Genomic DNA, 72,089 nt, shown 5'->3' with positions numbered 1-72,089 from the left:
CTAAAACAAACATACGTAATTAACAATAGAAAATAATTTCATAAAAAACTATTATCAAATAAATTACTAACTCATAAACATAATAATTATAAAAAATATTAATATAAACACAACAACAAATTAAATAAAAAAGAATTTCAAATAATTTCTTAAAATATTAAATATATACTATATAACTAGAAAATAAATCACATCTTATATAAATAAATAAAAAATACTATTTTTTAATATTAAAAATCCTTACAGATGAATGAGGGTAAATTCAAAAATAACACATGCTGGTGTGGCTTTCCCTCTACATCTTTTCATTTTAAGGGAAGATGATATTTACTGTTCACAAGTATATCCTATCCTCCTTTTCTCTGCAAAACCCTGAAATTAAATCACCGATATCCTCTCACTTCTTTATTTCTTATATCCATATAAACAAATAGAGCTAAATGACTTTATAAATTATATTTTTTACTTTTACAGTTATGAAATTAAATTTTTTTATTGTATTAGTGGCAAAATGTAGAATAAAAAGAAATGAAATTGTAAGTGATGATTTGGAGTGGTGTTGCAATTGGACAGAGTGTAGTCCCATCATGTGAAGTGTGAACAGATAACTAAATTGGTGAGTGCTTCAATGTCAGAAAGGGATAACCAATCTCTTTCTTTCTTCCTTCCTTGTGTTGTGGGGGCAATTTCAAGCTTAGGGACAAAGCAAAAATCATTATACTATAAATAAATTATACAATCATTTTATATAGAACAAATCATTTTCTACATGTCCCTAATAAATGAATGAGAGAAAGAAAATAGGTAATAATTTTTCTTTTTCAAGTGAAGATGTAGTTTATTTTTTTTATTAATAAAAAATAATAAATAAATATAAATTATTTAAAAGAATGATTTAATTTTTATAGAAAAAAATAAAAAATAAAATCTTACTCGATAATCTAATTCAAATTTTCAACTAAAAACTACTAACAAATATTTTTTTTTAAATAAAACTTTCATCACAATCATTTACCATAAAAAAATATTATTAAAAAAAAACCAACAAAATATTGTGAGTGATGAAGTTGATGTAATTTGTTAAAACAACTTCAACCAACAAATTAACCAAACTTTTCCTTCTAATTTCTTAATCATGTTTTATATTTTCTTACAAATAAATGTTTATTCAAACTAAAAACCTCATTAAATTTCTCAAATTAAATTCCAAAATATCACCCAAAAAAACTAGTTTTATCAATTCTTCAAAGGTTTTGTTATTTTGAAATAATTAAAATATTTTAATATTATGTATGTTCTTTGTGGGCCATTTGTTGAAGAGAAACACTTGTCACCCAAAAGAATTCAAATTAAACTTCCGTCGTCAAATTCTTCTCTTATGACAAAATTTTTCAAATCAGTTTCTGTTCAGTGTAAGCGAGACTCTCTGATTGCTGTTCCTCGTTGACAATACCACGTTCTATGTAATTATATAAAATAGAAAGTGAATTTTAATTTTAATTCAATTTTATAAATCTGATTTAATAATTTGTAAATAATGTAGAAATAATACGATTTACAATTGATGACACCATGAATTCAATTTATCTCATTAAAATATATTCTTAATAAATTTTAAGATAATGTGAACTTTAATAATAATTAATTTTATAAAAATATTAAAAAATAAATTTTAAATTTAACTGAATTTTGTAAAATTGATTTATAAAATAAACTTTATAATCATTTATATATTATAAAATATTTTTATCTATTACAAGACAAAATTTATTTAATAAGATAAAATTTAGCTTCACTGGTATATATATTATATATCCTTAGTATACTTAATAATTAGTCAAAAATGCACTAAGTTTCGTAAGTCACGGGTGAGGATTGGGCATATATTCAAGTGTATTTGACTTCTCTAACGTGATTATATTCACGGGACATATATATATATATATATATATATATATATATATATATATATAATAATAATTTTGTAACAGCCCATTTGACTAATACACTAGCAGAAGAAAATTGTACTTCAAATTGATTTTTATTTTTTAATTCCTTTTTTCATGGATAAAGATTGTTGTGTAGCTAAAAGCTTTAGCTAAAGTGAAACGAAACTCCTTTTTCAAACATGGACAATTTAAAATAGGAAAAGAAGTTCAGCTTTCAATGAGTGTTTAGATGATATTTATTTAGCTTTATATTCACAATTTGGTATGAAAAACAGAAAATCGTAAAAGTACTTTTAAAGTTTGAATGTAAATTAAAATTACGATACTTGAAAATAAAATAAATTTTATCAATTTTTATTTTATTTTATTATTTTGTTTCAGTATTTCTACATTCTTGCCCACTGATAATAAGTTAATAGTGAAGATGACATATTTTTCCATATAATTATATATATAAGTATATATATTAAAAGAATATTTTTTTCACTTTATTGTAAAATATATATTTATTATGATTACATAAATATTTTATTTCATTTTAATAAATAAATTACTATGATTCTGATCGACATTTTTTCAATAAAATATTGACACACAAGACGACATTAAATTTAATATTGATTTTTTACTCCAAAATTTATAGTGTAACACACATTTTAATAAGGATAATTATATAGTAATAAAAGAATTATTTTATTATAGATTATTTATCAATTGGTTTGCTTTCGTCACTAGCCGCAAGAGAGTATGCTTCCATATTGAGTATAATAGTAACATATATATAAAAGAGTAAGCTAACTAAATTAAACATAAGATAATGTATATCATCATCATCAATCATAATTATTCTTATCATGATTATCTATATGAATGGAAAAAAACTACACATATCATGATTACACATGAAGTGTCTTGTAAAGAATTCTAAAATTTATGTTAAAGAAGTCTTATTAAAGACTAAGACCTTATATATTCTAAAGTCACTAAATTTTAGTTGGTCTGTTTTTCCAAAGTTAGGATGACATAAAGCATTTGATATCATCAAGGATCCTCCACTTATGTAAAGTCTCACCTAAAAAGAGAATATGATATGTCCATATATAATATAGTGCATCTAACATTACTTATATATCTATCCAAAGAATACACAATTAAATCTCAATTTGTACTATATCAAATTATTAATAAATTTTGAGTGATTTTATCATGACAAATAAAACAAGACTCTATTCACTTAAGAAACACCTATGTTGTTTGAGTGAAAAACAGTTCTATAACAATATCATTTTAGGGATTTTCTTGCTCCAACGACCATCTTATTATTTTGAGCGTTCATCACTTGAGTATCAATGTCACGTTTGAGTATCCACCACGTTGTTGGAAGAAATCCAACAAGTTCTAGAAGGCTAATGCATCACCTTAGGATGCTTGAGTGTCCAACTAACTCCATGACATGCATCACCAATCGTCACATGTAGTGACACATAAACACCACTTGTACAACACTCAAACGTCCAACATACAATGCTTGAGCCACTAGTAATATCACTTGGACGTTTGTCCAACCTCAAGTGATATGTTTCCAAGGAAGAGAGATGGTGAGATTGGAAAGAGGTGAAGGCCTCAATGATAAGGTCAATATCTTTTTTGTGGTGTGTAAGGTCATGAATCTTACTCACTAAGATTGTTGTGTGGCACATCTTGTAACATAGATTGTGAAAGATTTAGATGTTTGCAATTTTGAGGACCTTGGTGTTGAACTATCATGTTTATTATGAGTAGAGATATTTAATAGACCTTACATGTTAACGATGAAAAATAAGTAAAATACAAGAAGTGATGATTGAATTGTGGTTCAAAAACTATATGCAGTTTTTTGCAAGTATCGTCAGATGATGTGTAGTCAGGTGATAAGTTTATACTAGTCAAACAATTCACAATTGTCTCACGATGAGTGCTAATTTATTCTAGGTAAAGACTTTCATGTGAAAATTGTCTCCTCCTAACTCAAAGTGAGTGTTGTTAATTTTTTTTTCTTTTTCCTTTCAATGATGCTCTTTTTATAGGTGATTGATACTTTAGATACCTTTTAGAACATAAAAAAAAAATCGTATAACGATAAAAACGAATAGATAAAATTTAGAGGTAAATTGTGTAAATCTTATTAGAATCTTAGTAATAGTGAGGTCTTCCCGAATTCGATTCACTTTAATCATCCGTAATCTATTAAAATGGAGGTATAATATTTATGACCGTAACTTGATATTTCAATAAAGGTAGTGTGGTTTTAGCCAATACCTACCTCCACCGTCACATTGGGATCAAGTCAAATGATTGCCCTAAAGTCCCAGATGATACAAATATGTTAATTATTTAATGAATAGATAATAATTTTGTAATTATTTAATTAATAACTAGTGATGTATTAATTATTTAATCAATAAATATATTTATGTAAATTACTTGATTCATAATATATCAATGTATGAATTATTTAATGAAAAATATTAACGTATTGATTCTGTAAATAATAATCTATTAACTACTTAATAAATACATATTAATCTATTTATTATTTAATTAATAAATAAAAATACATTTATTTTTCAATTAACAAATATTAATGTAATAACTATTTTTTTTTACATTGTACTTTATTTTTATATCTTTACTATATTTTGTTATTTATATTTTTACACTTTCACCTATTGCTAGACGATTCATCATAGGATGGATCATCTAGTATTCACTATATTTTGTTTGAGAGTTCATTTAATTCCAATTCCTTCATTTTAATTCGTAAGTGAAAGGTTTCATACAATGAATTTTGTATATGGGATGTTGTCTTTGGATTCGACTTAGGTTAATCACACATTACATTATAAAAATTTATAAAAACTAATTTCTAAATTGGTATATGAACCTACCTGTTATAAGATCGGAATACTAAAGAGCTTAGTGACTGTATCCCCTAACTGAGTCTTTATTATCATTAATGACCATTATAAATAAAACAACTTACTCAATGAGTCATTAATGATGATGACAACTATTTATGGATCAATAAATGACAATCATATGGTCAACCCAAAAGTCGCCACCTAATATATATATATATATATAAATACCTACTCTTGAAGAAGTAGAATTTATCTTGTCTCATACTCTTAACTCTCATACTGTTAATAACTTATTATCTTTGTGCTCCTATCAATTTAAGTATCGGAGAGTCATTTCCAGGTGGATCTCCCCCTCTCATCAATGACCAACTGAAAACTCGTTATTTGATGAATACCCAACCCTCATCGAGATCAACAACTAAAAGTTCTCGCCAATTCATTTATGGTAGGAAGAATATCCAACATTATATTAGACATCGAGTGATTTCTTGATAATCATCTGAAATCAATAAAGTTGAAAAAGATTGTGTGAATTCCTATTGCGGAGGCATGGACCGAGCAGCTGCACAAGAAATTTGAGATTTTGAAAAGCAAGATGCCATGGTACGTGGTACACTATTATGGAATCATAGCAGGATACAAGTACATTAAGGAGGTGTGGCACTTCAAAAGGAAGCCTATGGTTGTGGTGTTAAGCCCTCAAGGGAAGGTGCAACACTTAGACGCATTCCATTTAAGAGGAAGAGGAAGACAAAAAAAAAACCTAAGAGAAGGGGAAAAGAGGCACGAGGAAGATTATACCTAAAAATATTTATTATGATGATTATTTATTGAATAAATATAATAAGTATTTGTCATATAATGACATAATAAATAGAAGTAATTTTGTATTTACAATTTTATTATTATTTTATTTATTATGATAGGTAAAAAACAATTGATTTTACCATCATCTCATTTATTACTTTATAGAGTTAGACCAAATATTACTTTAGTCTCATACACTACAAGAAAATCATTATAAGATTTTTAGTGGCAAAAAATAATTAGTTGCTATAGTGATTAAATTAGAGACCATTTTAGAGACTAAACAATTTCTGGTTTCTAAATTAGTTTCTAAATTAGTATCTAATTAACAACCTTTAACTATCAATTATTTAGTTTTTAAATTTGGTAGCAAAAATTAGATACCGATTTAGAAACCATTTAACAATAATAGAAATTAATTTAGAAACCAATTTTTTTTAATTACTATAACAACTAATTAGTTTTTGTTTTTAAAATTGATTTCTAATTCATGTATTTCTTGTAGTGAGAAAAAATAAAATTACATGTATATATTCATATTATTTTATTAAAAAATATTTAATTTTATCACATTTCCTAAGACAAAAATATAACTTAACAACAAAATTCTACTTTTAACTAACAGCTAGAGCAGGGAAAAGGAGAGTGATACTCACTTATTCGTAAATACTTCTTTAACTTAACTCATTCAACATGTTTGTTTACAGTACATTGAAGGCAATAAGCACTTCTATAACCTATATTATATATCTAGTAAATTAAGCAACACCAAAGATGAGAAAAAAAAGACACCCAATATATGTTCCATTACGATCGAGGATGAACTTTAAGAGTTCATTAGTTATTCTTAGGTGGATGGTGCACTGGTCGATGATAATCAGCAGTAAAAGCGAAGGTGGACGGTGCACTTCCTTTTCCTTCAGCAATGGAAGAAAACTTCACCTTCCCATATTTACTCATAACTACCTTTCCACTTCTTTTCTTCAACTTCTCTTCATCAATTGTTGCAATGCTTTTCACTGCACCACTTTCCGTAACCCTAGTTGCAACACTTGCCTGTTAAATTCCAAATATGGTACAACATAAACCCTTTATTTATTCTGTGAAAAGATTCATTCACTTACTGCACTTCCACTGCATGAGCCACATTTGATGTTAAGGATCGCAGCAAAACTATACAATTGTGACTCATTGTAAAGTAGGGGTGTGATTTTGGAAACAAGAAGAAAAAGTGGAAAATGAATTCAGAAAAATTGAAATTATAGTTTATCTGTAAGGAACTTTATGAAAATTCTATTACCATTAACTTCCTTCAAAACAAGTTTTTTATTTTACATATTAACTAATTTTAGTTTATACTTTATTTTTCTTATGATTCTCTAGAAGTATTTCTAAAAACGTTTATCAACAAAACTACTTAACATAATTTTTTTTTTAAAAGAAAGACAATCTACTTTCATGGCCTTAAATTGTTTGGTTCAAACACTATCAAACATTCCCTTGATATATAAATATATATATATATATATAATGACATATTTAAAATGTACATGCAATTACCTTTACTTCTGGAATTTCATTAGCTGCCACACCTGCATTTTTCACCTTTTTGTGATTAATACATAATTGCCCATAATGTTAATTTGATCAGGTCTAGAAAGTAATTAAGGGCTTGGTGGGAGGAGCTTTTCAATAAGAATTTTTGTAAAAAAAATTGACTTTCCCATAAGTTAAAATTAATTTATATATAAATTAAAAATAAAAATTTGAAGAAGTTAAATGAGAATTACAGGTATTTTTTTTATGAACTCACAGAAAAGTATATAAAATGAAATAAAAGGAAATTGATTCATATATAAATAAATTAATTTTAATTATGAAGAAATCAAATTCATTCGTTATGAAGAAATTTGTCCCATACATAATACAGAGAAATACACACCAAACATGATAGAAATACCTTTAGGGTTGAAGCGTGCAGTGGATAACCAGGCAGCAGAAAGAAATAGAAGCAGAACACAAGCAGCAGTGTTCTTGATTAGCACCATCACAGTCTCTGATATAACTTGTAGATGTTCTTGATTACCTTAAAATGAAAAAGAGAAATCAGTTCCAAAGGGTAAGTTTTCATTTATAGCAAGTGATCTGAAGTGAGAAAAACCCAAGTCAAAAAAATTAACCAACAATTCCTTAATCCATGTGATCAAATTTAAATTATTCAAATACCTATAAAATCCAAGGGTAACTTTTAAAAAACTATCGTTGCAACAACTAATCCTTCTTGAACGTTCAAACACTAGCTGTAATATATAGTATTTCAAATGCTTGGGAACTAAAACTATTTCTCAATCCCAATAAGTACAACTTCAATGAATCTCCTTTCCTAATATCAATAGATGTATATTTTGTATATAGATTTTAAGTTGATAAAAAAAAATCTTTTATTCTTTTTATATGAGTTTTTTTCCGGTCTAACAAAAAAGAAACCATTAATTTTGGTTCTACTAATTATAAAATTTATGAAAAGAGATTTTCTCATCATCTAATGTTGATTTATGTGCATCTAATTCTTTAAAATTAATGGAATATTTTATTTTGTTTTGCCTAATTGAAAAACAAATACCATATTTATATAAGTGGAAACATAACAGATAGCCGTAGATATAAAAAAACAACAGTTTTTTTTTTATCAGCAAAACGAATAAATAAATCAGAATTACTTCAGGGGTGATCCAACCCTTATACAATTACACTTTAACTTCCGTCACTTTTCCAAAAAAACACCTACCAAATAGACAAAATCACAAATTCTAAGAAAAACAAAACCTCCAAAAGAACATTAATAAATCAACTTCATGCAAGACAAAGGGTTCAAACACCAATTAGGATAAGAGAAAGACCTACAACGAGACTTAAAGTAAATTCAAGACTAAATCTTAACTTGGACCATTGCAAACACTGACACGTCAGCTTATCCCCTAATAAAAATGGTATTGATTAGGAACAACATTAATGTAAAAATTAGGTTTGAGAATTCCTATGTGAATCTGTGGTCCAAAGAATGTGTGGAACAGTGTGATTAGGGTTGCAGAGAGGTTAAAACACCACGTAGGGGCAGCATTCTTGGGATAGGAGAGAGTTCAGAAGGGTTGACAACAGAGATGGTGTTACTGGTGATAACGTGGAATTGAAGCTTTGTGTGTTTTGCGTTTGTCTACCACCATGCAATCAACGAGGAAAAACTATGTGCTTTAATTTGCCGAGGCAGGCACCCTATACGTTAAACAATGTGCTTCACAAATATTAAAATTAAGGTACTAGATTTCCCATGTAAAAGAACATGACCATTTTGCACTTCAAGGTGTACACCTATATATTGTGCCACAAAACAAGTTACTTAGTACTAACTACTAACTAACCATGTTTGATAAAAAAAAATATAAATGCAAAAGAAGTAATAAATATATAAGAGTGTATTATATTTCACAAAAATAAAATAGTTTAGAGTCATTACAATTTTCTTTTTTCAAATTTTAGATAATTTTTTCTTTTAATAATAGAAAATAATTCATAGAACTATTAATAAGAAAAAGTTATAAAAGTATCACTAAAAAAATTATTAAATAAAACTAATTTTAGAGATAAAAAATAATTAATTACTATATTAACTAAATTATATATTAATTTAGAAATTAAAAAAAATATTGATATTTAAAATAATTTTTATTATTAATAACGTAGAATTACTAGTTCATGTATGGAAATAATAAAGAGGTTGAGAGGGGTTCTCTTGGACACCAATTGCTAAAATTACGATTTCATTGTTTCTTGCAATGAATCAAAATATACATTCACTACGAGAAAAGTGGGAATTAGCTGCTAGAGTTAAGTGTCATTTACGAGTGAGACACAAATAAAGTGAGACAAATAGATATTAGACCGACACAAAAATAATTAGCAATGAGTCAAATCCACACCAAGCGGACACTACAAGAAAATCATGAAATAGAAACTAATTTTAAAGATAAAAAAGAATTAGTTGCTATAGTGACTAAATTAGAGATCATTTTAGGGACTAAATAAATTTTTGGTTTCTAAATTAGTTTCTATTATTGTGAAATAGTTTATAAATTGATATCTAATTAGCTACCAAGGTTTTAACTATCAATTATTTAGTTTTTAAATTTGGTAGCATAAACCTTGGTTGCTAATTAGATATCAATTTAGAAACTATTAACAATAATATAAACTAATTTAGAAATCAACTTTTTTTAGGATATATTAAAAGTGTGCATGCCTCAAATAACACCTTGGATTAGATGATAATGTTCTGAGTAATTACTGTACTCTTGAAATAATAAGCTTAACCAAAGTGTAGAAAATGAAAGAACAAAGCATTGCCAAAAGAAATAAATATTTTGCATTGGCCACACAATTTATTGTGACTTTTTACAAAAAGTTTTGTTGTTTCAACATATACGAGCTATTCTATCTATATGTTTATGATTTTTCACATCAGTTAATACTATGATGAACCAAAATATGCAGAATGCCAAATGGATTTTGCTTCATAACTGCCAGAATTCAGTAAAATCGTTGCACATAGCGTGGCCTCTTGCATCATGGTTCACTGCATTGCTCCCTTTGCTTCTTTGTATAGTAGATCAATGTGATCCTGCAAAATAATGTTCACAATGAGTAATATTTATTGAGTAAATCACTCAAAGATCGGAGTGGAATTTATAGATAAACATTTGGTACTGATGCATAAAAGTCAAAAACTGATGCATCTTTGGTACGAATGTGAATCAAACTGCTAATTAATTCAGAAGGTTAATAGTTACAAAATTTTGACAACAGCACCTTATAGTACTTGAGCAATTGTGGTGTCTTCAATTTGAAAGTTGGAGTTACTAAATCTCTCTCCATGTCAAAGGGATTTGGTTCCAGATGAATGGCTTTTAACAGCTCAAATCCTCTAAGCTGAGAGTGATTGTTTCATGTCAGATACAGCTAAAACAACCAGAAACTAGCAGAGCATAGCATAGTGAATTACTATATATACATACTTGGTGTTTCTGACCAGTGCTGTTGAGCTCATCCAAAATGTACTTTCTTGCTTTTAGATTATCACATACTCACTTGTTCTTCAACTTTTTCTTTCAATGCTTAGTGATATGTGTGTTCCCAATTTCTAGTGTACTTTTGTGAAGTTCCAATGGGACTTCACTTGATTCAGATTTTCTGTTTTGCAGGCTTGCAATAGCTGTGCAGTGTCATATGTTCCCCTATATGACACCCTTGGTATGTGTTTTCTGACTTAGCAAATGTCTCAGTGTCTTTGCTTTTACAATTTGAAACATTTCCTCTGAAGAACTTGTGGACACAAATTGGAGCATATATCAGCAAGTTTCTCTTGCTCAACACTCATTCACTCTGTCATTCTTCCAGCTAGTAATTGATTTTGCCTTTCACTTGGATGCATGCTTAACAGGTCCTAATGCGGTGGAGTTCATCATAAACCATGCAGAAGTTTCAATTGCATTTGTTCAGGAAAAAAAAATTCCATCAGTTTGTTCGAGTTCTTTGATCACAGTTTTCTTTTATTATTTCTAGACTTTCTAAGACACTGAATTGTTCTATTTTTAGTATTACCATATTTGCTTAGTCATCCTGGATTTGGTGAGTGTGACAAATAGTTTTGCTGTTTCATTATTTGGTGATATGGCTTTGCTTGAACCTTCAAACTCACTAGGATTATCTTATCTGGTGCTTCCACATATCTGACTCTCTCCAGTAAATATGTGCCTGCTATATAAGGATCAACATTAGCTATTTCTCATTCAGTTTTGGTGCTTCATCTGGCAGGGACTCTGTTAAAAGGAACCCCAACAGTAAAATGCTTGGTAGGCGTCAAAAAACAGATTCTAAGGTATCAGCTTCATGTATTTTGGTTCCATGCACCATATTTTAGGAACTTTTGAATTAAAATCTCCTATTTGTGTTCAGTGTCCCTTGATTAAAAAGTAACATAACACACTAAATAGTTCTCTCTTCATTGATTGTTAGACTTTTTTATGCTTACATGCCACTTTTTACCTAACTTGGGGGAACATAAAAAGGTATGGAAATGGGAACAAGTTCTCTTGTTATGGATAGCTTTAAGAGTCTAAACTATTGGGGAAAACATAATTTTCCTCAAATTTTTGAAAACATCATGTGAACATTGGAGGCGAATTTACAGGTGGGTTCCTATGCATGGCTTACATATCAAGAGGTTTATGCTGCTGCCTTGAAAATGGGTTCTGCCATGAGGAGCCGTGGTGTCAATCCAGTGAGTTTTCAACATTCCTTGCTCTCTCTCAAGATTATTGCATTGGAATCAGTGAATAATATGAAATTGATAATCTAACTAGTGGTTTTTTAAATCACAAGGGAGATCGTTGTGGCATATATGGCTCCAACTGTCTGGAATGGATCATTGCAATGGAGGTATACCACTTTCTCAGTATCACCATATATTATTCTTCATTTAACAAAGCCTGCTATCTTAGAGTTTAATTCCTGTGCCATAATTTTTTTTCCGTCATTAAGCAATTGAAAATCATCATTAGTGTGACTTTAAATTAGTAATCATAAAAGTCAGCAAACGATTCTGCATAAACATTTGTGATTGAATCACAATGCAAAATTTATTTACACTGTGAGTGCAATACTCACATGGAAAGCTGCACATAAAAGAAGAGAATACTATTAGTCGATATCCTTAGGAAATTAATTGTCTTTGTTAATTATTCCAATGGCGCTTCACTTGATTCAGCTTTGCTGTTTTGCAGGCTTGCAATAGCTGTGCAGTGTCATATGTTCCCTTATATGACACCCTTGGTATGTGTTTCCGACTTAGCAAATGTCTCGGTGTCTTTGCTTTTACTATGTGAAACATTTCCTCTGAAGAACTTGTGGACACAAATTGGAGTATATATCAGCAAGTTTCTCTTGCTCAACACTCATTCACTCTGTCATTCTGCCAGCTAGTAATTGGCAAGACTTGGGTGTATGCTTACCAGATCCTAATGCGGTGGAGTTTATCATAAATCATGCTGAAGTTTCAATTGCATTTGTTCAGGAAAAAAAAGTTCCATCAGTATGTTCGAGTTCTTTGATCACAGTTTTCTTTTATTATTTCTAGATTTTCTAAAACACTGAATTGTTCTATTTTTAATATTACTATATTTGCTTAGTCATCCTGGATTTGGTGTGAGTGTGACAAATAGTTTTGCTGTTTCATTATTTGGTGATATGATATGGCTTTGCTTGAACCTTCAAACTCACTAGGATTATCTTATCTGGTTTTTCCACATATTTGACTCCCTCCAGTAAAAATGCTTGCTATATAAGGATCATCTTTACATTGGTTAACAATTAATTTGCCATATTTTGCATGCAACTTTCAACACATTTCTATCTCGATCAGCTATCAAGTATCGACCAGGTCTTGTCTCCTAAAAAACTATGTGATGAGAACGTCATTAGCATCCTATTTAGAAGAATTGTATATATACATATATATATATATATATAAGCTATTATATGATGTTAATATTAGACACTTGCTTAGAACAGTAATGTAAAGTCAGGTCCATATTTTGAACTTGAAAATATGTCATGCCTACTGCAAGTCCTTTTCAATGCTGTCTTTTACAGAACAAAGTTGTAATTAGCAAGTTATCCATCGAATTCCTTGAAGTTTCCTAATGAACTAACATCTGTTTTCACAGGTTTTGTCTGTCTTGTGCAGTGTTCTTCAAATCTTAAAAGTAGGTGAAGCATTGACGTTTTACTTACTCATAGATTAAGGGTCTTACTGCATTCCATGCTGACCGAGCTCTAATTATTGATGTAGCTATTGTGAGCTTTGGAAGTGTTTCGACCACACAAAAGAAGGAATCTGAGGAGCATGGTGCGTCCTGCTTCTCATGGGGAGAGTTTCTCTTGTTGGTAAGATGTTAAAACTGGTTTTCAATTGCCTATTTGGTGTTCAAAGTCAGAATCATGAGTCATCTTTTCTAAGTATTCAGAGATGTTATTAAGAGTTTAATATCTTCTCTTTTCTTCCTTGTTTTAGGGATGTCTGGATTGGGATTTACCATCCAAAAAGAAGACAGACATTTGTACAATAATGTACACAAGTGGAACAACTGGCGATCCCAAAGGTGTTGTTATTAAGAATCAGGCTTTCATGGCTGAAGTGTTGTCTGTTGACCACATACTTATGTTAACAGACAGAGTGGTAAGAAACGAATTTTCTTGAAGCTTAGTTAGTTTCATGAAATTTAAATATTGACTCTGCGAACTATGCCACCCCAATCTTTCTTTGGCTTCCAAGTTGATAAATGTCTCTATGATTTTCAAACGGCAACTTAATTTCTTAAACCCAATGATGAGAAAATCAAATCACAATCATATTTCAATTAGTAGATGGTGAAATTCTGATATAAGATAAGGTCAGGAAAAAGTAAGTACATTGGCTGTAAAAATTGCCTGGTGGTTCTAAAATCAATTACTTTCCTCACATTATGCTAATGAAAATAATTCTACTCTCATCATTCCTGAGGGAAATTTGGTACTTGTTTTAATCATATTCAAAATTAATACAATGAGAAGATGAGGTTGAGTGTCTAATCTTTGTTGAATTAAAAACTATATTGCTGATAACTGACACTAACAAGACAAATTTTGTAATATTTTCAGGCAGCAGAAGACTATGTGTACTTCTCCTTTCTTCCTCTTGCTCACGTATATGATCAAATAATGGAGATCTATTACATCTCCAATGGCTCATCAATAGGATTTTGACAAGGAATAAGATTTTGATTCACGTCATGGAATTAGTTTTTGGTTCGTTCTTTAAGTGTCCTGTTTTAATTTCCCTTACTGAACTTTCTTGCTGATTCATGCAGGATGTCAGGTTCTTGCTGGAAGATGTTCAGGCACTACAACCAACTATATTTTGTGGTGTTCCTAGAGTTTTTGATCTTATTTGTGCTGGTAAAACAAGAATGCTTCTTATGATCATCTTTGGTTCTGTGACTACCATATTTAAACCAAGAATCATGATCTTAAACAATGTTTTTAAATCCTTATCTTTCTGTGACACTTTATCCAACAAATAAGCTTTTCATTTGAAGGTATCAAAAGCAGACTTTCTTCAGCAGGAGCACTGCAGAGTACACTGTTTCAGTGTGCTTACAACTAGTATGTTTCATCATTAAACTCAAGTGTGAAGTTTTCTGTGCGTGTGTAAACTAATTTGGAGTCTAATGACAGCAAGTTAAAGTATCTGGAGAAGGGTCTTCCGCAACACAAAGCAGCACCTCTGTAAGATAGGCTTGTGTTTGACAAGGTATAATAAACACTTTAACTTCATGTGTTCTTTTCATAAACTCTGGTTCAAAACTAAAATATAAGTTTCAATGATAGACAAAACAAGCACTGGGTGGACGTGTTCGCATCCTGTTATCTGGAGCTGCTCCTTTGCCTAGGCACGTGGAAGAGTTCATGAGGGTCACTAGTGGATCTACATTATCACAAGGACATGGTATGGTATATGAATCTTCTACTATAGAGAAAAATTATATCAAAGTTTTCTGAATCAAAAGGACTAAATTTTCAGAAAATAATCTGACTAGAAAATAGAAAAAAGGATGGTTCAATCCTATGAAGAATTCTAGCATGATTTTAATATAAGTGTCACATGTTCAGTGTAGATGTGCATGATCATATTAATTTATTATCATTTTGATGTGGCAGGTCTTACTGAAAGTTGTGCTGGGTGTTTCACAGCCATAGGTGATGGGTATTCCATGACAGGAACAGTTGGTGTTCCCATGACAACCATTGAAGCCAGGCTTGAATCTGTGCCAGAGATGGAATATGATGCTCTCTCCAATGTAGCCCGCGGAGAAATTTGTCTCAGAGGAAATACCTTGTTCTCTGGTTATCACTAGCGTGAAGATCTGACCAAAGAGGTTATGGTTGATGGTTGGTTTCACACAGGTAAGCAATGTTGTTCTAGATTCAAAATTCAGTGATTTGTTAATAAGCAAAAGAATTCACATACAAGTACATCATTGCAGGAGACATTGGAGAGTGGCAACCAAATGGAGCCATGAAAATTATTGATAGGAAGAAGAATATCTTTATATTATCTCAAGGAGAATATGTTGCTGTGGAGAATATTGAAAACAAGTATTTGCAATGTCCCCTTATAACATCGGTATGCTTCTGCTTCATTCACTAGGCAGTCATAAAAACTAGAGAAACAATAGTGAGAAATTCATTTTTGTTCAGATACAAGTTTACAAGAAAAGTTCATCTATAGAGTAATACACCTGTTCTCATTTATAAGCAAAAGAAATAATTAAATTCATACTTAATAAAGGGATAAATTAACTGTAATAAATTTTACTAATTCTCCTAATAAGATGCCTTGTTGTTAATATGGTAAAACAGAAAGCACAAATGATATGATAATGGTTAACCAAAAGTTAGACATTAATTAAAGTTAAGGTATTTTATGAAATATATCATCAAATGAAGTAAAAGTAGTTAAAATTTGTTTATATTTAAGAAAAAAGTGTTTTTTTTTCTTTTTCTTATAAATGGGAGTAAAGAGAGTAGCATTAGTACCACAAAGTCTAAATTTATGTGATGCAATATAATGAATAAAAGAAAAGTCTTTCTTATGCAGATTTGGGTGTATGGAAACAGCTTTGAGTCATTCTTGGTGGCTGTTAGGCATACAACATCAAATCACTGTTTCTGCAATCAAACTCCACACATATCTTGACACTCAATTCAGAGTTTATTCATGTATGAATATTTAGTTCAATTTCTACACTTAAGAAGGCAGGTTTCATTGCTCTTGTTGAGGAGAACTAGAGAAGACATTTAATAGAAATAGATAAATTCTGTAGTTTTACATAAGGCAAATAACCCCTTTGCTTACAAAAGGAAAATTTAAATTTACAAACTGAAAAAACAGCAGCAGACAAGTTGCAACTTCAAGATGTACAATCGGAAGCTTCAAGAATGAAATCAAACTTTAAAAGAAACATACACAAAGAAATTGTAGCATCACGTTGACAAGAGAAGCTCAAAATATTCTCCATTTTATTGGTCATAGATAGTAAATAGAAGATGATACAAACAACACATTCAGTTATATCAATTTCTTTCTATGATCTTCTCCAACCGTAAGTCAGGAAAATGAAAACTATCCCTGCTAAATTTACTCACCAAAGAATGAATTGTGCTTTCTTTTAGTCTATATCCTATTCTAAACATGAACTCCAAAACATCCAAAATTTCATCCAACCTATCTTCCTGTGATAGACTGTTAATCAGGTGCTCAAAAGTATGCTCCTGGGGTTTCAGCTTCCAACTCGTCATGTTAAGCAACCACTCCATTCCCTGCAGAGAATATCCTTCTTTGCATAACCCAGTTATAATATAATCATGTGTACTTGCTGTTGGTTCCAAATGTTTATCTTGCATATCCTTCCACAACCTAATTGCACCCTGTGTGTCTCCTTCTTCACATAGTCCCTTAATAAGAGGAGTATAAGAGAAAACTGATGGCTCTAAACCCTGTGCCAGCAGTTCATTTAATAGTTTTGTTGCCCTAACCAGCTCCCCATTCTTGCACAGGCCTTTAATAATAGAATTGTATGTAACCAAATCACGAACAATGCCCTTCTGAAACATTTCTTCAAACAAGCTATGTGCTTCATCTGTTCTTCCATGCAAACATAAACCTGAAATCATTGTGGTATAGGTAACTGTGGTTTCTGCATAACCTCTGCCACGCATATCCTCAAAGATCTTCCTTGCCTCAACAAGATCACCAATCTTAAAATACTGATGCATCATTACATTATAGGTGTATTCATTTGGCCGAAATCCCTTTTTAATCATCTCAAACCACAGCTTCCTGGCCTCCCCGGGCCTTCCCATCTCACATAGACCCTTGATCACTGTTGTGTACATAACCCTGTCTGGGAAATATCCTCTGTCCTTGAGATCATTAAAAACCCGGAAGCCCTCAGAATTCTTCCTCTTCAGGAGTCCATTTATGATTTCTTGATATGTAAAGATATCAGGATTGCATTGCTTGGCAATCATAATATGAAGGATCTCAGATACTCGAGCATATTGTCTCTCCTTACAAAACCCCCTAATAAGTGCAGTGAAAACAACATTATCAGGATGTAAGCCATTTTCCAGAAGTTCCCTAAGAAGTTCATACCCTTTCAAAACTTTGTTTTCTGCACAGAATGTCATTATCAGATATCCAACAGTTTCCACATTAATGCTAGCAACAACACCGGATTCCATCATCTGTTCATATAATGTCCAAACCAGATTAGTCCTCCCAGCCCTCAAACAACTCAACAGAGATGCATTCCAAGTTGTTACAGAGGGGCAAAACCCGACCTGTTTCAACATATCAACTGCATCTTCAACCATTCCAGTCCTGCTGAGACACTGAATGTAACCCTCCAAGGAAGCAGGCTCGGGAGTCAAACCCGGGCAGTCAAGCAATGCTTTTGCTGCTTTGCAGGCTCCAGCATCCACAAGCGCACAGAAAAGGGCATTGTAAGATGCCTGGTCAGGCGAGAAACCACAAGAAGAGCACAGCCAGTGAAAGAAACGGAGGGAGAGCAAGGCATTGTTCTGGTGGTTAAGATAAAGGAGGAAGAAAGAGGGGTCAGAAAAATTGAAAGATGGATACAGGGAAAGAAGGTTGTCCTCCCAACGGGGCTTTGATCGTGTAATCCTACAAATTTCATGGATAAAGTTGCAATCTTTAGCATCGAGGATTTTGGTGGGATGATCATGATAGCCTTGTTTGGTCTCTGAGGTGAGGTTTCGGAATTGGGCAAAGCTTCGGCACAAGAGCGTTACAGAAGAATACAAAGGAGTTCCCCTCACCATTGCCATTGTCATGAGATTGGTACACGCAGCTCAAACAATTAGTATAAGAGGAAGAAACAAGAATCAAAAGAAAAAGCTTGGTGGAGGTTTTCAATGGACCTGAGCTTCAATAGACTAGCCTCTGCCCCCAAACCAATGAACAGGAGGGTGTTATGAGTGTGGAAGGTTACTCGAACTCCTTGCTACCTTCTTATATGAACTTCAGTGTTCAAACACACAAACATTGTAGATTTGTTGTAGCAGAGAGCTGAGAAATCTGCTTCGTAAATTAAAAAACAAATTACAGTTATCAATTATCCATATGCCTGGCAAATCAAAGTCAAAATGAAGCACGCATTTAGTCAGAAAAAAGATCATTTTTCTCAAACTGAATCAAAATAAACATATTCCAAATCAATTAGCATACCCTAATATTATGATTAAGCCCAACAACTTTTTGGACTCTGGACTAGAATGATTAACAAATTGAAATATTAGGGACTCTCAATACCTGAATAATGTTTTACCCAAAAAACATTTGCATCGTAGCAAATTTTGTTCACATAAAAGCGGTGGCTGGAATATGATGCAAGGTTGTCACTCGCTGACTCGTCCGAGTTTACGTTTTCACATGCCCTGCCGAGTTAACTCGGTAGCAAACTCGTTTTTTTAACAAATTCGGCAAAATCGGAGTAAACTCGCGATTCCGGTCCGATTTGGCGAGTTTAACTGGATTCTTTTTAAACCCAAAACGGTGTCGCTCTGAAGGGGGAAAATTAAATGAAACAAACTGAACTTAGGGTTTCATTTTCGTGCCGTTGCCTTTTGCGTCTTCTGTACGTCTTCTTCTGGGAGTGCGGCGGTTGTGGCGATCAAGCGGAGCGGTCGCGCGGTTTGTGCGGTGGTCGCGGGTTGCAGGTGGTTCGTGCGGTGGCTGGGCTTTTTATTGGCTAAGATTGGTATTTAAATATAAAATAAAGATAATTTTTTTCTTAATTTCAATAAGGTTAAATTTGTGATACTTTAATTTAAATAAAAATCAATCAAAACTTTTTATTTTATTTTGAGTGAAGTATCATTTCGCTATACTTTAATTTAAATCAAAATCAATTAATTTTTATTTTATTTTATTTTAGGTGAAGTATTGAGGTAAATTCCCTATCTAGCACTATTTACACTTTTATTTCCTTAACTAGCACTCTTTTGTTTTTATTTCCTTATCTAACACTTTTTTGTTTTTATTTTCCTATCTAGCATCTTTTTATTTTTTATTTCCCTATCTAGCACCATTTCAAAAATAAATTAAAAAATAATAAATTAATTTTTTTTATAATTTTAATTTTGAATGCATTAAAAAATAAATATTTTTAATGTTTAAAATAGTTAGAAATATAATTAATGAATAAAGAAATGTGTTTTTACAAAATAAAAATAAAAAAGTAATAAATTTAAAATGTTTAGTTTAAAAATTATTTTTTTAAGAATGAATAAAATAAAAAATTAAACTCTACAACAACATAAAAGTTGAATATATAAACATAAATTAGTATTTTTTTTTATTATTGATGATGTAATTATGTTAATTTCAAGTAAAAAATACAGGACATAGTTATAAAAAAACAAAGTTAAATAAATATATGAACATAAAAGAACAACATGATCGAAAAAAAATGTTCATATTGTCAAATACGAAGACACACATAAAGAATATGTCCCAACATTACTGGATTGTGCACTTCTCGTCATTAATTATGTTTCATTTCGCACAAACTATTTAATGTACCATTGAAAAAAATATTAAATGAATTATCATCTTTAATTTATTTTCATTTTTATGATCAACATATACTTATTTAGTATCGCCTTATATCTCTTATATTTATCTTATTTGGATTTATTTTTATATCTTTTATCTTAATTTGTTTTGCCTTTATTTTATATCTTTTATGTTTTTAGTTATTATTTTTTTCTACCATACTTTTTTTTTATTGTTGCTATTTTTATTTTCTAAACTTATTTTTTTTTTCATTTTTTACTTCTCATTTTTAAGCATTAAGTGTAACATTTGCATTAGTTTTTTTTAGGATTTTGCATTTAGGATAGACACTTCAATATTACCTATGTATCCACTATTAATTAATACTATTTGACTTTGGTTTTTTTGTAATTATGTCATGTATTTTTTACTTGAAATTAACATGATTACATCATCAATAATAATAAAAATAAATAGTAATTTATGTTTATAGATTCAACTTTTATGTTGTTGTAGGGTTTAATTTTTTATTTTCTTCATTCTTAAAAAAAATAATTTAAACTAAACATTTTAATTTTTTTATTTTATTTTATAAAAACTCATTTCTTTATTCATTAATTATATTTCTAACTATTTTAAACATTAAAAATATTTATTTTTTAATGCATTCAATATTAAAATTATCAAAACATAAATAAATTATTATTTATTTATTTATTTTTGAAATGGTGCTAGATAGAGAAATAAAGAATAAAAGGGTGTTAGATAGGGAAATAAAAACAAAAGGGTGCTAGATAGGGAAATAAAAACAAAAGGGTGCTAGTTAGGGAAATAAAAGTCTAAATAGTGCTAGATAGGGAATTTACCCGAAGTATTAGGTCCTTAATATTTGTTTAATTAATTTTGACAAAAAATTGGTAATATTTAATTTTGTAAAAAAAAATATCCGCTGTCAAGTTGTTCATTACAATATTAATTATGTTAAAGTGACAACTTTTTATCAATTTTGTTTGACATATTTTGTCATTCAGCAAGTTAAAAAGATAAAAAAAAAGTGAAAATAATATTTTTTTTTTTGTCCATTAAAAATTATAAATATTAGTTTGTTTCTCATTTTATTATTTTCCATTCAGAATATTGTTAATGAAGGATGAAGCAAATACAAATAATATGTAAGAAATAAAATAGAAAATATATTATTGTCCAATGTTAGAAATGTAGTTTTATAAGACTCAATCAAGTAACTTTCAAGTATCATAGACGTGCATCGAATCCAATTTTAAAATGGGAAAAAAAATAGAAAATTGCACTTGCTCTCTTCTTTGTGTTAATATGCATAAAATTTATTATCGTATCTTGATTTTTTTTAAGTCAAAATATATAAGTCATTTTTTTTAAATATCAAATTACTTTTATACATAAAAAAACAAATAAGTAACTCCTAGAAAAGAAGAAAAATACATAAAAATATATTACCCAACTTTCCCATATCTTATAAAAAAAAAAATACATTACCCAACTTTCGTGTATCTTATAAAAAAAAATTATGAAAAATATTGGAGCATTCAGGGCTTCTTTTAATTCTTTAGTTATCCTATTGTATATAAATTGGAAATTAACTGTGTTTTCTCCATAATCATAGACACTATATTGTTATTATTAATATAATAATAGGTATTTCTTTAATTAATACATTTCAAAATTTATTTTCATAAGATTGAATTCTAACTGTTAAACTTTGAAAATAAATTTTAGATATATTTTGAATCATCCTAACTCTCAATATGGTATTTTATCTTTTTTTATAAACATAAAAAATACATATTATCATCATCATCATCATCTTATTTTCTATTATTAAGACTCAGATCAAACAAGCCTATTGTTTTAATTGCTACTTAATAAAAACTCCCAAACTTCTTCTTCATCTCCTCTATTGCAACCTTCACAGCATCATGTTTTAATTATGTTATAAATTAATCCTGTATCAATTCACTTTTTAACAATTTAACAAATTAAATAATTAAATTATTTTAACTATGTTTAATTAACTTACTTTATCAACAATAAAAATAAAAGTTCATCTCTTGAAATGATTCACTTAGATTTTTTTAACCGATAAGAATTACATTTGTTATTACATACAACTATTGAACATGGGTTAGGTTCTTAAATCATAAGAATAAGTCTTTCAAAATATTCTTTTTATAAAAATATTCAAAAATAAAATTGCTACTTTCAAAAGTTACTTGACAAAGTTACCATGACCACCGAAAATTTATAAATTAACAAATTCAAAAGTTTGTGTGATAATAGTTATATAAAGATTGAACACAGTTTATAAATGAACAAATTCAAAAGTTTTTGAGATGATAGTTATATAAGAACTGAACACAGTTTGATACAAAAATGTCAACATAAGTTCTCATAAAAATAAGATAATCTGCATGCAACATTACTATATTATAAGTTATAACAATTTTTATCTAATGAAGTAGTCTTTTTTACAAGATGTTACTGGTGTTTGAAAGAGTTGCACTATGTTGTGTCATATTCTCAAATTTCTTGTTGAGGTTGAGGTTACATGGTGTTGCACTCAATACCCTGCATAGACAGAAAGACCTCACACTCCAATAATTTGTCATCTATGTACTCATTTTTTTTTAATGATAAAAAGCATTATAAAGACTAACATTTGCACTTCTCCAAAAATCGAGTCAATGATGTCTTGCGAGCCTGTGGCAAGCTGCATAAAATGGTAAAAGATGTCAACTTCATTCATCAAACCTTCTGATTGTAGAGTCACTAAATACAAACACTTGTAATGATCAAACACAAATAACTTTGGACAACAGAGAAGCAGAGAGATGCATCCCTTGTTTACTACAAATTTAATTTATCTTACCACAAACCAATTGATGAGTCCTTGGATATGCAATAGGTCTCCATTATTTGGTCATATACATATATACTCCATAACCTCCCTTCCATTTCTGCCTTCCATTTCTGAGGTTGAGCTTCATCAACAACACCTAACAACTTAAAACAAGTGCACATGCATAGCTAAATGTGTATAAAAAGTTTATAGTCAGGAAAACTGAACAGAAAATTGTTCATATTATGATAACAGAGTCCATAACAACAAAGTCTAGAGTTCATAACATAAATACATAAAAGAGATAACGGATTCAGCTCATAGATTAAAACATAAAAAATAAAAAAGAGTTTGAAACACAAAACATAAGAGTAACTAGGGACGGTGGACATCTCTAAATACTTTTTCGATCATATCCAACTCAATTTGAAGAGCTCTTGTCTTTGCATGAAGCATCTCCCTCTGCTCTTCAATAACCCTCTCTCATTGTCAGTTCTTCTTTATCAACACTTACTAATTTCATATGCAAAGTCACTATTGTAACTTTAATGTATTATGAATAAAATCATTATCCATGTTTATATACTTAGTGAGTGTTACAATATAAATTTTTAATTGAAATTGTTCTTATGGGTTCGACACTTGTACTTCAAAGCATTAAACTACAATTGAAACCAACACCTACCCACTCTTGTATGAACATATTTTGGAAGATTTACGACATCCTTAATTTATTAGAGTTAAATGAAAAAATAAAAATTAAATTAATGTATTTATTAGGAGTTTTATGAAATAGAATAGAATAAATAAATAATAGAAAAAAAGTATGAAGCACTTTTTTTTAAATATGGGATATTGGAAATGGTGAATACATGAGAAATTTTTTTATTTATTGAAGTCAACATCATTTTCATGCATCATTGCATTTCAAGACCACCTTCAAATTTGTTTCCTTGAGAACTTATGCATTTTGCAACTCCATAATTACTAACTACACTCCATTTAAAGAAAAAAAAAAAAAAAACACTACATCACCATTGTTTATCGTGCTACATTCTTTGAGAAGAAGAATAATACATAGAGAGTGAGTTGTCCTGAAAAATTATTTTGAAAGGTATTACTTACATTGTGAAAAGTTTATTCTAGAAATTATGTTGTAAAAAGTATCATACTTCTTTACTTCTTTTAAAGGGGTTGTTCCAAAAATTCTAGTATGAAAACTTTGTTTTAAAATGTATTTCACTTGTTCTTGAAATCTTGTTCTAGAAATCTTATTGTAGAAATCTTATTGTAGAAATCTTGTTCCAGACCTTCTATTCTAGAAATCATGTTTTGGAAATTATATAAAGCTTGTTTTAGAATATTTCTAGAACATGTAATGGAAGTCATTTTTAGAAAGGGTAAAATGATAATTTTAAATTGTTTAGAACTAGAGTTAATAATTATAGGGGTGTAGGAAGAAAATTTCTTCCTTGAGTTATTGGTATTATTTGGCCCACTCTATTATTTGTAACTTGGTTATGTCTTCATTTTCAAACTTTTATTTCCTAGATCTAATATTTCTTTCTGCACCCTTTATATTTATAAATAAGTAACTTATCTTTTATTAGTGAGAACTTTAATCAAACAAAAACATGTTTAAAACTAGAAGACGTTCTCCGTTTTAATTTTTGGATTAAAATTTTCTAGTATATTTAAGGTTTCAAAATAATTTTAATATATTAAAAACCAAAACATTATATTTAATTTTTTAATTATATATAATAAAAATTATTTTCTAAAAATTTAGTCATTCTCTAATTATATATAGAAAAATATATTTTATAAAAACTTATTCAGTTAAAATAATATTTTATAAAAAATTGATTTTTTGTAATTATATATATAAAAAAGTTTTAAATTGTAATGCGTGTACTAATAAGTTGGCTAATTTATGATTTATTCACATATAATCATTTCATTGGTATAATAGACTTCCATTCAGTATGTTCTTAGAATTCTTTATGAATAGATATAGTTTACCAATGTATCATTTTTGTTAACATATGAGTTTTGGCCTAGTCTCTCATATTTTTATATTTTATATTTTTATTTTTTAATAATTTTTTTTCATGTGATGACAGATGATTGATGTTACTTGAGGTGTCAGTCGAGATGTCAAGTTGCATAATGATATCTAACGTGAAAGCATTTATATAAAAAAAAAATTAAACTTGTCTAATTTTTTAACATTTTTAATTTTAAATATTAAAAAATATATATTAAAATTATTATACATTAAAAAATAAATAATTATATTTCTTACGATTTTAACTAAAAATTGTATATAAATATACAAATTCTAAATTTTGATTTTTTTTAATTTTATATATTATAAATTAAAAAGCATATATACGATTTCTAAATATTTTTAAATCGTATCTGTGATTGACGATTTTAATATTCAAAAATCGTATTTCACATCATTTATTCATTTTTGAAAGAAATAATATTTATTTGAAAAAATTGAAAAGAATTAAACTACCATAGTAAAAAGAACCTAGCTTATGTTCTAATGTACCTGTTCCATTATTAACCTCTTCCCACTCAGACTAAAAATAGTTCAGAACCCTTTCCCCAGTTGATTGTCTCAGAAGAAGTGATCATAGAAGGGAGTGAGAGATGGAGAGACTCGTTGAGGTGAAAAAGTGGGACTAACCGGATCGGGTAGCGGTTCGCTGAAAAAGGTGGAATAGATTGTTTATTTTAACTTGTTGGTTTGCTTAAGTCTGTTCCGTATAATGTACAGTCTGCGTTGATCAATTCTTATGTAAGACGGGCTAGAAAAATTAGTTCACAAATTCTATGCGGAACAGGCCAACCTGATTTGCTTTTTACGGATCAAGTACGGGACGAACCAATCCGCATTGTCACTCCTACTCGTTGAGTTAACTAGATAAAGTATAGAAAAAGTTTTCTACATATACATGTTTTCTTCAAAATAATATATATATATATATATATATATATGTGTGTGGGGCAAATTATATAACTGATATTGAATCATTCAAAAAAAAAAATTATCAACAATAAAAAAGAAATAAATGGAACAACTTCAAGAGTGATTCAACCCTTATACATAAAGAACAAAACACCTTACCATACTCCTACCAAGAAACACCTACCTAATTATCTAAGAAACAACCAAACTAACCACAGAAAAACAGAAAACATTAAACAATCATCCTCATACAATCAACTGGGTTCAAAATTCAAGTAGTTGAATCCAATACAAGAAAATCATGAAATAGAAACCAATTTTTAGAGACCAAAATAATTAGTTGCAATAGTAACTAAGTTAGAGACCATTTTATAAACTAAATAAAAGATTGATTTCTAAATTAGTTTCTATTATTGTTAAATAGTTTTTAAATTAGTATCTAATTAGCAACAAGGTTTTAACTACCAATTATTTAGTTTTTAAATTTGGTCTCTAAAACCTTGGTTGGTAATTAGATACCAGTTTAAAAACTATTTAACAATAATAGAAACTAATTTAGAAACCAAAATTTTATTTAACTTCTAAAATGGTTTCTAATTTAGTTACTATTGTAACTAATTATTTTGATCTCTAAAAATTAGTTTTTATTTCATGATTTTTTTGGAATGATCATTAAACGTTGAGCTTCGTATCAATTATATATATGTGACAAATTTATAACTATTCAGTGAAAAATATTTCATGGCAATTAAGTTTTTTATCCATAATTTTTTTTGTGGGAAATAATTTATGGGTAGTTAAGTTTCTTTTCGTAAATGGTCAATTATTAAATACTAAAACAAAATGAATGTTTTTTTGAAAAGGTTCTTAAATACTTGTTTTAAACTTAAATAAATGTTAGACCAGGGTTAACCATAAATCACTAAAAATAAAATGAAAACAATGAAGGCAGTGGAAAGTTACGTGAAAGTTATGGCAATAAACAACCAAAGGTGTCGGATTAGGTTCTTTGACATCTCTTTCAAATAATTTATTATTAAAAAAAATATAGTTTGACCATTTTTGAAGTCGCATACAATCCTTCATGAATATAAAAATAAATATATATAATAAAGAATAAATTGATAATTAAATAATATAAAAAAATATTAAAATAATAATTTTGAGATTTGTAATGTGGTTGTATAAAAAATTGGAGTTGTGCATGTATCATTAACCTTTATTGTTTAGCTGTATGTGCGGTTCCTTTAGCAAATGACATGCATACCCCCATTTGACTTTCAACGTGGTATTTTAGTAAATTTCAATAAGTAACAATAACAATTATAATTGCTTTTTGACAGCCAAATTAGTTTTAGACTGGAGTGTGTATAGCATAAATATTTTTCTTAGTATTTGACGTGCTATTCAATGTATTCGTACCTATACTTATTTCCATTAATATTGCTACTATGATATCATTTTTCTAAATATTTTTGGTAAATATGTTTTCTATTCTTGTATTTTTATGCCAAATTGCTTTTTTTTTTCTGTAAATACGAATTTTTTTTTTCTTAATTCAAACTTTAGACTTTCTGAATATTTATAATAAAAAATTATTGAAATAAACCATTGTCAATATTAAAAAAATCCAAAGTTTAAATTAAAAACAAAAAATTAATTTTAATTATAATAAATATATTTAACCGTGTGACCACTATAATAAATATAAATGACTTGTGCAAAGAGATCATTTGTATGTATAATTTCTAATGAATGAAGGATTTTCTGATTTATAAAAAGAGATACTTTAGGAGAGTATTCCAACCCTTATAAAAATCCTACACCAAACAAAAAAAGAAAAAAAAAGAAAAAAAAAATATGAAGAACAACTATAGTCCACATTAGTATTTTTATGTTTTTTATTTTTAAATACATATATATTAATGGTGGAGGAGTCCAATTTTTGATAATTAGAGTAGAATCTCCAAAGGGCATTGGTGATCAGTTTGTAGTCAGCAGAAATACACGAGGCAACGACTTTGATTAGTATGATTTGGTGTGAGTAGCAAGAAAAGTTATGTGTCCCTTGTCAGAAAAGGAATAGTATAATCCACCTGCTCGGTAGAAACATATCCGATACCTTTCATTTCTATTGGTTGAAGCCACGTTGCTGTTCCACATATTACCTTCACTAACTATTTCTTAATTAACCACATTCAGAATAAGTCAATTGGCTTAACCTGCTAATTTTGTTTTCTTTATCGATATTATAAATTATTTACCTAGACAATTATACAGCACCTTTTAGATAAAAAAAAAACGGAATGATATTATATTTTCAGTTCAAATAGTTTTCAAATTTTAGTCACCCATACAATCTTAAAATAAAATATTATATAATCTTAAAATAAAATATTATATACGTACTCTATGAATCGAGATATATCTGGTTCAACCTATGATTCAGATGTTACAATCACATTATCGGACACTCTTCGGTCCACTGAAAAGACATTTATCTAATTACTAAGCTTAACATACTTAATTAATCAACATGTCCAATTAATACAGGAACTTAACACGGTAATCATGTTAATTTGACCCAATATCTTGCAACATCAAACTCCACTATTTAAATAGGTTGACCATATCTAGGCCGAGATACACATTTTAATACCATGTTAATGAGGCACTTTACATTTATTTTCAGATAAAACCTTTCATCAACCGAGACATTCTCGACCAGTGTAATCCAACACGATCAATTAAATTAACATCAACCGAGATGATCTTGGCTTAAGTGAAGCACCATGCTATCATCAAAAGTTAAGCATCAATCGAGATGCTTTCGACTTGTGTGAACCGCCACGTTATCATCAAAAGTTAAACATCAACTGAGATTCTCTCGGCTTGCGTGAACCATCACGCTATTATCAAAAGCTAAGCATCAACTGACATGTTTTTGGCACGGGCGAACCGCCACACTATCATCAAAAGCCAAGCATCAATCGAGATTCTCTCGACTTGTGTGAACCACCATGCTATCAACAAAAGTCATGCATCAACCGAGATACTTTCGACTTGCGTGAACCACCATGCATGTACCACAACATAAAAACCAATCGTTGGTTGGCACATTTGCCTCGGTATCAACCGAGAAACCCTCGGTTCATGAGGAACAATTTGATATACCAACTAAATTGTTCATGACCAAGTAAAATCATTATCAAAACACCAAATACAAGAGTCCTACAATAGCTTGTACAAACTACTTGGTGCCTCTCATCCCCCAAACATACCCCAACTGAGGAGCCAACTCACTCTCGACTTGTTCCATAGCCAGCTGAGTGGCCTTGCCATGGGTATCAACACGAGCCAAGCTAATATCGACCTTATTATTACCCTTCCCGACCGAAGACTCCTTGGAACAAACCAAGGACTGACCACTAGAAGAATCCGACGAGCTTGAGGAGTAATACATGACTAACCTTGGGGGAAGCCAAACTCTCGGCACCTGGCCACTATTCGGTATATAGATAAAGCAATGAGTGGTCCCAACAAATAAGACACCCCTATTTATAGATGGTGGCAAACTAGTGAGCTCAAATATAACAGACATCCCCAACTACTAGAATGATCACGATCCAATGGTCACAACCTCCCTAACACAAATCCCAATAAGGCGTTACATAGTCGTTTGTCCAAGAAATAAGGGAACGTTCTAGATACTCCGAAGGGTAGGTGCCCCAAGTGTGGGAATTACACACTCGGTCGTGCCTCTACCATTAATCACCAAACTCTAAAGAGTTTAAACTTTTTAGGGTTCAAGCCGAGGAGTTATCAGAAGATCACATATCAAATAACTGAAAACCAATACAAACGACAAAGTTTAAACTTTTCAAGCATGGGGTTAGTGTACTGTATGAACCGAGATACACTATAAGAAAATCATGAAATAAAAACCAATTTTTAGAGTCCAAAATAATTAGTTGCAATAGTAACTAAATTAGAGACTCACTACAAAAAAAACGTGTATAATGCGGCGGTTATTTTCGTAAAAACTGACGTTTTTAACCGCCGCATTATACGTCTGTGGCGGTACCGCATACCGCCATAATTCTTGCCATCACAAAGTTTAATGTGGCGGTCAATTAAGAACCGTTGTAGCATACGCCATATTATGCATTGTATAAAGTGGCGGTTTTAAGCATGTAATTTACGTTAGTTATAAATGTCGTAATTTTCAAACTGATAAACCAATTCCAACGTAAATTGTGGCAGTTATAAACGTCACTTAATACAATATAGTATGGCATTTATGATAACCTTTATGACTGTCATAATTCAAATATTAAATATTTAATTTTATTTTTAATATTTATAATAATTTATTTAATTATGTTTTATAATTTAATTTCATATTATAATTAAATTTCATATTACAATTAAATTTCATATTATTATTTAATTTCATATTATAATTAAATTTCAATACACAATTAAGTTTCATAATATAATTAAATTATAATATAAATTAATTTCATAATATAATTACTTCATAATATAATTAAAATTGAGAAATATAATAATCAAAATATGACTTCATTTATTCAAAGAACAAAGTTGAAAATGTCAAACTAATCCAAACAACAAGTAAATTAAATTGTCAAAATATAAATTGTTTCACTTTCTAAACATATTACAACTAAATTCTCAATCCTAATTAATCTTCCTGCCTCCACTTGATCTTATATTCTGGTTGCTGATGGGAGCACCACTGCCAAGATCCTGTGCGTGGAATAAGTTAGAATATATTTAAAGTTAATTAACAATTTTTAAAAATAAATGAAAACAGTATTATAATAAAAACACATAATAATTGAAATCAGTGTCTGAAACAAACACAGCAAAATCAAATATAAACAACTCCAATACAATAATGTATACTAACAATTGATGAAAAGCACTTCAAAGACACTATCTGGATGAGGTAATGTGGCAGACCCCTGCATGATAATCAAATATACTAAAATTATAAGAATCAATGAAAAATATAGGTAACAATTTTCCTGGAGAGTGTACTAACCGATCCATCGAGCTTGCTAGAAAGTACTGTTCATCAAACTGAAGTGACACCAAACTAGTGTCAAACCCACAATAAATTACATAAAATAATAAAAAATCAACCATATTCAATTGAAGATACATGTCAAGTAGATAATTTAACAGGGAAAAAGGATGACTAACGAAGATATAGACGAAGGCATCCTAATTGTATGAGAAGCATATATGTCACCTTTGAGGTGCAATTAGGGTGAAACATAAGCACGTCAACTATAAACAAAGCTAATAGTGCAAAGAGATTTTGAACAATAACAAAAGAAATAATTAGTCCTTCAAATAAAAAGTTTGTGCAGGAACTTGAACGGTTTCACATAAAACAGAGGAAGTTACTAATGGCAATAATAATTAAATTATGAAAAGAAGTTCAATTATTAAATAAGTAAATGGGAAAACTACTAAAACATGTAAAAGTCATCCAAGAACTTGTTTATAAAGATAAAGTTCACCCAATCTTTTACCCATATTGAGCCTTAAAATGGTAACACGAGCCAATATTGTTCCTGATATAATGAAACAAAACGTAATGTACCATGACAATTATCAACTAATTAGTTTGCTTTTTCTTAATGATGCAATTGACATGTGACATGTCCTTGCTGGTGAACACATTAAGTTTTAAATAAATTCCTCAACTAATAATATCAAAGAGCCAAATACAATTACCTGTAAACCTAAGAGATTAAAATAAAAAAAATTTAAGTTATAGTGAGATAATGTTAAAATTGGGTGATGTGAAACTACTACTCTATAAAGATGAATTCAAAAATCCAAGACAAGATCTTGTTTGAATATGAAAAGATGACCATATTTTAAATTTATACAACTAGTACGCATTACTAAATAGAGACCTCTAAATTACATATTAAATACAATTTATGGGATTATTTTTTCAATCACTAATATAGTGAGAAGAGTAGTTTAAGGACACACATAAAACCTTGATTGTGGGTTATGTCAGTAATCTGTAAATGAGCTTTTAAAGTATCAACAAGCATACATCATTTGACACACTGGCAAATCTTAATTTTCAACTTTAGCAACCAACATCCAACTTAAATATTCTTAGTATGCACGGTTATTAATTACCAATGTAATTTGAGAGAAGGTAAGAGTATCTCATTACCCAAAACTTCTTTCCATTGAACAGTGAATTGTTTTTCAAACTCCTCTGCTCCCTTCAGCAATGCCCATACTAGAAGTTTTGTATCCAAAATCAACATTAGTGATCGGGTGAAACTTTAATTTTGATTGGAGAGTATCACTGAAGTCTAAAGTACCTTAGGAAACTACATAAAAAATTATCTCGAGTAAAAATTCTACCAATCAGATTTAAGTACACAGGGAATTGCACCAATCATCTAACATGAGATAAGTTAGACAACCCTTCAACATAAACATGAAGATGCATTGGAAATCATATATTATTAATAACACTTTTCAATATACTGTTTTTCTTTTTAATTCTTTAACCAATATCCCAATTATCATTTGCCTTAAAAAAGAAAGAAAAGAAGAGGCGACACAGACAAAACCTGTTCAAAAGCCATTTGGGGAGAGATCCTCTGTCGACAATAGAAAGTTCCTAGCCGCAGCATTCACAAATATATCAATCCTTCCAAAATGCTTAAAGGTTGATTCCACTGCCCTCTCTGCATCCTCTTGCTTCTGCACATCCCCCTCAAACCCAACCGCCTAAACCACAAAAAAATTCACATCAATAACCCATTCACACTTGCCGAAACATAAAACAAAATTCAAACATTCAGAGTCAGGATCAGTTCAAATGACCAAAAAGTCCATCAGTTTAATTTTTCCTCCCAATTCATAAAAAAGACATTATAAACATTTTTCTATACCAATTCATAAAAAAGACACCATTAAAGACAAATTGAAAGAAGAAAGCAAATTGAAAGAAGAAACTATGAAAACAAATAGATGGTACCATCATAAGCTATAATAAAGAATATAAAAAAAGTATGGTTACCTAATCAATGAAACAAGACCAAACACCTGGTGTGCGTGACAACGTGCAGAACCATCTCCCATCTTTTATTCTTTCTCTCAAGAAACTCACCTAGAATTCATTCCAATTGCGATGACCAGGTCGCAATTGTAGTGAGGTTGGAGACCGACACTGAAGCAACAACAACGTAACACGCAGTCCACATGCCGCTACTCAGCAACGAAATCGAAGGTGAAGCTGTGGCCATTGATGGACAACGAATTGGAAACCTTCTGAACAGTGGGATCTCCTTCGTCCTTGTCGGGACAGAGCGGCGTCATCCTCACGATAACCTGCGACAAAGGCAAGAAGAGAGAAATCGGAGTTAGATAGAAGGCATTGGAAAGTAGAAAACCCTAATAAGAGAAACCAACCTTGACACCGGAATCGGAGGGCGCCGAGAGTAAATTGTTGGTTGGGGCATCGGCGGCGATGGCGAGCTTGCGCTTCAGAGGCTTGGAAGAGGGTGGTCTCGGGGACAAAGGGCTCTTGAAATTAGGAGGGGAAGGGACAGCGAGATTGGGATCAGAGGGAGGGTCATTCTCTTAGGAGGGTTTGTGCTTGTGAGAGGGGCGAGGTTTAGCGGAAGGAGAGGGGGTTGGCAAATTTTGGAGAATGAAATGAGGAAATAAGATTTTGGAAAGGAAAATTTTTGAGTAAGTGTGGGAAATGAAATTTTATGGGAGGGAAATAAAATAAATATGATGGAGGGAATGAAAGGAAATTTGTGGCGTTTCTAAATGATGCATTTTGAAGGAGAATTGTGACAGTTATTAAGATGTCATAATATACGGATAATTGTGGCGGTTTTTAGTAACCGCCATATTAAAACCGCCCCAACTTACAAGTTTTTTTGTAGTGACTATTTTAGAAACTAAAAAAAAAACTGGTTTCTAAATTAGTTTCTATTATTGTTAAATAGTTTCTAAATTCATATCTAATTAGCAACTAAGGTTTTTGCTACCAAATTTAGAAACTAAATAATTGGTAGTTAAACTTTGGTTGCTAATTAGATACCAATTTATAAACTATTTAACAATAATATAAACTAATTTAGAAACCAATTTTTTTTTTAGTTTCTAAAATAGTCTCTAATTTAATTACTATTGCAACTAATTGTTTTTGTCTCTAAAAATTAGTTTCTATTTTATGATTTTCTTGTAGTGATATATCCAATCAAACCTAGACTCAGGATGTCTCCATCACATGACCGGACAGCCCTGGCCCATTGAGAAAACATCTTCCCTACCACAAAGATTAGCATACTTAATTAACCAACAGTTTGATCATATCTAGGCTAGGTACGTATTTTAATAATATTTGTTATTCTCAATCACCGAATACAGAGTACCAACTTGAACATCAGATGACCTTTTGCAAGTATTTCATACTCTAACCAAAAGACTAGGAGTCGAGACCTATCAGGTACGTACCGACACTAAGGTGTTCGAAAAAATGCATGCAATGAAAGAGACGCGACATTTCCGACCCATATATACAAGAATATTACATATATTTAAATAAAATTAAAGAGGGTAGAGTGTTAAAATGATAAACTCAAAAACCTTTTTTACAACTTGTAGTTAAACCATCCAAGCAAGACGTTGGTGTAGTTGAGAATTCTATCTACTGGCTTCCTCTCTATTGGAAATCTTGCGTCACTTTGAACATTGATCTGTTCGATACCAAAAGATGAAAAAAAATTGATTGCTGAAATAATTTTTCTTACTGTTATCCAATTACAACTTAAAATAAATTATTGATGTTAACATTTAAAAACTTAGCAGGTGAGAATGTAGATTCGAATAGATTGGTTTAGACTGCACATAATAATTTTATTTTTCATTTATTTTCTGCTTCTGAATAGAATGATCACTTCGTTCCTTCTCTCTTAAACTTACTTATATTGAAACGAGACCATACTTTGAGACAAAGCAACCAGAGACATTGTATGCATTCATGAAAAAAAATTAAAAAATTACAATAATGAGTACCATGCATTTACTCATAACAATGAATTTTGTAAACAACCAAACACATAGAAAATTAATAAACATTGTAAGACAATAGCACTATATTCATGTCTGTGTATAGTAATCTCAAACTAGGAAATCATTTTGAACAAAGGGTCCTCTAGCAGGATGTCTGGCCAATTAATGCAATTATCTTCCACATTAGTCAATGAAACCTCCAACGTCACTGGTGGAACCACATGGGAAGAAGGAGAAGAAGGGGTAGTGCTTGAACACGAGAAAAGCCAGGGAGATTTAGGGTAACTTTCTCCTTGTTGTAATTGAACCATGTTCTCATTACTTAATGGTGCTTCAACGGAACAAGAAGGTGGTGTTTTCAACTCAGGCATGTAAGAGAAAGGGGTAGAAGACATAGCACTAGTATCATTTGAAACATTGACAGTGTCGTTGTTCATCATGATGGTACTGTTTCTTATACTATTAACTGTATTAAGATCAGCTTCGGTGAATGAAGCTTGTGGCTGCAAGAGGTGTTGCTGTAGGCTTTGGAGCCTGGCTAATTGGATGGTCTCTTCTTGAAGCCTTGCAAGGCTTTGTTCCCATGGCTGATGGTGATGGTCCAAAAGTTCTTTCAGGTTTGCCAGTGCTATGAGATGAGACAAGCCTGAGAGGATATCATCAGTTCGAGGCTGGTGTGTCATTGGATCATAACCCATTTGAATCAGCTTCTTCTTCAGATGAGTGTTCCAAAAATTCTTGATTTCATTATCTGTCCTACCAGGTATGTGACTTGCTATTGCAGACCATCTACTCAAATGGAGAAAAAAATTTGAATCACATAAGCTTCAAAATTATTCATATATATAATTCATTTTCTCATCCATTCTACCAGACTATTACATATAATTCAAAATTCCTGTGCATAATGCAGAAAAAATGGTTTTCTAAGACGAATTTATGGAGTCAATAAAGTAAGGATATACTATATAAATTAATGGAAAATACATAAAATAATCCATAAGAGAAGAAAGAAGTATTATTGATATTATTAACAAATGCCATAAAAAAAGTACTAGCTAGTGTGAATATCTACTTGTTTCCAAGGATGGCATGGAGATCCAGAATTGTTTGTTCTTCTTCTTTGGAAAACTTTCCTCTTTTAATGTCAGGTCTCAAGTAGTTCGTCCACCTTAACCTGCAACTTTTGCCACACCTGTTGAGTCCTGTTACCAGAGAGAAATGATCACCTCTCATGAATTATGTTAGAGACCTTACTAATCATGATTAAAGCATTAAATATCTATATCTATATATATAGTATTACTATACCTGCAAGTTTTGGAAGAGCCCTCCAGCTTGCATGACCATAGTTTTGAATGTGGTTAACAAGCTTCTGATCTTCCTCAGGTGTCCAAGGACCCTTCTTCAAACCACTTTCTTCACAGCATGGAGATCTTCCCATCTCTATTATTTTAAGGTATGTCTTTCTTCTTTGTGCTGTCTTTCCAAGAAGGGAAATTTGAACACTTCCTTCAAATTCAAATGTTGTGTAACCTAAAGTGGCAGCTACTATTTATAGGGCGAATATATGGTGTGTTAGTGACCCACAAGGTTTCAATTAATAGAGTTTCAAACTCATCATTTACCCAAAGCAACTGTACATTTTCTTATATAAAACTACATATATAAAACCTTTGTCAACCCATCAGTCGTTGGTTACTGCAGAAGTAAACCACTTTAAACCAACTTGTACTAGTGTTATTAGTTTGAATTAATCCTTAAGTTTGAAACCCTAATGATTTTTCTTACTATCAGTACCTCAAAATTTTAACACAACCATTGTATACTGTGACTTCATCGATCGTAATTGTAATGCGTTAGTCACATATTATACGTCATATTTTCTACAATATTAAAGATCCTAATTAAATGTATTCACAACTCAAACTCAACTCCTAGTGAGTCTTAAAATTATAGCTTGGTTATACTTCAGGAACATGGCAGTGTTGAAAAGACAATTAAGGTTGAGAAAAATGATGTTTGAAGCTCATAAACGAATTTTAAAATGAAAATGAAATTATTTGTTCATGTAACACGCATATGATATCCAATTTAAAAAATATTTTTTTGAATTTCTAACAATTCTATATTACGATTTGAATACACTTTTATAAAAAAAACAAAATACAATAATTTTTTAAAAATTCAAATTTATGTACAAACATTTAATCCTTTTGAACCAGCTATAGAAAAAAATCTTTCTATCACAAAGAAAAAACTTTGTCATACTTATTCATATAAATCTGTCAATTTATATAATTCGTAATAATATAATATATAGAATCGTGTTCATTATTCTATATTTTGAAAATTATACGTTTTCAACTGTTTATTTCTGTGTCGTCGTGTTGAATTTTCACTGTGATAAAGTGAAATCTGAATTTAAAAGATAAAATCTGAATTGATGATCTATATTTAGGTTGAAATTATATTTAAAACATGGATTTGAGATTAAAAAAATGTGAAATCAGACATACTTATTATTAACCCGGATTGATCCATTTTCAACTTAAGTAGACGTTGGTTGTCAAAATGGTAGCAGTAACAAAACGAATTGAGTGATGTCACGTACGAAAATGTTGATGATTTTGCTATAAGAAAAGAAAAAGAGGGAGCATAACCTTTAGTAGAGCTAGTTAGACGAGAAGTTGGTGCAGCAATATCTCTAATTTTCTTACCCTCTTCATAACTCACTTTGCTTTCATATACTTTATAAGCCATTAATGGGTTCTTTAATGCATTCTTTGGTTCTTTCTTCTTTGTCTTTGTCTTGTATTTTTAAGAGTAAGCTATAACTTTATCGTCTTTTTTCCTATGGAAAGGAATGATGCCGTGTTTTCTTTGTTAACCGCGAAAATAATTTACGCGCAAATCCACTGTGTAGCTTTTCTTCAATAGATGCTATGGTGCAAAAATTGGAATGATATTGTTTTTTCGTGAAAATAAACACTTATATTATTAATTTTGAAAAAAATAATATTTTAAGTTTTTACGTTTAGACTATTACTCTAAAATTTTTAATTTGGATGGACTAACAAATTAGAAGAAACATTTGCAAAACCTAATAAACTTCAACACAATAATCTAATTAAGATAAACACATTGGATTTTGTGGAGCATAATAGCAACGGTAGAAATCAGTGTGTGCACAGAATAAAGACAAACCCTATACACGGAGGACAAAGAATAAGATAGAGTGAAAGAGGAAAGGAAATATAAAATTGAATCTATTCAATAATACTTCACACGTGTGCCTTAGTCACGGTGGTAGGAGTACATATATAAAAAAGTAGAAACAAAATAGAAAAGGATTACATAATGGGTCAAGCCCAATAGAAAAAAAAATAAAGCAATAAAGCCCTTTAACACCCCCTCTCAAGCTGGGAGTAGATGTTGCACATCCCCAGCTTGGATTTTAGTGTCTGGAACTGATGTGGTGGAAGAGGCTGAAGATGTTAGCTATCTATGTGGTGGAGGTTACGGGAAGTAATTTAATAAGGTCAACTTTTAGCTTTTCACGAACTAGGTGACAATCAATTTCTATATACTTAGTGCGTTTGTGAAAAACCTGGTTAGAAGTAATTTATATGGTCGATTGATTGTCATAGTAGAGAGTAGCTGGTTGTGCAAAAAATGAGATAGAGATTTGTGAGAAGATAGGTTAACCACTGGAGTTCACAGGTAGTGGTGACAAGCGCCTTGTATTCAGCTTCAAATGAGCTATGAGATATGGTTTGTTGCTTCTTAGACTTCCAAGAGAGGAGTCAATTGCCATGATAAATGGAGTATCCAGTGATGGACTTGCGAGTATCAGGGCAGTGGCCCAATTAGAGTCGTTGAATCCACGAAGCTGAAGAGAATTATTTAGTTATACTATTAATAATAACATATAATTATAAATAATAAAAATAATAAAATAAAATTATAATATCAATAAAACATATATAGTTATATAAAATAATAAATATATATAATAAATATATATTAATTTAAAACAAAATTATTTTCTATTATAATTTTAATTTTTATTAAAAAGTAGAAGTAATTATTGATATTATATTAGAAAAATTTAAATAACTCGACCAACACAACAAAAATAAAAAGTACGGATGACATGCGAGAGGCGTTATGTGGGTCGACCCGCAACCCACTATTAAAGAGTGCAAGATGAGCTCACTAATCCTTAGGTCTGTCCCGCATAACTCGTACTCCATGTGGTCCAACAGTGGGGCGAAATGAGTTGACTCGCTAACCGACATAAATAAAAATGTAATTATTTCATTTTTTTTGCAAAAAAATCGTATCGCACTAATCATTATTGCAGTGTGATCTTTATTTTATTTTATTTTTAAAAAAGTTGAATTCAATGTAATAAAAAAATAAATGTTTCATTTTAATCGTCTCGAGTTAATATCAAGAGTGATAGTGAAAAAAATTAGTCATTTTCATTAAAATATTTTGTAGCAAAAGTTTGATGAGATACTCTTATATAGAAAAATAAATGCAAAACAAAACTTTAAGTTTTTTTAATCAAGCCTTCTAACAATCTTCATACTTAAATTCATATTTTTATCTTAACCGAAGATAGATAAGATTTTAATTTTTCAACACTAAGAATAAGATTTTTTATAATTATAAAATTAAAAAAAAAATTCTTATAGAGACTGGTCCGCAGGTCTGAAATTACCTCTTATATGAGATGAATTAATAAAATGAACTCACACTCCTTATGCAAAACACATATATGTAAGATAGGATAACACATACCCTAAAACCAACTTATAAAATAATATTTATATTTACTTATCTAATATAAGATTTACAACCAAATCAAATCCTTAAACTCTTAAATCTTGTAAATTTTAAATTCTGAAAAAATATTTAATTATCAAATTTACCTTTAATAAATAATTTAAAAAGATATCAACAAATAACAACAGACATATTTAGGATCAAAAATCCCAATCTCTGAACTTCAAAACCGCCTCCAAATTACACTTCTCTTCCCTCTTACCATTTACTGTTATATAAACTCCCGAATCCTCTTTTTTCTCACTTTTCCTCACTTTTCAAATACTACAAACACTCAAACCTTTCCCACTCTAAAATAATTTCAGCTTCCTCAATCGCTGCTTCTTCTTCTTGCTTTCCTTTTCTTCTTGGCACGTCTCGCTTCCGCCACATGGCGTTGCGCGGCTCGAAAGATAAGACAGAAGCCAAGTCCATGGCGCCGGCGACTACGAGGCGATCCACCCCCCTGCACAATTTTACGTTGCCGTTCTTGAAGTGGGGAACTCAGCGCAGAATGAGGTGCGCCACCGGAACTAACGCCGGAGCCAGTGGTCGCGGGTTTTCGGTGTCGAACTCCGACGAATCAACGGCCACGTGGAGCGAGGCGCCGGGTGCAGCGAGGGGTCAAAAACGGAGACACGTCGGCGATGGCGAAGATATCGCGGTGGTGCGGCAGAGGCTAATCCTTGATCTCAAGACCGAAGCGGATAGAATGAAAGACGCGATTCTACAGAGCGGGGAAGAATCCATGAGGCCGTGGAATCTGCGGAAGAGAAGAGCGAAGGTTGAGGCTCTGGCTGTCGCTCCCGATGATTGTGGTCGCAAAGTGTTGATCGACGATAAGAAACGAAACCAGTCGCCCGCGACGAAGGACGACGGCGCGGCGAAGTTGCCGCAATTGAGAAGCCGATCCGACAAGACGGAAAGAGTGAAGTTCGATGTGCAGCTATCAAAGAAAGAGATCGATGAAGATTTCATGGCCATTCTGGGCCAGCGCGCTCCTCGGAGGCCCACTAAGCGGCCCAAACTCCAGCAGAGGATGTTGGATGTGAGTCGCATTTGAAATCTTTAAATTTTCTGTGCAGTGCTGTATATTAGGTTATCGGAGGATTTGATTTGATTTAACTTAACGCCGTTATTTTTACTTTTGTGCAGACGCTTTCACCTGGGTTGTGGTTGACGGAGATTACGGCCGATATGTACAAGGTTGTAGAAGTCGCTGATAATACGAAGGTGCGCCACCCTGGGAAGCGGAAAGTTGACGGAGGATTTTGATTTAGCCCGTGTATGTGTTGATGTTTTTGTAGTAACCAAAATGTGCAATTCATTCATCTTAGTTCATTCTTTGTTTATAAGACTAATAAAGTTTCTTTCGCTTTGAATTCTTGTCACCAAAGAGAACACTGTAATTAGCTCACTTAACTCAAATGTCACAATTTTATTGTTTCACTTCATTTGCTAGATGTTCATTCTTACTTCAACTTTTAATCATGTTCATGTTTATGTTCACTTTTATGAATTGAGAATTTTCTACGTGCATTTTCTGGCTCTGAGACTGTCTCCATCACACCACCTGCTTCTGTTTTAGGGTATTGGAAGTGTCATTTAGTTCCCTTTCTTGTTTTGCCAATGAAGATGCTACTTCCAAACTGGGGATTAGGTCAAACAAGCAGCAAAATTTTTGTTTCCAAATCCCCATTACTGAAAATTGTAAACTATGCGCAGAAAAGTGAGAAGGGAGGGAAAATCTCTGATAATTATATAATATAGAAAATCAAAAAACATATTTTGTAATAATTAGATGATATAGAAAATAAGAAATATAACTTCAAGAAAATATATTAATCTTTCTTGATAAGATATTACTCTTTATTGCTAAGGATATTTAGTTAGATGAATATTTTTTCCATGAGAATTTGGTCTTAATGCTGCGAAGATTGAATTGATTGAATAAGAACAAGATTCTCTCTCTCTCTCTCTCTCTCTCTCTATATATATATATATATAATTATATTATATATATAAGCCAATTAAATTGCTTCTTATAGTGAAATTACCAGTTTATGCTTTATTATTAATTCAATTTATTGATTGGTTTCTTAATTAACAAGTCATCTCAAATAGGACAAAATCTTATACTCTCTCATTCTTGTTCTTGTGATATTGTAAACGTTTGTAATCCAATTAAACTAACTAACTAATCAATCATATTTATATTAGATATATCACAATTTATAATCAATAGTAACTAATTCGAGTAATTCGAGACATAATAATTGCATATCACCATATCAACATACTTCACAATTTAAACTTCTTTCTAATATGAATATTATTAAAAGTTTATAACTAATCCAACATAATATTTTATTTAAGACAATACTGGTTTAATTACTCAAATATAATTATGTTTTTAATTATAAAGAACATAAAATCAGAAACTTTATTATAATTAACTCAAATGGTCAATCAATTGCCTGTCATAAAAGAAATATAATACTCAATATTTATTCTTAACAATAACATTCATATTGATAACATGTTCAATAAATGTTGAGTGGTAAATCCTTTGTTAAATGGTCAACTAGCATAAGTTTTTCTGTTAAGGAGGTTTATGAGTTTATGGGATTCGATCCATTGGTGTTTGTGACTACGATAAAAAGAAAGAGGCTTTTGAGGAACACAATACTTAATGGTTGACTTATATTTGTAGCAACAATCACTATTTATTAGCAAACCATGTTAAAAGATAACAGATGCATTTTTTCCACCACTGTTTAGTAATGATAATTATTTATATACAGCAGATGTGTCTCCTAGAGTGGATCATGGTCATTAAAAGGGTAAGAAGCTCTCAAATAGCAGTGGCGAGCTCAATTTGGTTCCCATCTGAACTGCTATCCCCTTTGTCATGGACCTGAATTGGCTTGTAAGTGTACAATTTGGCACAAACCAAGTAGTAAATAAGATTGAAAAACTGCAGCAATGTGATGACCCAGTAAAAGTACTCCAACTTCCCCTTGTTGAGGTTATCAGGGAGCCAATTTGAGCCATTAGGTCCAGCACTGAACTTGTGGATCAAAGTAACCAAAAGGGTACTCACATAGTTTCCAACAGAAATTGCAGTCCAAAATAGTGCCATTGCAGTGCTCCTCATGCTCTCTGGGGCCTGGTCATAGAAAAACTCCAAGTGCCCAATTGACATAAAGGCCTCAGCCATTCCATGAAGACTGTACTGTGGCACAAGCCAGAACACTGAGATTGGGATTGTGGTATGTGGGTGGTCATAAAGCCCATGGGCCAAAGCCACCTTCTTTCTCTTTATTTCAACAAAACCAGCCACCAATGTAGCCAAGGTTGAGATCACAAACCCAATACCCATTCTGTGAAGGAAGCTTATTCCACGGTCCAGCCCAGTGAATCTACGGGCCACTTTGATGAAGACTCTGTCATAGAAAGCAGTGGTGATGAGCATGGTGAGGATTGTGAACACTGACATGGAGCCTGCTGGGATTTGAAAGCTTTTGGTTAGGTGTCTGTTCATGGTTTTTGCTTGTTGGAGAGAGAATGTGTTTTGTTGTGCATAGGCTGTGATGAGAAGAATGCCTGAGGCCCATATTGGTCCCATTCTGATTATGGATTTCAACTCCTCCACTCTATGCACTGTGTTTAGCCTCCATAAATTGGGTGTTTTGCTGTCATCTTCTTCTGTCACAATTGCTGCCTTGTCCAAAAATCTGTATCAGTTTTTAAGATCAAAAACTTTATTTAGTTAGGTTGAAGATCGCATCAACTAGAAATTAGAGTCTTTCATTGTATATAAGTGATTTCATGAGTCAGTTTTATGGGGTTGAATTAGACTTAAAATCCACTTTGTAATATGATATCAGAACCATTTAAAACTTATCCGAGTGTTTGTTGGACTATCAAATGCCAAAACCCTCTTTAACTCTCTACTCCATTCCTAATTCACTACTAGTAGAAATTAAGATCTTTGTGAGAATTCTGTTTAAACTGATAAATTGAAATCATAAAATTTAGACTAAAATCTAGTTCTGATATCTCATCTTTTTTACTTTTAATTTTAGTTCTCTAAGTTAAAAGGTTTTACTTTGTTCCCTTAAAATTGTTTCTATCAAGTCAAAGATGTCATTTATACAATTTCTACACTAACTGTTGTTGTAGCTTTTGATTGATACAGCAAATATTCATTATTTAATGTATTAAAAAGGGGATTTTATGGGACTAAAGTAAGTCTTTTTAGCAAAAAGAAACTAGAATTCAAAGTTAAATGAGATTAAAAATTATTTTAACTTATTCTAATATAATCATACAAAATAATGAAAGCAATTAAGTTAATTGGATTTTTTTAAATATAATCAATATTACTAACTTTTAAATTTTTCTTCCCACTGTTCTTTAATTCAAAATACATATACTCATAATGTGTAATAAAAATAAATAAATATAAAGTTGTGAGAATATATAATAAAAAAAAACACCAACAATTGTTTTCTAAAGTGTGCCACGTGATAAGGACTATAAGAAAAAGTGTTGTCACTTAAATTTCTGTTCTTGACTTTAACGACACAAAGGCAGGGAAATTATGACACTAATTTCTTCAATAGAACTGTTGTAACCTAAATTTATGTTGTTGACTTTAGTGTCACTGAGACAGAGAAATTGGTGACACTAATAATTTCTTTTTAAAGATGAGACCTCACGAACTTATGCTTTATTTAATTTAAAAAAATATAACAATAATTACAATTTTATTGGGAAATAATATTGGTCATTAATTATTGAAGTGCATTTGGCAAACCAATTAAATGGGAGAGTAATTCTTAAATTTTTTACTTAAATTACTAAAAATAGTTCAGTAAAAAAAATTATCCCCTAACTTATTTATTTATGAAATGGAGGGAGTAGATATGAATATGATAATATCTATCATTACTCTTTTATATGTCAATTGCAAAATACCTTAGATGAATAAAAAATATCTTATAATAAACTTTCAGAATAACCTAGAAATTTAGAGTCTTGAGAACATAACCATTAACCTAAACTCAGTGGCCAATAGTGAAAATAAAAGGATAGATATTCTATGGACCTTAAAACTAAGGTTGCCAACATGTATATTTTGTAATTAATAAAGAATTTAAAGGGCATTATTTCTTACCAGATTTAGGAATTAAAAATAAATATTAAAATAAAAAATCATATTTTCAAAGACAAAAAATACATTCAAACTAAAGTGACAGAAATTTAAAGCAAACTAAAGTGGATTATTACTAGGAATGACAATTATATGGATCATACTTATCCAATATATGTCTTATCTAAAAAAAATTGTTTCATTTCTCGTCCAATTGTCATTCATATCCAGAAAAAATATTTGTGAATATTTTATACGTGTAAATATTTTTTTATTTATTTTGAATATAATTATTTAAAAGCAGCTTTCTAGAATATAAACTCAGATAAAAATTAATTTTAAAATATAATTTAATATCAGTGCAAATAATTTGATCTTTTTAAAAATTTAATTTATAATTTAAAAAAAAATAACTTCAATTTGGATAAGTCCAAATAAAAATATACATATTAATAACTTTATTTTACTTATTTTTATTTATTTTAAAACTAAATTCAATTTACTATAGATATTAAATATTTATAGGTTAAAAATCATAATACAGATACCTGTTCTCTATTAATAAGTATGTAATTAAAATATCTATATTTTTTACTCATAAATATGGGTGATAGTGATATTTTTTTACCACCCTTTTCATGATACTTTTAATTTAGATTTAAGATTTAAGTTTTATATATATAAAAAAACATGTATTATTGATATCAGACACTGAGCCAGGGGTGTAAATGAGACGTGTCAGTCCCGAAAGCCTTAACTCTTTTTAAATTTTATATATAAAACATTTATACATGATATACATACATAAATACTTTCTCGAAAAATACTTATAATATACTTTTTCTTTCTATTTTTTCTTTGTTATAAAAGTATATGTTCATAAATATTTCACTTTCTTTTATTTTATTTTCTCTATGAATGTGTGAATGAAGTCTCAAACATTTTCCAGAACATTTTATGACCCGTGAAGAAGAGAACGTGGTCCCTTCCTTGCATGTTTTACCTGGACCACCACTAATTGGATTTAAAAAAATCTTGTAAAATTTTATTATAATATTTTAATAATTATGTGAAATTTTACAAACTAATAGATAAAACTTTAAAAATTTATTAAAATAATAAATTACATTATCTTTGGGGTTGCTCATATTTTTCATGAAGAGAATGTGTGTGCTGATAAGTTGATTAATTTATGATTTATTCATGAAAAATCTTTTCATTGATATAATAGTCTTTCATCTAGTCTGTTCTTAGAATTCTTCACTAATAAATATAGTCTACTTATGTATCGTTTTTGTTAATATATGTGTTTTGATTCAGTCCTCTCATATATTTGTATTTTTTTTTTAATAATACTTTTTTAATGCGATGATAAATAATTATTGTTACTTAATGTGTCAGTTAAGATAATGTGTCATGTAAGATAGTAATGTCTAACATGAAATCTTATTATCTTAAAATAAAATTTTCCTATTTTAATAATTTTTTAAAATTTTATTATTTTGATAATTAATGTGTAAAAGTAATTTTTGAAGGAAGAGATATTTAAGATACTTACTTCATTTGTGCACTGTGAAGAAGTTTCCCTCCCAACGAAATAGAGGAATCTAGTTGATCATTCTGGTAGAGTAAACTAGGTTCTGACACATTTGGCACCTTCCTCTTCCGAAGTGCCGCCACAGCCACTTGCACCAATCGGGTAAACGGGCTCCCAGCCGGGTTCAAGTTCCGGTAAAGCGGGTACCCGACAATGAAGGCAATAATTGAGATGAACATTGCGATGGTGGGGATCCCCAGGCCCAATCCCCACCCAATGTTATCTTGAATGTAAACCAAAACAGTGACAGCCACAAGAATCGCTGCACCCATCACGAAATAGTACCAGTTGAAGTAAGTCCATGTCCGTGTTGTCTGCTTCGGATCCGACTCGTCGAACTGGTCCGCCCCGAATGCCACAATGCAGGGTCGAATACCGCCCGACCCGAGAGCCCCAAGAAGGAGTGAGACATAGAGAACTCCCAGCTGTCCTGCACTTGCTTGTTGACATACCTCTTCACCTCTGCAAGGTGGTGGTCTAAACTGTGGAAGCACCGCTGAGAGGGTCAAACTAATCATACCCTGATTAACACAAAACTTCATTAGACTCGAAAATAGTTCTGATATCATGTTACAAGTGAACTTTAAGCCTAATTCAATCCCATAAAATCGATTCATGAGATTGAAGTTTACACCTACTTATATACAATGAAAGACTATAATCTCTAGTCGATGTGACGTGGGATCTCCAACCGATACTGGACTAAGAAAAATTATTGTGACATGATTATTTATTAAAAGAAATAATGAATCTACTGTAATTATAAAAAGAAAACAAAATAATACATTTCTTTTAAAATTTAAGGTTTAAACTCCATTTTATCACAATTTTATTTTTAAAGAGTTTGTTAATGAATTAAGGGAAGAAAAAAAAACATATAAATTAGACCTTTAAGTATATAGAAATGAGCCTTTGTATCCAATCACCACATTTTTTTGATATTAATGAATTATAGTATTTAAAATATTATTCATTTAAATTCAGAATTCTCTTTTCATAATTTTGTTCTAAAAAACAGTTTAATAAATTAAAGGAGAAGTGCTTTTACGAAATACCTTCTTGATATCTTTGGCATGTGAAACTTAATAAACTAATAAGATGATGATCTTTCATAAAAGAATAAAGATATGATTAACAATCTTGTATAAGATAACTGAAAAAAAATATTATAAAATAATTTAAAAAATTTCTTCACTTAAAACTTTACCCCCTTTCCTGATTTTATTATTAAGCGGCGTATGTCATAGTTTTTAATTAATTGGAAGTGACCAGTGTGGCCTTTTGCCAAAACCTAACCTCTGTATGCTGTCGTGAAAAAAGTTACAGCTAAGCTAGATAACTTGGACAGGACAAAATCCTATGTATTCTTGTTAACAAATATCATATGTGAATGTTTCTTTTCCCAATATCCAAGAGCCTCTGTAAATATCACTAGCAAATTTAAACAAATATCCATTGGAAAATTAAGTTGAAGAAGCTTAAAATCTGAGTAATAATGCATGTAATGAAGAGTTAGGAGATGGTGTTTACTATCTGGTATATGATGGAAGCAGCAGCGACAGTCCAGAACTTTCCGGCAAAAGAATCAGCAATGAAAGCACCAAGCAAAGGTGTCAAGCTTGCAGTTCCACTGAAGTTAGTGAGAGTGTTAACAGCTTTGGTTAATGGCATATGAAGCTGTGTAGTCAAGTAGCTAATCATGTTTGTGTTGAATCCCACTACGGCAAGCTTCTCACAAATCTCATTAGCTGCACCAAAACAAATCAATCCAAACTTCACATATCAGATCCAAAACCATATATATTTACAGTGCTGTGCTTTCAGGAGCTAATTTGCATTCTTCTTTTCTCATACTTCAAATTTCAGTGACCAGAATCTCATAATCACTAGAATTTGAGCAGTTTCTTAGCGATAAGATTTTCACCTTAGAGAATCAAACCAAACTCGTGTCTTGAAAACATTGTTTTTTGTCTTTCAAACATGTGACTTTGTTTCTTACCGACTAGATCTAACCTTTGTTGGCTAATTAAGAAGGTTTTGCGTTCTAATAATGGAGGCAAAAGTTTAATATAGTTTGAAGCTTACCAAAGATGAAGGGCATTGTGATAAGCCCTCCCTTTTTCCTTCTAGCATGGTTTTCCTCCTTCTGCTCCATCTTTTCAAAACCCCTTTCGCTTTTTCGTATTCTAGTACATAATATGGCCTCAAAGTTTTGTATTTATAGCCTAAACTTGAGGTTTGGAGGATCTAAGTTCGTCACACCAACTATTTTGTCAAGCGTTCACACCACCTTGTGGGATTATATATGGCCACGAATAGGATATAATTTTTTTCTACTAAAAAATAATTTGGTTCTAAGTTCTCTGAATAAAATCGAATTATAAATTTGATGCAGTATGGTTGGGTAGTGTGGGACAAGAAACTTTTGTCATATGCACATTTTTTTCCTCCCAACTTTGAATGTATGTAGTGTATATCACTAGAGTTAATTATATGATGAAATAGATAAATGTTATCTAAACAAATTTAAGTGTACACCTCCACATGGTAAATCGCAGGGTACCCCTTTACAATGAGACTTCATATTTTTTAAAATTTTGTTTATTTTGTGACGTGGTTGTTCTAATGCAAAAGTTCATCTTTATGTGTGTCAAGTTTAAAATTGTAGTAAAATCACCACAAAAGTTTGGATAACACATTTTCTTATGCTACTACCTAATGTATCACATAAGAATAATATATGGACATCACTAGGTATGGTTAAGGATCCATATATATAAATCAGAATAAAAATGGTTACAAAATATTTGGTTGCGAACAATTATGTAAGAGACACTATAATTTTTACATGAATTGGGTTGTAGACACACTGCAATAGTGTAAAGGTAATGCTTGTGTGAAAAAAAAAGTTAAAATACAAAATTTCATGTTTGTCAGTATTATAATACAATGATTAATAAAGTGTAAGCTTTTGATTAAATTAACATGCTACTTCGTTATTATAATAATGGAGAGTACTTACCTTTTGAATATTACTAAAAAAATCATTAAATAGACATTAATTTTAGAGATAAAAAGTAATTAATTGATAGTGACTAAATTAGAGACCATTTTAGAAACTAAAAAAATTATTAGTTTTTAAATTAATTTTTATTATTGATAAATAGTTTCTAAACTGGTATCTAATTAGCTATCAAGGTTTTTGCTACCAAATTTAGAATCTAAAAATTGGTAGTTAAAACCTTGGTAGCTAATTAGATACCAATTTAAAAACTATTTACCAATAATAGAAAATAATTTAGAAACCAATAATTTTTTTAGTATTTATAATAGTGTCTAATCTAGTCACTATAACAACTAATTATTTTTTGTCTCTAAAATTAATTTTTATTTAATAATTTTCTTATAGTGATACACATGTTAATAGTGTAAAGATGATGTTTCTATGTTTCAAAATAAAGCTAAAATACTAAACTTCAGATTTGTCAATACAAGAAAATATTGGTTAACGAAATTGTAAAATTTTATTAACTTACTACAAAACTTGGGTTAAACCCTATGGCACTACAAATTATATGAGATGAAAACACCTTACATGTATTGTGAATATTTTTAAAAGTAAAATAAAACTATAAAAAAGCGTTGAAAATAATTTGACTCAAACTTACTTCTTATAATATTATATAAGAGTAAAAAGTTCAAGAAGGAGTTTGGAAAGCAATATCTTGATTGAGAGAGTACTGTGTGGTGGGGGATTTGGAAGATCATGAAGCCAAAACCAGAATGCTAGAATTGCCTAGAGAAGAGAAACATGAACAAGAACCAATGAAAAAGAAACTGTAAATATGGAAATCAAGAAGAATAAAATAAATGTGAAAGAAAATAAAATAATAAATAAAATAATAAATGAACCCACCTCAAAAATAAATTTGAATTATAGGTGTATAATATTGTTATTTTATTTTTGGGTGTTTAACTTTTTCATTATTGATCCAATCATAGCAGCTGAGTACATGTATATGCTTACCTGTTTTTTTTCCCTTTCTTGTTCAGGCACGACTAAATTTGTCTACCGTCTACAGTAAAAGTGTATAAGATTTTCTGTTTCCTTTGTATGCACGTGACTAATCAATTATGAACTTTATTCTTTTTACCAAACCTAATTAACCAATCTTTTACACGATTAAGTGTCAGAACTTTTTTTTGAAGGAAATAAAAGGAAACAGTAAATACTAATTTAAATATTAAATATACTAATTATACACAGATATTTGTTTGTTTTAGCTATTTTTTAGTTGAAGTTCATTAAAATAAAGTAAAATATGTCTTCCATGTATTGTTTCAATTAACATTTAGTTGTCGTATTTGCAAACATAAATATATTTTAAGATCATTTCTACGTATAACTTGTTGACATAGTTCATTTAAAGTTACATATATGACGTATTAGTATAAACACGATATAGATAATTTTATTCTTTTCAGTCCAAATTTCCATGACGACATTTTATATCTTAGCTAACATAGTCATGTCTTGATGTATTTTTTTTAGTTATTTTAGAAATAATGTGTGTTCTAATAATTGTTTTTACTATGATGTTTTTATTTCTTATGTGTAATGTAATTATTTTTAAGGAATTGTTTTAAATGTTTTTTTATGTTGTGGGTAGAGGAGTGGATTGAGGTTTCACAAAATAATGTAGCAACACATAGTTTAACAACATTGCAAATAATACCAATTAAATAAATTTGTATTTGAAATTGTTAACCTTAGTAGACACATTCTTGTAGATACAATATTTTGTAATTGTTATTAGACAATCATGATTTTAAAGCCAATGCATATTACAACTTTTCACCTTAATAACTCCAAAACATGGAAGAACTCTCACATCACCTTCCTTAATCCTTAAATGAAAAATCAATCCACTCAAAGCAACGTTTGAATTTCAATATTGGTAAGACTTTGTAAACACATATGTAGAATTATCCTATGAAATTGCCTTCACAATCCTGACCTGCCCAACTTAACAATGTCTATAACAAATTGCAGTCTAACGTCAATGTGTTTGGTTCTCTCATGGAATATCTAATGATCAGTTAGATGTATGACACTTTGACTATCATAATGAATAATCTCACAATTCTTCACAATACCTAACTCTCCTATAATCCTCTTCAACCATAGCCTGATTCACCTTGTTTGTAAATGTTTGGATAGTAGATAAAGTCACCATTTGAAAATTGGGTTTCCAACAAATTGCAAATCCAAATAGTGTGAAAATATACCCAAAAATTGGCTTTCTAGTATCAAATTTCTTCATAGTTTGCATAAACAAACTCTTCCTAACTTATTTGTTATGGGTAGACCATTTGAACACCAATCCAAACTCTTCTTAGCTTCTTTGGTATAGGTAGATAGTTCAATTATCTCAACACCCATTTTAAAGTCTCTTAATGAGCATGTCCAATATCTGCCATCAACCTACTAACCACACTAATAACATGCACCATATCCAGTTTACTACACACCATTCCATACATGATGCTCCCTTCTTGATGAAAATGTCTTTTATTTTATATTTTTGAAGTGCGGAATTTGGTGGCTAAAAAAGAGTGAAAGAAACCGTGAAGTATTGGTGTCTGGAGAATGATAATGAAGCTTAAGAAAGGTTATGCCAACTCCGAAGAGGTTCCATGCTAAAACACTTAGAAATAAGGCTAGCAAGGAGTGAGCTAAGAGACTAGTAAAGACTGGAATTTGGTAGCAATTCAATAGTTTATTCAAAGCTAATTTACAAGGGGGCTAACACTAGTATTTATAGTGCTATAGGTAGCTAAGGTGCAAACTTTAACCTTAAAAACTCTCCACTCATAGAATGACAAGTGACTATCTCTAATTGAAGCAAATCCTCTCAAATTAGAGATTGACAAGTGTCCTCCTCTAATTGGAGAGAATCTTCTCTATTCCCATGAAGACAAATGACCTTTTGGCATTGGTGGGAATCTGCTCCATTGAGGGGGTGACATGTGGACCTTCATGCCTTCCTTGCCACACCATGTTCTCTATTTACTCTCTAGTAATTTATTTATGCACCCTAGATGGCCTAAAGTTGCATTGGATCCAAGAAGGCCCAATTGTAATTCTAGCTAGACTTTTTCTTTTTCTATTTACACCCTACTCTAATTGGCCTAATACATGGTCCATGAAAATTGGTCCAAAACATGGCCTAAATACAAGCCCAAAATAAAGCCTATACTACTTTATACAGTGTTTATAAAACTAGAGAAAAATGGAAGACCATACAACAATTAATTCTCCTTGAGATGAGAGTCTTTTGAGCTCCTTTTTCTGCTTCCAATCTTCTTAGCCAAATGTTTCGAAGCTAGATGGGTTTTCATCACTTCTCCATTAGCATATGGAATGGTGTTCGTCTCCCTCCTACCTCTCCCAGAATTAGTGTTATGAGAGAATGTTTCATATCTGCTATTTAGAGCACTCATAGTTTGGGGAGTGAGCCTTGCATTGTAAATTCTTCATCATGTGAAGATTACCTTGTGACCTTTCACTATTTTCTCTCTTGTCAAGAGTGTTTCTCTCACTTGTTGAGAGGTCTTAGTCTTAGAGGGAGATTAAGACTTGTTACCTAAAGAGGTGTAGAATACTTGTGTACCTAAAGAGGCGTAGAATACTTGTATACCTAGAGAGGTGGATAATACTTTTACTTGGAGAGGTGTATAATACTTAAGGCTCTTAAGTTGAGAGCTTAAGGCGACTAAACGTAACCCTAGTGTTTGGGGTGAACCAGTATAAATCCTTGTGTATATAATTTTTTCTATCCCTGTTCTTTTATAATTTGAATTTTATCGTGATTGATAAAAGGAAAATTGAGTTTAGGCTCAATTCAACTCCCTTCTGACTCTATTATAAACTATTTTATATTGATACACTTCAACAATCAAAATTATACTAGTACTTGAAAGTTTTCAAAAACGTCGTGGTTATTAAGAATGTTTTTAAAAAATAGAGATATGATTGATTAAAGATCCAATCTAATTTTGAAATTAAGTTTTAAGAATAAATCTTAGTCCAAGTCTGATTTACTTCCACATTTATAATTTATACAAACCTAAAAAGTTTTTGAATTCAAGTTATCATAAAATTGTCTGGCATAGAAGGTCTCTTACAATGACATTCTAAAAATTAAATGTATATGATATTACCCATTGAATTTAATGATGATTATTCTTGATTATGAACTTCAAATTGTTTCCAGAAAATGTTTACAACACAAAAAATGTCCAAAAAGATCAAATTTAGAGTTTCCATATAAAGCGTCTAATAGGAAAATTAAGGTGTTAGAGAACAATATTCAAGCAAACTTGAAGATTATAGTAGAATCAAACTTTGACATTTAAAGATATACAAAATATAGAAGGATTTCAAAGTTCAATGTTAACCGATAAATGTTCAAGATGCACAAAAAAATCTTTAGATTAAAAGTTTCCTTTTAGAGTGTCGAATATGAAATAATGAAGAGTAAGACGAGACTTATGCAAACATTAAGTATAGAATATTCAAACTTCAACCTTCAAAAATTTACAAGTAAAGAAAGATTTCAAAGTTAAACGATGTGATATTAATTGGTCAAGACGTACAAGATATCATCAAAGCAAAAGTTACGTTATAAAGCATCTAATGGTAAAATGAAGATACTACAATGCGAGATTTATGCAGTATTCATGTATTGGAGATTCAAGAGTTAATGTACAAAAGAACTCAAGTATAGAAATATTTGTACAAGACATTTTCTTCTTGAGCATCTAAAGGCAAAGTGATGAAATGTAGAATGAGATTTCCGTTGTCTTTTAAGACTTGCTATTTACAACCTTCAATGGTCATAATTCTTGAAGACTAGATAAAATACTCAAGCTGAATAAGGAAAAAAAAGAGATAGAAGTGAATAACAACGAAGAAAGAAAAATGATTTTTATAAGACACAATATTCACATCTACTGTACATAAAGATTCTAGTTTGTTGGGTTGTGTGTTATCCATTGTAAATTCTTCACTCTGTGAAGTATACCTAATGAGCTTTAATTGTTCTCACTTTTGAGAGTGTTTTTTTTCTCATATCTTAAAAGGCCTTAGTCTTAGTGGGAGAATAAAACTAGTTAACCTTGAGAGGTGTAGAATACTTGGTGTACCTAGAGAGGTCAAAATACTTGATGTACCTAGAAATGTTAAAATACTTATACTTGGAGAGGTGGATAATACTAGTACTTGGAGAGGTGGAGAATACTTGTACCTAGAGAGATGGAGAATACTTGTAGTGGAGAGATTTAGAATACTTGTTCGTGGAGAGGTTTTGAAACTCGTTGTAACTAGAGTGTTTGGTTAGTGAAAAACTCTTAAGTGAGTTTCTTAAGGGGACTGGATAGCCTAAGTGGTAAGGTGAACCAATATATATTTGTGTCTACTTTTCTTTCATCCTTGCTTGTTAGACGTTGTTTTATATTGTCTTTAACTTCGCAATTTGAGTTCAGACTCCATTACCCCCCATTCTAGAGCCAACTTCACCTTCAGCCTATTTACTACCTCAGTATGTCCATTAGTTTGAGGACGACATGTGGTAGAGTACAAATCTAAGCCTTATCTAAAGAGTTTTCCAAAATTGGCTGGCAAAATTAGCATCCCTATCAAACACTATAGTCTTGGGTAGACCATGCATTCTGACAACCTCTTTGAAAAATAGTCTTGAGATGTAGCTAACATCATTTACTTTGTGACAAGGAATAAAATGAGTCATCTTACGAAAATGGTGCACCACCACAAAGATAAAGTCATAACCCTTTTGGGTTCTAGTGGGATATGCAAAATAAAGTATGTGTTTATATCTTCCCAGTGGACGCTAGCTATAGGGAGGACTGTATATAGTCCATGACATTAAGAGGTTAGATGGTCTAGTCACTGTTAGACAATCTAATACCCCACAAAATAATCTCATGATAAGAGAGTCTATGAGGATTCGATGAAAACAAACACTATAAAATATGTTAAGAATTAAAAAAAAGCTTCTTTATGTGCAAATGTTAAAATATAATTGTTAGACAATCGACACTATTAACCAGTTAGACAGTACTACAACGTGCAAGGTAGTCTCACAGAGTTGAACATGTTAGACAATTTTATATGTTAAACTTATTAGAGGGTCTCATTGGAGTTCAATCTGCTAGACACACTAAATGGTATAGTCTTTGTCTTCATGTTAGACATTCTAGTCTTTGTTTTTGCGACATACAGTCTAAAACACCAAGAACTCTCTAAACTCAATTTCTATGTTCTTAAATTTATTTCTAATTATCCTTGAATGCACTTTCAATACTTTATTTGAAACTATTTATTTTTAGGTGTTACAGTTTTTTTCATCATCTTGTTGTTTATGAAGTCCAAATTGTTAATAGAGCATTCATTTTCATCAAGTTATGTAATTTTCAATGAAACGAAGGTGTGAGACAATGAAATTAGATTGTAGTTAGGAATGGCAAAGTAGAGTGTGTTGGGCGGGCTGATCCGCAACCCGTTAAGAAAAAGGCGGGTGGGCTGTCTATTCCAACCCGCTGGGTCGCTTAGGCTCGCCCCGCATAACCCACAGCTCGCACGGACAAAGTGTGGGATAGAGCAAGTTGACTCGCATGACCTGCTAACTTAAAAATCTATAATTTTCTTTTTGCACCCTCATATTTCTTCATGCAACCTCATATTTCATATTCCGGAATTTTTACTCGCATGTTATTAAGTATGTGTCGTGAGAATAATATTGTGAGATCATTTTCCTAATGCATCTAAACAAAGAAAATAATTAAATTTATTCATTTTTTTAAAAAGTATTTCTTATGCAGACGACCCCAAACTGCAAGTGATCCTTATGCGGAATGGGTTAGTATGATCACTCCACATATTCTATGCAGGATAGACCAAATGCAAAACAAACCTATGTGGATCAGTCCGCATTATCATCCCTAATTGTAATTTATGCTTATATTTCCATAGATACATGGAAGTAAATAAATTATTTTTCTATGAATTCTATTTATTTTTTTAATGCCATGCGGGTATAGCCTGGAAAACCTTTGATACAATTTCTCCTCTGTTGTGTCTTTCGTATCCATGTGAACTTGTGGATTTATGCTATTTTCTATACCATTGTTATTCTCTCGCTCCTCTAAGCTACATTCTTATTATTAAGCTAGGAACTTCTGATTCAATTTATATACTAAATATTCACACATCGCACATCATTATTAAGAGAAAAATTGTATATATAAACATTCTATACGAATGGTATTGACGGAAAGGGTCAAATTAGATCTAATTAAAAATACGAGGATACATGATTAAAATTCTTAAAACTAAGAGTACCAAATGAAAAAAATAAATTAAAAAACCAAATAAGTAAAGTAAATAATGTTGTATCCCTTAAATATTTATTTTTGAGTAAAAATAATAAATAATTAACATAATAATTTATTTAAGTATATACTTTTATCATGAAATACTATGAAATCACTCACTTATTTTTGTTTCCACGCATTCATTGTAATAAGTGGGTTGTTTGGTGGGCGTGATCAACCCACCATCTGCAAGCACAATCACACTTTCTGATTTTGATGCTTGTGTCACTGATGTTGGGAAAAACGGGTAATTTTCCCACTAAAACAAAACCCTAACAGAGCTACCCGACAAATAATATTGAATAAATAAAGCGGAATAATAAAAGAGATAAAGAGGAAAAACACACCCGAAAATTGTTAACGGAGTTCGGCCTGTTTAGCCTAATCTCCGAGCACAGCAAAAACAACTCCCTTTTATTATTATGAGAGAAGATATTACAAATTGGGATATATAACAGTGAAGGAGAAGAGTTTAATTTATAACCCTCAAACCTCCTTCCCAAACAATGAACCCACCGATGTGGGACTTGGGATTAAGCCAAAATCAACAAATCTCCACCTTGGCTTAATTTCAAGTCCCACCTAAAACAAATCTTCTCACAACATAACAAAAAACAAACTTTACAGTGCTTCAAATTTGCGCCTCCGGGCGCCAACTTCAAATGTGCAAAATATTAACCAAGTCTAAACAATATTCAAACTTGGCCCTTGTAACCACCTTGCCTTGTAGCAAACATCTTCTTTATTAGAAAATTCTTCTTTCTTTGCAAATACCCATTTGCACCCAATTGCCTTCTTACCTTTTGGTAATTGTGCCAACTTCCACGTCTTGTTCTTCTTCAAAGACTGCATCTCCTCTTCCATCGCACCCGCCCAATTACCACTTTCTGAACTCAGAATGGCTTTTGGGTAAGTGGATGGAATGTCATCAACAACTGGAAGTGCATAGGCAACCATATCCATGAAACGAGCAGGCTTCTGAATATCTCGTCTTTGTCTTCTAACTGCAATTGGCGCTGATTGTTGTTGAGATTCTTGGGTAGGAACCTCTTCCTCATCTGACTCTTCTTCTGCCATAGGAGAGTCACTTGTGGTATTTCGTGTTGGGATCACCACTGTCGGCTCAAACTCCACCTGCTTCCGAACACACTCCACCTGTTGTGGAGTACTATCAGCTCCTTCTGGATTTACCTTCTTTAACATGGCAGATTCATCAAAGGTAACATCCCTGCTGATAATCGTCTTCTTTGCCTCTAGACACCACAAACGGTATCCCTTCACTCCAGGACTAAAGCCCATGAAAAGAGCCTTCTTTGCCCGTGGATCCAACTTTGATTCAATCACATGATAATATGCAATAGAACCAAAAACATGCAAAGAATCATAATCAGTTGCAGGTTTTCCAGACCATACCTCTAACGGGGTTTTGCCATCTATAGCAGATGATGGCAAACGATTGACGAGATGTTGAGCGTATGTCACAGCCTCAGCCCAAAACTCTCTGCCTAACTCAGCATTAGACAACATACAACGAACTTTCTCCACAAGTGTCTTGTTCATACGCTCCGAAACCCCATTCTGCTGTGGTGTTTTTCTAACAGTGAAGTGCCGAACTATGCCACAATCTTGGCATACCTTCAGGAACGGATCACTCTTGTATTCTCCTCCATTATCTGTTCGGAGAACCTTAATCTTCCTTCCTGTCTGGTTTTCAACTTGAGCTTTCCACTTAAGGAAAATTCCAAGCACATCATTTTTGTTCTTCATAGTAAACACCCAAACTCTCCTGGAAAAATCATCAACAAAAGTGACAAAATAATGCCTACCTCCGATTGACGGAGTCTTGGCAGGTCCCCACACATCTGAATGCACATAATCCAGAATACCCTTGGTATTGTGAATTGCAGTGCCAAACTTCACTCTTCGTTGTTTTCCCAGAACACAATGCTCACAAAATTCAAGTTTGCAAGCCTTCGTACCTTTCAACAATCCTTGCTTGGTAAGAATTTGCAAGGATTTCTCTCCAGCATGTCCCAACCTCATATGCCACAACTTCGTTGCCTCAGCATCCTTCTTAGTGCTAGAAGTTGTTGCCGCTACTGTCCCCACCACTGTACTACCTTGGTAGTAATACAAATTGTTCTTCCTCACGCCTTTCAACATCACCAGTGCTCCTGAAGTTGCTTTAAGAATTCCATCTCGCATCGTCACAACTAGGCCTTTAGATTCTAAAGCCCCCAATGAGATGAGATTCTTCTTCAACTTTGGCACGTACCGTACATCCCGCAAAATTCTGGTGGATCCATCGTGATTCCGCAACTTGATTGAACCTATCCCGACTGTCTTACATGGATTATCATTACCCATGTAAACAACCCCGCCATCGAGTTCTTGAAAATCAAAGAACCATTCCCGAATGGGACACATATGATAGGTACAACCTGAATCCAATATCCACTCATCTGGATGCAATGATGCTGAAAGCGAGACAATCAACACATCACTTTTGCTTTCTGCAACATTTGCATCTTGCAGAGCCTTCCCTTCTTGATCCGAATTTGCCATTACAGACTCACAATATAATATTCAATATTACAAATAATTTCAAACAACCCAAGGCGAACCTTCGGCTCTTGATACCACTTGTTGGGAAAAACGGGTAATTTTCCCACTAAAACAAAACCCTAACAGAGCTACCCGACAAATAATATTGAATAAATAAAGCGGAATAATAAAAGAGATAAAGAGGAAAAACACACCCGAAAATTGTTAACGGAGTTCGGCCTGTTTAGCCTAATCTCCGAGCACAGCAAAAACAACTCCCTTTTATTATTATGAGAGAAGATATTACAAATTGGGATATATAACAGTGAAGGAGAAGAGTTTAATTTATAACCCTCAAACCTCCTTCCCAAACAATGAACCCACCGATGTGGGACTTGGGATTAAGCCAAAATCAACAACTGATTAGAAGGATATCTGGTTTTGGGACCATGAGTGTGACGAAGGGTGATCGCACTTTTGAAATTTAAGGCTGAAACGTAATGATGCTTCTCCTTTGAAGAAACGTGTGGACTGAAAACATGTTTTTGTAGATTGAGTTGCGATCCCTAAGATACCCTATGGACAATACATTCTGACATGCATGTGGAAGTTTAGAACCTCGGGTTGAGAATTACAGTCAGACAGTCTAATGTTGTGCTTATAAAGATGAAAGAGATTGCCACTAGGAGTCATTGCGTAAAGTTGCATATTAGGTTGTTACTTTGGGTGTGTCGTCTAGAACATCAAATATTCTTCCAATTATTAAGACTGTTTTTTTGTTTCCGCATGAATGTTGTTCATGTAAGAGGAAGAGTATGGATTTTCCACGTTTGTTTTCACTTATTTAAGTTGAACAACGAAGACAGAATTATAAGAATATTCATTGTAATTATTCTTGTATATGTTAGAGAAAAAAGTTGAAGAGATGTGGAAGGGTGGTGATAACAAATCATATAGAGTTAAATCAGCTTATTCAAAGTTATTACTAATAACACCTTTTAACCAAAGAGTTTTCTTTCCATTAATTTTGAAAATTAAAAGTTTTATCTTTGACTAAGTTTTTTATGAAGGGTAATCATTGGTAGAATTATAACAACAAATAATTAATAACAACAAATAATTAATAGATGAGGGATATAGATATACATTTTGAGAACATAAGTCACTTATTATTCAAAAAGGAAATAACATATGGAAATGCATGTGATTGGAGGTAATTTGGAATATTTAAAATCATAGGACAATTATTATCTTTAGAACTAAAGTGGTGGATACAAAAAAATTTTTACAGTGACACAAATAAAAGTTTGGGTGTGGATTAAACATAAATATTCAAATATATATTTTCATATTCAGAATGATGTCTTCATCCACTTGAATGTTTGGAATCTATTAACTAATAATTCTCCTTGCAGCTTTTTTTGTCTTTTGCAAATTAATTTTTGGCCACAAGTAAAATACAAGTTTGTATCCATTCAACTCTAGATGCAAGAATCTGGAATTGAAAATCTTATTTCTCTTTTCATTAAGAAGAATTTGATTTTGGAATAGAAGGGGTATATATATATATATATATATATATATATATATATATATATATAATATATATACTCTTTTATATTTTAGGTTTTTTTATATGGATTGGACTATTCTAATACTATTATTTTTTTTATTTTTTTATTAAAAAGTTCTCTTATGCATATACAAATGTTTACAAATTTAATCCACATTTTCTCATTATTGCTATGTATGATATTATATTCTTTTCCATAACTACATTATTCATATTAATTTAGCTTTCACATATTTGTAGTTTCAGCTTTGATTATGCATGGAATAAAAAATATTTAGAAGTGCAAAAGGACATAGTAGTTCAAGTTACGGAACTGAAACATGTGAAAATAAAATAATTAATTATATAAAATATGATCAATTATTTTATATGTTATACATATAATATAACGACTATAATATAATAATATAAAATGATATAATAATAATTTAAATAGTAATAATAATAAAATATAATAGTCATATGTAAAATTTTATATAATAATAATAAGAAAATTAATAATAATAAATTAGTAATGATAATAACTAAAATAAATTTATAAAATGATAATAATAATAATAATCAAAATAAATTTATAAAATAATAATAATAATCAAAATAAATCATAAAATAATAATAATAATAATAATAATAATAATAAAATAATAGCAATATATAAAAATAATAATAAAATTGAATGCCTTTATAAGAGAGGTTTTCATGTTGGAGACTTGAAGCTTAATGGAAGGTTGTTGACATTTATTATTCCACGACAAAACCATGTAATGCTGAATGAAGAAAACTTGTTGCTAATGTACTACATCCTAAACAAAATTAAGATCAACTGGATATTTTTCATGAAGAATCATATGCTCAAATTAAAGTTAGTTGATTATCAATTTTGTTATGCTATTTTTATTTCAAATTTTTTATAATACTTATTCATCGATACTGAGGGGTAGTTATATGAAGTTATAAAACCTATAAATGATTTCAGTAATTATTACCGGACAAACATTGTTAATTACAGGAATATAATCACTATTAATGAGTCTATAATTAGACTTAATTATAGGAATATAATCACTATTAATGGGTCTATAATTAGACTTAATTACAGATGTTATGTTAGGAAAAGAATCTACGGTTCTGTACGGTTCTAATACTATGGTTATATATATATGTATCATTGCTATAGATGAAAGGCAGATTGAATAAAACAGAGAATATTCTTTCATGGTATCAGAGCACAAAACTCTGATACCCGACAAACACAAAGCAAAGGCAACGGTGCACAACCATGGCAGATGCACCAGAAAAGAATAATGCCAACAAAGCAGAGAGCACGAAGGAGGAGGTGCTAAGAAGACCTACTCGTCATATGATCTCAACGCGAGTGAAAATCCCGGAAACATAATCATGCAAGTCCAATTGCGCGGAGAAAATTACGACGAATGGGCAAGAACAGTAAAGATCTCGCTTCGTGCCCGGAGAAAATGGGGCTTCATTGATGGAACACATATCCAACCAGAGGATGAGGCACCCGACCTTGAAGATTGGTGGACCGTGCAGTCCATGATTGTATCTTGGATTCTAAACACCATTGAACCAAGCTTACGATCCACAGTAGCATATGCTGAGACTGCACATAACTTGTGGGAAGACATTAAAGAAAGATTCTCGATCGTGAATGGACCTAGAATTCAACAACTAAGGTCGGAATTGTCAAGATGCAAGCAGGAGGGAATGGTGGTGGCAACTTACTTTGAAAAATTGAAGGTCCTTTGGGATGAGCTTGCTAACAGTGACAAAATTCCATCTTGTACGTGTGGTGGATGCAAGTGTGGGATTGGTGCTCAGTTGGAAAAACGAAGGGAGGAGGAGAAGGTTCATCAACTCCTTATGGGGTTGGATGACGCAAGCTACGGGACAGTAAGATCAAACATTCTGGCCTCAGATCCATTGTCGTCTCTGAACCGCGTATATGCTATGTTGGTACAAGAAGAAAGAGTGAGAATGATGGCCAAATCAACGGAAGAAAGGGGTTGGTCGTGGGTCTCACGATGCAGGCCAACTACAAAGAAAAAGGGCGTGGAGATATGGTAGAAAAATTAATGACGTGCAGTCATTGCGGTAAAAATGGTCATGACATGAAGGGATGCTTCCAATTGATCGGATATCCCGAATGGTGGGGTGACAGACCAAAAAGTGAAGGCAAATGGAACGGCAGGGGACGCCAAGGGATGCGAAACAAAGGTAACCCGACACGTGCAAATGTGGCACACGCTAGTGGAAGCAACAGTCAAGCCAACAATGACGACAAGAAACTTGAGATGGCAGGTCTGACCAATGAACAATGGAAGGTACTGGTTGATATGATCAGCAAACAAAAATCAAATGAATCAGAGAAAATGACTGGTAAGAGCATTTGGGATTTGTGGATTATTGACAGTGTTCTAGCTTGCGAACAGGGAACAGTGACTCTTGAAGAAGGACTTGAATTGAAAAATGTCCTTTATGTTCCCAAATTAAAATGCAATTTACTTTCAGTACCTCAATTAACGGATGAAGAAAATTGTGTTGTAACATTCACTGATAAATTGTGTATTATACAGGACCGCACTTCGAGGACGCTGATTGGAGCAGGTGAACGGAAAGATGGGCTTTATTGGTATCGTGGGGTACGGAAGACTCAAGCATGTCATGTCAAGATGGAAAATCAACTAGCACTTTGGCACCAAAGATTAGGACATCCGTCATTTCAGATTGTGCAAATGCTTCCTGATATAAGTGGGAAATGTACTCGTGATGAGTTGAATACAGTTTGTGAAGTTTGTGAAAAATCGAAACAAACGAGAGATAAGTTTTTCTTAAGTGCGCATCAAGCTTTGAATATTTTTGATTTAATTCATTGTGACTTATGGGGTCCTTATAAAACTCCTTCATCCTGTGGTGCTTCATATTTTTTGACAATTGTGGATGATGTTCACGGGCAGTTTGGATCTATTTGTTAAAAGAAAAAACAGAGGTATCAGTGACTTTGAAAAAAAATTTCACACTCGTTGAGAGGCAATACATAAAATGTGTTAAAATGGTTCGCTCTGACAATGGAACCGAATTCATGTGTCTAAAACAATATTTCATTCAACAAGGTATCATTCACCAAACTTCCTGTGTCGGGACCCCGCAACAAAATGGACGCGTCGAACGCAAGCATCGGCATATTCTGAATGTTGCTCGGGCATTACGGTTTCAAGGCAATCTTCCCATTAAATTTTGGGGGGAATGCATTTTGACTGCAGGCTACTTAATCAATCTCACACCATCCTCCATTCTAAAAGGAAAAACCCCTTATGAAGTGATCCATGGATGTGTACCCAACTACGCGCACTTACGAGTATTTGGTTCATTATGTTATGCTCATAATCAAAATAGACAGCGGGATAAATTTGATAGTCGTAGCCGAAAATGTGTGTTTGTCGGGTATCCATATGGCCAAAAAGGAAGGAAATTATTTGATTTGGAAACAAAAACTTTCTTTGTCTCTCGTGATGTACATTTTTTCGAAAATAAATTTCCATATTTTGAAGCCAAAAAGATGGACACTGCACCACCATTGCAAAACCCAATTATTGCCAACTCTTTAGAAACTGGAACGGACCCACATTTTCTTCATGAAGTTGCCTCCTCAAACCTAGATGAATGCATCGTCAACCAACCCATTGCATCTCCCATCCCAGCCAAGGAGGATGCTACCCTCACAGATGACTTCGACCACACTATCAACGACTCCGATCCGTGTATAGAAGCCTCGACGCTACCCGCGGATCCACCGCCGCGTCCGACGGAGACGGCGCCGTCGGTTTCTTCACCACCGTTGACGGCCGCGGTTCCCCTTGGGTGAGGGCATCGCGCGAAGCTGCCTTCCGTACGGTTACGCGATTTTGTCGCAGCCACCACGATACCGTCAAGCCCCTCTGTTCCGTCACCTCCTTCAACAGAATTCTCAGGTGTTTCGTATCCTATACATGATTTTGTGAATTGTGATTCCTTTTCTAACCATCATCAAAGTTTTCTTGCCTCTTTACACACCGAGCAGGAACCCCTGTTCTTTTCTCAAGCCGTCCGAGAACCCCGGTGGCGTGATGCTATGGCACAGGAGATTCATGCTCTCGAACTCAATGACACCTGGAAACTCACCGCTCTCCCTCCTGGAAAGAAGGCACTTGGGTGTAAATGGATCTACAAAATCAAATACAACTCGGATGGAACAATTGAAAGATTCAAGGCTCGATTGGTAATTCTTGGCAATCATCAAGTGGAGGGTTTGGATTACAACGAGACGTTTTCTCCTGTCGTAAAGACGGTAACCATTCGCACAACTCTAGCAGTAGCAGCCGCAAAAGATTGGGAGCTTCATCAGATGGACGTTCACAATGCGTTTCTCCATGGTGATCTTGATGATGAAGTTTATATGAAACTCCCTCCTGGCTTCCAAGAATCTCAACCAGGGGCAGTGTGCAAGCTTCAAAAGTCTCTATATGGCCTCCGACAGGCCCCCAGGTGTTGGTTTGCTAAACTATCTTCTTCTCTCACTCGTTACAGCTTCCAACAATCCCCGAAGGATCATTCCCTGTTTACTCTCAATAATAATGACATACAGTTGGTTGTGCTAGTCTACGTTGATGATCTTGTGATTGTAGGGAATAATGGTACTGCCATCCAATGTTTTAAAGGCTACTTAAATCAATGCTTTCATATGAAAGATTTAGGCCGCCTCAAGTACTTCCTGGGGGTTGAAGTTGCTCGCTCCCCCAACGGAATCTTCCTTTGTCAGAGGAAATATGCCTTAGATATCATTACTGAAGTCGGATTGTTGGGTGCGAAGCCCGCCACTACACCATGTGAAGAAAATCACAAATTGAGCTCCGCTACTGGTTCTTTTCTTTCTGACCCGGCTACTTATCGTAGACTTGCTGGGAGGTTAGTTTATATGTGTTTCACTCGACCTGACCTTGCCTACAGTGTCCAAGCTTTATCTCAATTTATGCAAAATCCACGCTTCGAGCATTGGCAAGCTGCTCTTCGTGTTGTTCGATATTTAAAGGGGCATCCTGGACAAGGAATACTCCTACCTCGAGAGAACAACTTACAACTCTTTGGGTGGTGTGATTCTGATTGGGCAAGTTGTCCACTGACACGGAAATCTCTCACCGGATGGTTGTGCTAGTCTACGTTGATGATCTTGTGATTGTAGGGAATAATGGTACTGCCATCCAATGTTTTAAAGGCTACTTAAATCAATGCTTTCATATGAAAGATTTAGGCCGCCTCAAGTACTTCCTGGGGGTTGAAGTTGCTCGCTCCCCCAACGGAATCTTCCTTTGTCAGAGGAAATATGCCTTAGATATCATTACTGAAGTCGGATTGTTGGGTGCGAAGCCCGCCACTACACCATGAGAAGAAAATCACAAATTGAGCTCCGCTACTGGTTCTTTTCTTTCTGACCCGGCTACTTATCGTAGACTTGCTGGGAGGTTAGTTTATATGTGTTTCACTCGACCTGACCTTGCCTACAGTGTCCAAGCTTTATCTCAATTTATGCAAAATCCACGCTTCGAGCATTGGCAAGCTGCTCTTCGTGTTGTTCGATATTTAAAGGGGCATCCTGGACAAGGAATACTCCTACCTCGAGAGAACAACTTACAACTCTTTGGGTGGTGTGATTCTGATTGGGCAAGTTGTCCACTGACACGGAAATCTCTCACCGGATGGTTTATTCAACTCGGCACTTCCCCAATCTCTTGGAAAACCCAGAAACAACAAACGGTTTCTGCCTCCTCTGCTGAGGCTGAATATCGATCAATGGCTAAGACCACCCGAGAATTAAAGTGGATTAAAGACATTCTCGCTTCTCTACATGTTCCTCATCCTGACCCAATTCGTCTTTATTGTGATAGTCAAGCAGCACTTCACATTGCTAAAAACCCGGTCTTCCACGAACGCCCCAAACACATTGAAGTTGACTGCCACTTTGTTCGAGATGAAATCATTCACAAGCGCCTTCTTCCATCCTATGTGCCCACACATACACAACTAGCTGACTTTTTCACAAAGCTCTCGGTGCTAAAAAGTTTGGAGCCATCTTGGTCAAGTTGGGCATTCAAGACTTACATGCTCCAACTTGAGGGGGATATTACCGGACAAAATCATTATTAGACTTAATTAGACTTAATTACAGGAATATAATCACTATTAATGAGTCTATAATTAGACTTAATTATAGGAATATAATCACTATTAATGGGTCTATAATTAGACTTAATTACAAATGTTATGTTAGGAAAAGAATCTGTACGGTTCTGTACGGTTCTAATGCTATGGTTATATATATGTATCATTGTTATAGATTGAAAGGCAGATTGAATAAAACAGAGAATATTCTTTCAGTAATGACACTCTACTTAAATGAGTTTTTCTAAAGTCAATGACAAATGGATGAGTAGAGATAGATAAAGTTGAAACTTGTATTTGATTAATTCCTCACTTGAAGAATGACGATTAATCGTTTGAAAATGTATTTATATGTGTTTTTGTGATTTTATATTTGTTTGTTTTTGTTTCTCAAGGTAAATAATCTATGAAAATTCAAGAATCATGTTTTGAAATATTTTTTTAACTGTTCAGAATTTAGTGTTGGTATTAAGGAAGCTTCAATGGATTAAAATTCTATTTAAATTTATTAAAATTACTTAAAATCTCAAAAAGTTATGTAGAGATGTTTAATCTATTAAAATTTGTTATTTCATAGGTTGAAATCTCTTTATTTTAAGGATGTTGTTATATGTTATGTTTTTAACAGATTAGGTATTTGAATTAATTGTATTTTGAAAACCTTTATGTAGAGAAGCTTTTATATTTTTGGAAAGAGAGAAAATTGATTTTTGAGACCACAATTTACATTGAATGAATTATTTTTATTCTTGGAGCATTCTTTGATTACTTTCCTTGATTGTAGAAAGTTTTCTTGAATTTTCAGAACCTATTTGTATCTTTTGTATTTAAGGTGCAATTGTTCTTTAATTCTCTAATTTCTAAAATTTGTTTATAGAAATTGGATAAGGTTTCTAATTTCTTTAGGACTAAGTCAATTTGGTGTTTTATTCCCCTCAAAGGTGGGAGGCCATGAGACACTTCCTTTTTTTTTTTTATCAGCAATAAAAAATAATAAATGAGAACCACTTCAGGGGTGGTCCAACCCTTTTACAAACACACATACAATTTAACTCCTAACTCGACACCCAAAACCGCCGGTCAAAAGACCAACCAAACCAAGCGCTAACTAGCTTTGCAGCAATCCAAGACCACACCTTTACTTGTGCTGAGGCAAAAACTTCTAACACATCCGCCACTCCTCCATTAAAGACGACCGAGTTCCTATGCTTCCAAATTTCACTCACAACCTGAATTGAATGAAATTTTGCATTGGATCCAAATGGATTATGAACGACACTCCAAGCCACTCAAAGCAAAGGCACCAGACCCTCCAAGCAAAGTCACAAACGGCGAACAAATGACTCGACGACTCATCGACCTTTCCACACAAGCAACATACAGGGTTTTCAACCATTATCCCGCGTCTTACCAAATTAACCCTAGTTGCAATCCTATTTTCCAAAACTCTCCAGGCCAAGAATACAGCAGAAGGCAAAGCTTTACACCTCCACAACCTACAGTAGGTCGGAGAGGACTCCCCATCACTAACCCTCCTTACCTTGCTATAAGCTGAGTTAACAGTAAAACTTTGAGACCTCTCAGCCTTCCAGACCCAGCTATCCACCCCTCCCACATCCATCTTCACCCCTTGCAGCAACTGACTCAACTGCTCCTCCAACAACTTCTCCCAGTCAAAGAGGGATCTACGCCAGCACAAATGCCAAATCCAAACACCATTAAACCAGTTCCCGAACTCGGCCACCTTAGCAGCTTTAGCCGTGCTAAGCGAATATAATCTCGGAAACATTCCCTTCAGAGCACCACAATTCAACCAGATGTCCTCCCAGAATGAAATATTTCCTCCATCAACAACTTTCCACTCAACCCCATCTTCAAAACTTCTGCCCCAGCCCACCGAGGCCCAAACCTCCTTCAAGTCTCTCCACTAAAGAGAACCCCTACAGGGTTTACCTTCCGCTCTCAAATTCCTCCATCCACCATATTTAGAGTCAAGAATCTCTTTCCACAAACCTCCCTTGGCCGACCCCCACCTCCAAATCCACTTGCCTAGCAGGGCCAGGTTAAAAGTCTTTAAGTCAATGATTCCAAGACCCCCGTAGTCCCGAGGCTCGCAAACCTTATTCCAAGAGGCCCAAGCAATCTTCCTTCTGTCAGAACCCCACCCCCAAAGGAAATTTCTTTGGATCCGAACTAACTTGTCAGCCACCCCAGATGGCAGTTTGAATAGGGACATAAAGAATAACGGAATTGAGGAGAGAACTGACTTAATCAAACAGAACCTCCCAGCCATCGACAAACACCTGCCTTTCCACCTCGAAAGCTTGCCCTGAACTCTCTCTAACACCCCGTTCCAGAAAACACTGCGCTTATGGCATCCTCCTACTGGTAACCCTAAATAGATAAAAGAAGTTACCATCACCTTACAGTTAAGAGTAGCTGCAAAATGCTGAAGCGAACATTGATCCAACCCCATTCCGCCAATACTGCTTTTTAAAAAATTCACCTTAAGCCCAGAAGCCCATCCCGCCAATCATCTTTTATATTTTCCTTCTTAACAATCACAACCACCTTTCCTGTACTGTTATTGTTAATTTTCATTGCTTGCAGATAGGTTTTGAATTATTTTCATTGGACTCGCTATCAGATTCATTGGGAGATGACTTGGGGTCATCTAACCACTTTTATACTATCATCTCTCTAATGTTAGGTAGTCTATCACTATGTTAGACAGACTACGCTGGAATCTTTTTAATTTGACTGCTAAGCGGCAACTATCAATCAAATACCACAAAGATAGAATAATATTGGGAGACCATGTTCCCAAAGGGCACTAGCTATAAGAAGGGGTTTAGACTTAGCTTGTAAATAAGTTATGCATTTAGAACAGTGTCTCTGGATGTTGTCGTCATGACGGGCAAAAAAAATCTTTCAAAAAGAATAGAGGAGACACCACCGTATTTTATCAAGAAAAACTACGAAAAAACATTTAAAAGAAACAAAACTCTCAGATTTGGGTCTAGGATTCGGTTGTGTAGAGAAGGTGTTATCATCCTATGACATCCGTCTAAAAACAATTACTTTTAATTAAATGTGCAAATCAAATATAGTTTTTTAAAATGTTTATTTTTCTTAAAAAAAATACACATATAAAAGAAAAGTATTTTTTTAAATTTTTTATTTAAATCCGACAAGGATTGACTTGTTCTTATGTATTTCCATTTACAAGGATTACGTAGTTTTTTCGAAAAAAGTGTTTCTTTGTGTGTTGATATTTTTAATTTTGAAATCTTAATATTTTTAAGATTTTTGCATTTTTCATGATTCTCACTAGTTAAAATATAAGATAGTAATAACGACTATGCGTAATAGTCTTACAAATCATACAATAACACAAAAGTGTAAATTATTCATCAATATTATAAATTATTTCATGAATTTTATTTTAAAAGTAATAATTTATAAAATATTGAATAACTAATTGAATATGAAAAGATATATATCATCATACATATACTCAAACACTATACTTATATTTGCGATTCTATTTATGAAATATTAAATACAAGATTATACATGTAATTATACAAATATCTAAAATATATATAAAATAGGCACCACCTTTAATTAATAGAAAAGTATTTGAATAGTATACATATATAAAGCAAAAGCATTAAATGCAAAAGTAAAAACCAATGCTCCACAAGAGTGCAACGTACACCTAATGTGAACAAAGCTCACCCACGTACAAACCAAACAGTGGCCATGAAACGACAAAAGCTTATTCAATTCACGTGAAAATATCAGCTAATAGATTCAATAAAAAACCACCCACTTCCTTTGAAATTCACCAAATTCAATGTCCAAATTACACCAAGTAAAGCAAATGCCATAACAAAAACCTCTAACTTTTCTTTCACAGAGGTAGACCCAGAAAGATAATGAATAAGAAAGGGACTCACAAATTCGAATATCTGAGTAACTCAGTAGAATCTCGTAAAGATTTAAAAAGCTCACATTTAAAATTTTTAATGATAGTTTTTTTTATATTATAATTATGAATAAATTCATTACTTTATACAAAATTCATTTAATTAAATTTAGTTGGGTCTTTAAATCTTAAATTTTAAGTCAAAATATATTAGATTATCTAATCTCTCTTATAGTAGATGGTCTAGTAGTTATATAGACCACATGATTCATTTAATTCATATAATTCATATGTAAGACTTAACTAAAAAAAAATCTATGTAACATCAAGTTTAATAAAAATAAAGGATTGAAGACTAAGGTTGTGTTTAACATGTATTGATTTGATTTCGATGTAATTGGTTTGTATGTTTTTTTCTTATCCAAGAACAAAGTTTTTAAAATA

At 31.9% G+C, this 72,089-nt stretch overlaps 5 protein-coding genes, 1 long non-coding RNA gene and 1 pseudogene across 20 annotated transcripts; 2 read left to right on the top strand and 5 right to left on the bottom strand.

The window, feature by feature from the left end:
• Positions 1-6,176: 6,176 nt before the first annotated feature.
• Positions 6,177-7,780, bottom strand: RGF2 (root meristem growth factor-like protein). Its single transcript, XM_068605689.1, has 3 exons — positions 7,617-7,780; positions 7,217-7,248; positions 6,177-6,712 (listed from the first exon to the last, which is right to left on the bottom strand). The coding sequence occupies exons 1-3, from the start codon at positions 7,702-7,704 to the stop codon at positions 6,494-6,496; spliced, it is 339 nt and encodes a 112-aa protein (XP_068461790.1). The 5' UTR covers positions 7,705-7,780; the 3' UTR covers positions 6,177-6,493.
• A 4,099-nt stretch (positions 7,781-11,879) lies between these two features.
• Positions 11,880-16,596, top strand: LOC137808834 (putative CoA ligase CCL6; annotated as a pseudogene). Its single transcript, XR_016519843.1, has 15 exons — positions 11,880-11,990; positions 12,092-12,148; positions 12,493-12,541; positions 12,724-12,810; positions 13,435-13,473; positions 13,560-13,654; positions 13,782-13,946; positions 14,408-14,517; positions 14,616-14,704; positions 14,845-14,911; positions 14,984-15,059; positions 15,137-15,254; positions 15,467-15,712; positions 15,793-15,932; positions 16,407-16,596. The product of XR_016519843.1 is annotated as a putative CoA ligase CCL6 (transcript).
• A 201-nt stretch (positions 16,597-16,797) lies between these two features.
• LOC137806323 (Tetratricopeptide repeat (TPR)-like superfamily protein) lies at positions 16,798-19,613 on the bottom strand. Of its 2 annotated transcripts, none has more exons than XM_068606363.2 (2): positions 19,143-19,613; positions 16,798-18,908 (listed from the first exon to the last, which is right to left on the bottom strand). In XM_068606363.2, exon 2 carries the CDS (start codon positions 18,662-18,664, stop codon positions 16,883-16,885), a length of 1,782 nt encoding a protein of 593 aa, XP_068462464.1. In that variant the 5' UTR covers positions 18,665-18,908; positions 19,143-19,613; the 3' UTR covers positions 16,798-16,882. The 2 variants fall into 2 exon arrangements, with proteins under 2 accessions (XP_068462464.1, XP_068462463.1); XM_068606362.2 differs by having other exon boundaries at positions 16,798-18,957; positions 19,143-19,567.
• An 11,197-nt stretch (positions 19,614-30,810) lies between these two features.
• On the bottom strand, positions 30,811-34,022 carry LOC137806322 (uncharacterized). 13 transcript variants are annotated; one of them, XR_016519597.1, is made up of 7 exons: positions 33,725-34,018; positions 33,333-33,643; positions 32,881-33,040; positions 32,472-32,540; positions 31,311-31,348; positions 31,176-31,230; positions 30,811-31,012 (listed from the first exon to the last, which is right to left on the bottom strand). It is a non-coding gene; the product is annotated as an uncharacterized LOC137806322 (long non-coding RNA). The 13 variants fall into 13 exon arrangements; XR_016519596.1 differs by having other exon boundaries at positions 31,311-31,364; positions 32,472-33,040; positions 33,725-34,020; XR_016519595.1 differs by having other exon boundaries at positions 32,472-33,040; positions 33,725-34,020.
• A 1,212-nt stretch (positions 34,023-35,234) lies between these two features.
• LOC137805763 (transcription factor MYB92) lies at positions 35,235-36,923 on the bottom strand. The gene is made up of 3 exons (XM_068605688.2): positions 36,653-36,923; positions 36,417-36,546; positions 35,235-36,130 (listed from the first exon to the last, which is right to left on the bottom strand). Exons 1-3 carry the CDS (start codon positions 36,783-36,785, stop codon positions 35,455-35,457), a joined length of 939 nt encoding a protein of 312 aa, XP_068461789.1. The 5' UTR covers positions 36,786-36,923; the 3' UTR covers positions 35,235-35,454.
• Positions 36,924-40,468: 3,545 nt separating this feature from the next.
• Positions 40,469-41,628, top strand: LOC137805762 (uncharacterized). Its single transcript, XM_068605687.2, has 2 exons — positions 40,469-41,222; positions 41,330-41,628. The coding sequence occupies exons 1-2, from the start codon at positions 40,566-40,568 to the stop codon at positions 41,447-41,449; spliced, it is 777 nt and encodes a 258-aa protein (XP_068461788.1). The 5' UTR covers positions 40,469-40,565; the 3' UTR covers positions 41,450-41,628.
• Positions 41,629-42,880: 1,252 nt separating this feature from the next.
• On the bottom strand, positions 42,881-49,285 carry LOC137806321 (Major facilitator superfamily protein). The gene is made up of 4 exons (XM_068606361.2): positions 49,015-49,285; positions 48,460-48,677; positions 46,891-47,450; positions 42,881-43,911 (listed from the first exon to the last, which is right to left on the bottom strand). Exons 1-4 carry the CDS (start codon positions 49,082-49,084, stop codon positions 43,029-43,031), a joined length of 1,731 nt encoding a protein of 576 aa, XP_068462462.1. The 5' UTR covers positions 49,085-49,285; the 3' UTR covers positions 42,881-43,028.
• Between the last annotated feature and the right edge of the window lie 22,804 nt (positions 49,286-72,089).

The sequence above is a fragment of the Phaseolus vulgaris genome, chromosome 3 (genome assembly GCF_051622355.1).
Source record: "Phaseolus vulgaris cultivar YP4 chromosome 3, ASM5162235v1, whole genome shotgun sequence".
Taxonomy (NCBI): Eukaryota; Viridiplantae; Streptophyta; class Magnoliopsida; order Fabales; family Fabaceae; genus Phaseolus; species Phaseolus vulgaris.
Note: the sequence above shows the minus strand (reverse complement) of the source record. Positions and strands in the feature narration are given on the sequence as shown.

What these genes read in the sequence shown, in the direction of transcription:
- LOC137805763 (XM_068605688.2), bottom strand. Translation starts at nt 36,785, where the DNA reads ATGGGAAGATCTCCATGCTGTGAAGAAAGTGGTTTGAAGAAGGGTCCT. An exon ending in GGCTCTTCCAAAACTTGCAG is followed by an intron (nt 36,547 to 36,652) that starts GTATAGTAATAC and finishes CTCTGGTAACAG; the next exon opens with GACTCAACAGGTGTGGCAAA. An exon ending in CATGCCATCCTTGGAAACAA is followed by an intron (nt 36,131 to 36,416) that starts GTAGATATTCAC and finishes CCATTTGAGTAG; the next exon opens with ATGGTCTGCAATAGCAAGTC.
- LOC137806323 (XM_068606363.2), bottom strand. Translation starts at nt 18,664, where the DNA reads ATGACAATGGCAATGGTGAGGGGAACTCCTTTGTATTCTTCTGTAACG.
- LOC137806321 (XM_068606361.2), bottom strand. Translation starts at nt 49,084, where the DNA reads ATGGAGCAGAAGGAGGAAAACCATGCTAGAAGGAAAAAGGGAGGGCTT. An exon ending in CACAATGCCCTTCATCTTTG is followed by an intron (nt 48,678 to 49,014) that starts GTAAGCTTCAAA and finishes GTTTTGGTGCAG; the next exon opens with CTAATGAGATTTGTGAGAAG. An exon ending in CTTCACAGTGCACAAATGAA is followed by an intron (nt 43,912 to 46,890) that starts GTAAGTATCTTA and finishes AAACTGATACAG; the next exon opens with ATTTTTGGACAAGGCAGCAA.
- LOC137805762 (XM_068605687.2), top strand. Translation starts at nt 40,566, where the DNA reads ATGGCGTTGCGCGGCTCGAAAGATAAGACAGAAGCCAAGTCCATGGCG. An exon ending in TCCAGCAGAGGATGTTGGAT is followed by an intron (nt 41,223 to 41,329) that starts GTGAGTCGCATT and finishes ACTTTTGTGCAG; the next exon opens with ACGCTTTCACCTGGGTTGTG.
- RGF2 (XM_068605689.1), bottom strand. Translation starts at nt 7,704, where the DNA reads ATGGTGCTAATCAAGAACACTGCTGCTTGTGTTCTGCTTCTATTTCTT. An exon ending in TGCACGCTTCAACCCTAAAG is followed by an intron (nt 7,249 to 7,616) that starts GTATTTCTATCA and finishes TGAAAAATGCAG; the next exon opens with GTGTGGCAGCTAATGAAATT. An exon ending in ATGAAATTCCAGAAGTAAAG is followed by an intron (nt 6,713 to 7,216) that starts GTAATTGCATGT and finishes GGAATTTAACAG; the next exon opens with GCAAGTGTTGCAACTAGGGT.